The 72089-nt window shown below is 39.8% G+C and overlaps 1 pseudogene; it reads left to right on the forward strand.

The window, feature by feature from the left end:
* The first annotated feature begins 20107 nt into the window (after positions 1-20107).
* Positions 20108-58505, forward strand: LOC128617440 (uncharacterized; annotated as a pseudogene).
* Positions 58506-72089: the final 13584 nt, after the last annotated feature.

Genomic DNA, 72089 nt, shown 5'->3' on the forward strand with positions numbered 1-72089 from the left:
TAAACCCTATAAGATAAACAATGGGCCTGTTACACATAACATCAGATAGAAAATCATTCCAGTAGGTTCTGATGATTAGATTACTTGTGCAAGAAAACAAAAAAGGTTTTAAAAGATGCAAATGTTACTAGAACCTTTAAATATCCAAAGAACCCCAGAAGAACACTGAAGAAAATAAAGAGCTCTTAGAAGAAAAAAAAGGTTCTTTGAATCTTGAACACACTAGGCAGCTCTTAAGGTTCTATGTTCTGTGTAGAACCTCATTAGAAATTTACGAATGCTTCACCATCTAAATTACCCCTAATGAACTACCCCCCCACCTAAGAGAGTACTCATACAAATCTCCTGTGTTACAACAAGAACCTCACTAGGAAGTTAAGAACACTTAAGCATAGAAGAACCCTTGATTACTTTTTTTTTCTAAGCGAGTATACTCTTAGAAATCTAAAATCATGTCTGGTTTGTTATGTTCCTTTGGAGGAACCTTAATGTTCTCTGTTCTATGTACTAAGTAGAACTTTATTAATAAGCTAGGAACTGTTTAAACATGATAAACTTTTCTTTTCCCTAGAAAAGAATACGCTCTAAAAGTGTACATGGTTTGTTTTGTCTCTTTGGTGAAACCCTTTGTGTGGAACCCTGCTGTAGAAGGTGTCTGTCAGACATGGTTCTGAGTAGAACCCATTTAGGAAGCTAAAGACCATTAACCACCCAAATAACCACTGAGAAATCCTTTTTTTTTTAAAAAAAAGTATATATTTAAATACATAAAATGAAGTTAAATATTGATCCCTAAAGATTTTTTTTCACTTCTTCTTCTAAGGTAACTCTTAAATGTAGTACCCTCCAACAGAAGGTATCTCTATTAGAGTTGGTTCAGAGTATAATCCCTTAGAAAGCTAAAAAGCATGAACTATACAAAGAACCTTATTTCTAAAAAATGTCTCACAGGGGGAACACTTAAAATGTCTGTTTAAAACCTTAGAACAGATTCCCTCTCAAAAGGTTCCAAATACAACCCATTTATGAAGCTAAACAATGAAAGAACCTTTAATAAACCTTTCGATGAGTGCCATCTGAGAAATATGGGTTAAATCTTGAAGCCTAAGGGGTTCTCTGGATTGTTTCACTGAGGAAACATCTAAAGGCGTAACAAAAGGTTGCCCTAGCAGTAGGTTCTATAAAGTGAAAAACCGTTAATTATTCAAAGAACCTGATGGGAAACCTGTTTTGAAAAGCATACACTGTTAAAAAATACTAATAAGTTGCAAATTTCCAGGATTTCCAAATTTGACAGGATTCCAAGTAAAAAGAAAGTTTCTGGGGTACAAAGTTAGAAGTTTAGTAATAAAGAGAGTGGAGAAAGACTGAACAGTAGGCTTGGGCTCTAAGGTTTAAATAAATATGTAGCATCGAGTGGAACTTTATTAATTCACCTTATTACAGACTTTTATATTAGTTTTGGATGGACAGACAGACACACACACACACACACACACACACACACACAGTGGTGTAGAGCTCCTGAAATGCTCTGAGACTCTATGTTTAATATAAGAAGAGATCCACAGAGCACAGAGGTTCTTCATGTCCTCAGCTCCTTTACTCATCTCCCAAAGCAGAAGTGACAGACGCTCTGACGTTCCATTTATTATTGAAGGCAGAGAATAAATATTTGCTCGACCCGACACAGTGAGTAATGATGAAGCACCAGACATACAGGTTCTACTGCTCACGAATTTCAAATTACACTTCATGATGGACGTTTGAGAGCAGAACTGTCCTCACCTTCTGACCCCCAGCATCGATGCCAGCTGTGGAAAGCAGAGGATGCTGGGAAGGCAGGAGAATGTCACTGAACCTGAACTGTTCATCAGCACTTCTTCTCTACAGTCAAACTTTCTCCAGTAAAGTACTAAACTACAAAAATAACGTCAATATCTTTAAACGACGCGCAAATAAAAATTGTCCTCTGTTCAAGCTCTTCTTCATAAATCATAAAGAAACTTGTGTCCTTCAGGTGTTCAGTTTAGAAACCAAATGAATATCAGCTCCTAAAAGCTTCTCAGCAGCAGTCTCATTTATCCAAGGATATTCAAAGAATGAGTTCTAATTCTGTGCATGAGAACCGAACTAGAAAATTACCATGTAGCGTGTTCTGTTGTACACGATGGACGCTGATCAATGCTCTGCCTGTACACACTCATTTATGTAAGACACGCCCCTAAATCGACAGATTTACTCACACAAAATGGAGGAAAAACTTACAACAGTGGTTTCACCTTATCCTGTCATTTACATGTGTACAGAGACATTAGCAAGAAAAATAAAGTTTGGAAGGAAGTAGCAGAGATCTTTGCTGCCTCTGGTAAGTGTACGTCATTAGCACAGTTAGCTCTTGTTGCTAATCTAATTGGAGAACGATGCTAGCGCCATGCTGAGCATGTAATATGTCAATCAAACAACCGATTTTCACTCGGATTAGTGTATTATTTAATTTATGTTTAATTAGTTAGATTTAGAAGTGATCTATAACTAATAGCAATAGCATCATAACTTATTAAAAAAACCCTAAAAAAGGCCACGTCACCAGGCAACAACAGTAGTAGTCACCAAACACCCACAACAAACTTAAAGGTTACTAATTTAACAAATCTATGAACTGCATTCGTAATGGGGTTCAGCTGGACTAGACGCAACCAGGCCTGATTACTGCAAACCCTGTTCAATCAAATCTACACTTAAATAGAACTTTTTCAACAGCGTGACATTGGTTAAAAGGTCTTACCCAATAACACACTATGCCAAAGTTGAAAGAAATTCCGGAAATGATGAGGAAGAAGGTGATTGAAATCAATCAGTATAGGAAGGGTTACAAAGCTATTTCAAAGGCTCTGGGACTTCAAAGAACCACAGTGAGAGCCAATATCTCCAAATGGAAAAACTAGGCACAGCAGTGAACCTTCGAAAATTCCTCCAAGAGCACAGCAGCTGCTCATCCAGGAATTCACAAAAGAGCCAAGGACAACATCAAAGGACCTACAGGCCTCTCTTGCATCAATAAAGGTCACTGTTCATGACGCCACTATCAGAAAGACACTGGGCAAAAATGGCATCCATGGAAGAGTGGCGAGGTGAAAACCACTGCTAACCCAGAAGAACATTATGGCTCGTCTGAATTTTGCCAAAACACACCTTGATGATCCTCAAACATTTCAGGAGAATGTTCTGTGGATTGATGAATCGAAAGTGGACCTGTTTGGAAAACTGGGGTCCCGTTACATCTGGCGTAAACCAAAACAGAATTCCACAAAAAGAACATCATACCTACGATCAAGCATGGTCCTGGAAGTGTGATGGTGTGAGGATGCTTTGCTGCTATAGGGCCTGGGCACCTTGCAATAATTGAGGGAAACATGAATTCAGCTGTCTACCAGAAAATCCTAAAGGAGAATGTCTGGTCTTCAGTCCGTATGTTGAAACTGAAGCGCAACTGGATTATGCAGCAAGACAATGATCCAAAGCATAGGAGGAAGTCCTAGTCTTAGAAGTAAGTGAAAGACAGATCTTCATTTATCAGAAGCGTTTGGTTGCAGTTATTGCTGCTAAAGGTGGCAAACAGATTTTAAGTTTAAGGGGTCAATTGGTTTTTTTTCATTAGTGATTTTTTTTTTACTTCAATAATAAAAAAAATACATAAAAACTGTATTGTGTGTTTACTCAGGTTGCGTTTGTTTTATGTTGCATTTCGTTTGAAGATCTGAAAGTATTTAGTATGAGATATACACAAAAACAGAAGAAATCAGGATGGGGCAAATACTTTTTCACAGCACTGTATAAATATATACATGTACGTTTATGTAACATTTATGTAAGCAGTCTCCAGTGTCAGCACTTTGTAACAGTCAGAAGTAAAGCTGTAACTTTAAGTTTTACGAGATCTTCAGGACAGAGGAGTTTACGCTTTGCGGTTTCTCGGTAACAAACAACGACAAGCTGCGTTTTTTTCATCTTATTAACTTCACAAGAGAGAAAAAAGAGAGGCACCACTCATTGATTATTTATTCATAACAGCAGACTATAGAGTGTTTTACTCCTTACTTAAACAGTAAATATCGTGTACACTGACTTTCTTTACGACAAGCTAAAAACCTCGTATATGAAACACTAGTTTTTCATCTCCGTCGTTATTTGGATTATAGCTGAATCACACACACACACACACACACACACACACACACACACACACACACACACACACACAGGAGTCCCGCTCGTTATTCTGCTCTCTCGGCTTTCAACTACGTAATTCTCCCACAAGTACGTCCTTGAGTATGTGCCTGCCATCACACAGGCATCTGTTCTGCTGACTGTCGGTGCGTCAAGTGCAGAGCGGAGACGAGGGCCTCCAGATAGCACAGCACTCAGGAGAACACGAACAGATCTCTCGCTCACGTCCTTTCATGATACTGATTAGCATTAAGTGGTTTAAAGGCAGAGCCGCGAGGCACTTCGGCGGTGTGTTGGATCTGCGACGTTCCTCAAAGAAACAACACCATGGCTCAGCCACGTTTCTCTTGTTGTGGCGACTTCAGCACTTTCAGCTTAATTGAATCTCTGCTCATTTATCCACCGCAGCTGGAGCTGAGATTTAACCGGACTGGCATGTTTATAGCTAAAGAAAAATGTTTCACTCGTAAATTTTATAGCTCTTGAAGGAGCGTGGCTTTGGGTACAGATGTGGAATAGCGATCACATTTAGCAGGTAGCACGAACCACTGCCTCTTTACGAACGCTCGCTTAACTGACGCTCGACACAAAACATAGACGACATGTTTAGGGTCTGAATTTTATTTCTTTAGTTTTGTGCTAAAGCCACCACTGATCATCACACTCTCTCATCAACACCTCAACACTAGCTTTACACAAACAGCTTCAAAAACGACAGAATAATCCTCATAAAAATATATAACAAATTCAATTGTGACTGTGTTACAATCGAAGTTAATAAGACAAAAAAAAAACAGCTTGTTGTTGTTCGTTACCGAGAAACCGAAAAGAAGCTGAATGTCTGAAAACTTAAAGTTACAGCTTTACCTCTGACACTGGAGACTCCTTCCATAAACACCTCCACACAGATCAACGATTACACCCAGTTTTTTAATCTGTTTGTTATTAGTGGATTATCTGCTATACAAGTCCCTGTGAATGAGTTGTTACCATGGAAACGATAAAGTAAGGACCAATCAGAATCCAGAACTCAACAGCGCTGTGGTATAAAACTGGTAGCTATACACTTCTTACTTTTACTCCTACATTAAAAAGATGAACTTCTGGCACCAGGCATGTCCTGGACGATCGACTAAATCCGACTGAGCGAATAATTGCGTCGATTAATTATCAGCTGAATGATTTCTTTAAACTCTGGCGCTGTTTGAGCGCTGACAGGAAAACGCAGCGTGTGTGTGTTAGTTTGGAGGATTTTCATATCCACTCAGCTCATTAATCTATTAATCTAATTTCTTTTCCAGTCCAGATCCTCATCAACGATATCCCTGCTGGCAGTTTCAATCAGATTAGCACATCATTTGCAAAATGTGAAGATTAAATATATCGGAAGGTTCCTTTCTGAATGATCGCGCTCACACACACACACACACACACACACACACACACACACACACACAGGTTTCATCAGCTCATGGTCAGCTGTGTGTGTGATATTGACTCAGTCCCTATGAATTATTCATCCACCTAATTATAGAGATATGCATATCAGATCCTGTGTTTTTTATGGCTCCTGGCACCTCGGTAAACCTGATGGATGTGGCCTGTCATTTTTAAAGATCGTCCCTTTCTACATCACCACATCACCCCTCCACCCACACCCCCCACGTCATCGCTGTCAATCCACTGAACGATAACGGTAGGACAACGATGCTCCTGACAAGAGAAGGATATTCAAGATCAAAGCAGGTCTCCAGTCGATGCGTAACGCTCCATGTCCTGCTTTTTCTTTTTTAAAATTATAAGCAGATTTTTGTCCTTGATGCAAATCGTTGCGCATTTCTGTCAACAATCCTGAAAGAGACATAACGCAGCATGGCAGATTAGCACTGTTTATCCTTTGCTAAATGTCAAGACGTCGAGATGATGCCATCAAAATGCCGTCCGTACACAAAGTTCATGACAACATAAATATGCAAAAATAAATAAATAAATAAATAAATAAATAAATAATAAAAAAAAACACTCATGAAAAAATATTAATGTATTATTTAGCTGTGCAACTTGAATCCTTTTTGAAGAGTACTTCAGTTGTCCCTCTAGAGAACCCTTAAAGGTTCCATGTAATACACTAAAACCATGTAATACCCTATTAGAAAGGGTTCTAAGTAGAACCCCTCTATAAAGGTAAGATTCCTTAATTCTTAATTAATACCTGGCTGCGCTGGGCACTTACCAGCTTCAGTCATGTTTTTCTTTCTAAACAAAATAAAATGGGGCGGAGTGAAAGGCTGGTGGGGGTGTTGCTATAAAAAGAGGCCCATGTAAACTCTAGTGATGTGTCGTTCATGAATGATTCGTTCATTTTGAAGGAATCTTTAATATGACTCGGGAACAATGAGTTGTCTCAGAGAGTGATTTGTTCATTTTTGACCGTGCATGCGCTGCAACATCCCCATAGGTTCTGTACCGGAAACAGAAATGATTAGCTCAGCCCTCGAGTCTTTGAGTTAGAGTCGTTCGTTTTTCCGGTGACCGCTCATTAGGCAATGGACCATGCAGTACCAGAAGCAGAAATGATTACTTCAGCTCTCAAGTCTTCGGGTTCGAGTCATTCATTCCCACTGCATTCAACCTATGGGGCGGTCACGTGATTAACAAACGACTCGAACCTGAAGACTCGAGAGGTGAACTAATCATTTCTGTTTCCGGGGAACAGACGTGACAAATGTGACACGAGAAAAGAAAGAAAAACTCGGATCAAGAGGTGAGGTGAACTAACAGACTGCATGGCATGTGTTGGGGAATTTAACATGTAACATTTTAATTATATTCTGCTGAAATGAACGAAATGACTCGAAAAATATTCGTTCATTTTGCTGATCGAGATTTAAAGATCCGAATCAGTAAAATGATCCGAACTTCCCATCAATAGTAAACACAAACTAGCACTCTGGGCTATAATGCAGTTTTCCAAACGTATTTTCTCAACCCAATAATAGTACTTTTGTGCTGAGATCACGGCTTAAACCATTATTGTTTGACATGTTGTATATATTTTACAGGTTATTTAAACTAATAAGAAATTTCTCACACAGAACAACCTCCTGGACACCAAGCAGTCTGGCTTCAAGAGCAACCACTCCACGGAGACTGCTCTGCTTTCCGTCACTGAAGCCTTACGACTAGCAAGAGCAACTTCTAGATCATCTGTCCTCATCCTACTTGACCTCTCTGCTGCTTTCGACACTGTGAACCATCAGATCCTCCTGTCAACTCTCTCCAGCCTGGGCATCACTGGAACGGTTCTGCGCTGGGTGGAATCCTATCTCTCTGACAGATCCATCAAGGTATCATGGAGGGGAGGTATTTTTGAAACTCAGCAACTCACAACTGGCGTTCCACGGGGGTCAGTTCTGGGTCCACTCCTCTTTTCTATCTACACTACATCTCTAGGGCAGGTGATTGAGTCTCATGGCTTCTCATATCATTGCTATGCTGATGACACCCAGCTCCATTTGTCCTTCCAGCCTGACGATCCATCCGTCTCTGCACGCATCTCTGCTTGCCTTTCGGACATCTCGGTCTGGATGAAGGAAAACCATCTTAAGCTCAACCTGGCAAAATCTGAGCTTCTCGTGATCCCAGCCTATCCCTCAATCAACCACAACCTCACTGTACAGCTCTGCTCACTCACACTCATGCCAACCAGGACAGCCAGGAACCTTGGGGTGATTCTTGATGACGGCTTGACCTTTACAGACCATATCTCAGCAACTGCAAGGTCCTGTAGGTTCATCCTTTACAACATCAAGAAAATCCGACCCTACATCACCGAACAGGCCATACAGATAGTAGTCCAGGCTCTTGTTATCTCTAAACTGGACTACAGCAACTCACTGCTTTCAGGCCTCCCAGCCAGCTCCATCAAACCCCTTCAAATGATTCAGAATGCTGCAGCGCGCCTCGTCTTCAACCAGCGCAAGAGAACCCATGTCACACCCCTCTTCATCTCCCTCCACTGGCTTCCTGTAGCTGCCCGCATCAAGTTCAAGGCCTTGATGCTCACCTACAAGACCTTGTCAGGAACAGCACCCCCCTACCTCAACTCTCTGCGATCGATTAGCGACTGACGTTTAGCAGTTCCAACTCAGCGTGGCGCAAGGTCCCTTTACAGAACCTTTACACTAACTGTTCCTCAGTGGTGGAATGCACTTCCAATCTCAATCCAGACCGAAGAATCTCTCACCATCTTCAAAAAACAGCTAAAGACCCACCTCTTCCATGAACACCTAACCAACTCATAATAATAATAAAAAATAATAATAAAAAATTGCACTTACACCTCTACTCTGTGCACTTTGCTTCTTCTGGAATTCAATTAATGGATCTTGTATGGTGGCACTACTTGTATTGTTCTCTTGTATTGTGCTTGATATTTCGCTTTGCTTGTATTTTTCTCATTTGTAAGTCGCTTTGGATAAAAGCATCTGCTAAGTGAATAAATGTAAATGTAAATGTAAATAAAAACAAATCAACTACTGCACCTTTAAATGCCTTAAAACAGAAGTATGACGTGTTGTTTACTCATCACCTCCACTAAACTTCTCCCTACTTTTTTTCCCCCCAAACCAGGGCAGCTAAGTAAGTAAGTAGGTAAGTAAATAAATAAATAAATAAAATGCGCAAGCTATGTTTGTGCGAATTAAAGCACTGAAAGCAGCCGTGGCTCATCCTCACAGAGCGAACAGATCATTTTCCTCATTTCTCACGCGCTCATCTGTCTTCTTTTCCTATTAGGCGGCTAATGTTGGCTCACTAATGGGAGTGGATCTGTCCACATCGGCGAGCCTAATGGAAGGTTTTCCTTTTATTTAATACGACTGGCGAGGCGACATCATCGATTCCACATTCTACGTGAAAACGCAAACAGCCAAATTGTTCGTAGACTCGCAGACTGATGTCCTATATCTCTCGGTAATTAGTCCGACGCCGCTATAATAACGTGGCACACGGGAGTTATTTATTTCAGTTAGTGTTTACTTTCTCTCTGAGCTGCACGAGAGCCCAGGGAAGTGGGAGGGGCATACAGGACTGAGGTGTTTCTTATTAGCATATTAGTGATTGAGCTCACTAATAATTTATTATGGAACGACCACATCGAGAAATGTATTAATCAATATTTAACTCTCTCTCTCTCTCTCTCTCTCTCTCACACACACACACACATTTATATATAAAAATGTGTATATGTGCTGTGTGTGTGTGTGTGTGTGTGTGTGTGTGTGTGTGTGTGGACAGTGGCTCTCTGACAGATGTTCAATAGAACCTGATGCTCTATGCCTCTGATGGAACATTTATCTTAGGCAGCATCTTATCAGCACCACCGGGGAAACATCCGGCATTAATCACTCACATCAGGTTTTAAAGCTTCACATGCATCACATGGCCCCGACTGACCACACACACACACACACACACACACACACACACAGATCAAATATATTTTTTGTTAATTATTGATACATTTCTCAACATGGTGGATCCATAAAAAAATCATTATTGAGAAAAATCTCTACATACACCTCCCACTACCCTGGTAAACTGGTGTGTCCAAGGCTTGTATTTGCATATTGGGCTCTGATTGGCTGTTCTATTTTATGACACAAGTTCAAGGCTAATTTTATTAAAAACAAACAAACAAACAAAGAGGAACATTAATAAGAAAACAAAACACCCATAAACAGTCACATTTTCAATTCTTAAAAAAAGGAAGAAGAAGACGAAAAAGAAAAAGAGGTGAAAGAAGAAGAAAACAAAAGAACCAAAAACAACAGGCACATTTTCATGTCTTCCAATAAGAAGAAGAGGAAGAGGAAGAAGAAGAAATGATGAAGAAAAAGAGGAGGTAGAAGAAGAAGACAAAGATGGTGATGAAGAAGAAGAGAAAGAAGAAGAAGATGATGATGAGGATGATGATGAAGAGAAAAAAGAAGAAGATGAAAAACCCCAATGAACCAAAAACAACTCTGTAACATTTTCTTACAAAGAATAATAATAAGAAGAAAAGAAGAAGAATATGAGAAAGAAGACAATGATAAAGAAGAAGAAGCAGAAGAAATAGAGAAAGAAGAAGAAGAAGAAGAAGAAGAAAACAAAACTAAAAAACAACATGGTCATATTTTTAAATCTTTTTTTTTTTTTTTAAATAAATGAATATTTTTTTTAAATCATTGTGTTCTATCCACCCTGTGTTATCCTGGTCAAGGTTGTGGTGGATCTCAGGAACACTAATCCCACTAATCGGGAACACTAAACACTGTGCATGAATTCCCACTTGGGGCAGATGTAGCACAGCTGTGTGTAACTGGGTGAAGAAGCTGTGAATGTTCTGGTGTCTTCTCCTTCCTCTCCGTGATGTTAATCATGATTTGGGTCGGGTCGTACCATTTTTAACTGGGCGTGTGAGGTACATGGAGACAGAGATGGAGCACCTCTGTCCGGCGTTCTGCAACTCATAATCCTTTATACAGGCTGCACGAGCGCCTGTGCTGCGCTGCAGATTAATAACTCCACCTGCGTGTGAAATGTGTTCGTCTGAATAATTCATTCCAATTCCCTCCTTTCTTCCTCACTTCCTTTATTCCCTACTTTTTTTAGATGCGGAATTAGAGACACTCTCTCTCTCACTCTCTCTCTCTAACACACACACACAATCCTACTTTCGGAGGAAGTTGAACGGCTTTTTCATCCCTTGTAGTGCGCTATAGACTTTTGTTCCTAACTTCAATTGATCATGAGTCGTGACTCCACCACGGTACTAACATCTCCCTCAATCCCTCAATCCCTCCATTGTTTTCAGCCAGGATCAGCGGCTATGCCATGTAAGCATGCACAGATATTAATTTTTTTATATGAGTCTCAAAGCTTCATCTTAAAGCTCACACAGGTGCTAAAACTTTCGTTGCTGGTTTAGAGATCATTAAATAAATAAAGTACATTTACATTTATTTACATTTATTCACTTAGCAGACGCTTTTATCCAAAGCGACTTACAAATGAGAAAAATACAAGCAAAGCGATATATCAAGCAGAGAACAATAAAGTACTAAAGTAGTGCTACCATACAAGATCCATTAATTGAGTTCCAGAAGAAATAATAAATAATAAATGTATTGCTCTGATCAGCTTCTGTATAACAATACTGAGATTGATATATATATATATATATATATATATATATATATATATATATATATTTTTTTTTTAAAATAGTATTTTAAAGCATATCACAGTACAGTCAATGCTAAAATTATTGGCAACCCTTACAAAATGCTGAAAAAATATTATATAATGTATGTATCTCCTAAACTGAAAAATGAATTCTAATAAATACTAAAAGCTGGTTGCCTCTGCCAGGAGGTTAAGAGTTGGCTGTTGACTGTAAGCATGCAACCAATTCAGTGTTTGTTTGTGTTCTAAGGGAGGCGTCACCCAATACTATTAAGGTGGGGGTGCCAATAATTTGAAACCAGTGTTTTGCAGTAGAAAAAAGCACTAGCCTAATTTTTTTTATATTAGAATTGTAAAGCAGATCATTAATTTAAAAAGTGTAATACAATTTTACCATGGGCTGCTTTTTCATTCATTATTTTTTATAATTTAATATATGTTTAAAAGTATAATGCTATTACCATTTATTTATTTATTTAGTTGTCTGTCTGTCTGTCTATCTATCTGTCTGTGTATCTATTCATTTATTAAGTTTATCTATCTATCTATCTATCTATCTATCTATCCATCTATATATCTATCTATCGGAATTTATTATTTAGGTTTATTTATTTATTTGTCGGTCTGTCTATCTATCTACAGTGGCCTCCACTAATATTGGCACCCTTGGTAAATATGAGCAAAGAATGCTGTGAAAAATTGTCTTTATTGTTTAACCTTTTAATTTTTTGTTAAAAAAAATTCACAAAAATACTCTGCTGTCATGGATATCAAATAATTGCAAACACAACACTGATTTATCCAAAAAATATATCTTCGTTAAATATAGGTGTGCAACAATTATTGGCACCCCTTTGAATTCATATGAGAAAAATATATTTGAAGTATATTCCCATTGATATTTAAAATTTTTTTTTAGTACACCTGGATGACTAGGAACAGTAAATTGTTCAACCATGACTTCCTGTTTCACAGGGGTATAAATATGAGGTAACACTTAGGCCAAATTCCCTTAGTCATTCATAACAATGGGTAAGACCAAGGAATATATCTGTGATGTGCGGCAAAAGGTTGTTGAGCTTCACAAAATGGGAAGTGGCTATAAGAAAATAGCACAAGCATTGAAAATGCCCATTTCCACCATCAGGGCAATAATTAAGAAGTTCCAGTCAACTGGGAATGTTATGAATCAACCTGGAATTGGACGTGTGTCTATATTGTCTAAACGCACTGTGAAGAGGATGGTTCGAGTGACCAAAAAATCTCCAAGAATCACAGCTGGAGAATTGCAGAAGTTAGTTGTGTCTTGGGGTAAGAAAGTCTTCAAACCTACAATCCGAAGTCACCTACATCACCACAAGTTGTTTGGAAGGGTTTCAAGAAAAAAAACCTCTACTCTCATCCAAAAACAAACTCAAGCATCTTCAGTTTGACAGACACTACTGGAACTTCAAATGGGATCGGGTTCTATGGTCAGAGGAAACCAAAATAGAGCTTTTTGGCAATAAACACCAGAGGTGGTTTTGGTGCACACAGAGATGTAGCTATATGGAAAAGTACCTCATGCCCACAGTTAAATATGGTGGTGGCTCTTTAATGTTTTGGGGCTGTTTTTTTTGCCAGAGGACCTGGACATTTTGTTAGGATACATGACAACATGGACGCTATCAAATATCAACAGATATTTAATGAAAACCTGACTGCCTCTACCAGAAAGCTTAAAATGGGCCATGGTTGGATCTTCCAGCAGGACAATGATCCAAAACATACATCAAAATCAACACAAAAATGGTTTACTGACCACAAAATCAAGGTCCTACCATGGCCACCCCAGACCCGTGACTTGAAACCCATTGAAAACCTGTGGGGTGAACTGAAGAGGAGAGTCCACCAGTGTGGACCTTGAAATTTGAAGGAACTTTAGAGAATCTGTATGGAGGAATGGTCTCAGATCCCTTGCCATGTATAGGAGAAGACTCAGAGCTGTTATCTTGGCAAAGGGAGGTAGCACAAATTATAGACTAAATGGGTGCCAATAATTGTTGCACACCTATATTTAACAAAAATATATTTTTTTGATAAATCAGTATTGTGTTTGCAATTGTTTGATATCCATGAGAGCAGAATATTTTTGTGAATTTTTTTTTAACAAAACACAATTTTATTTTGCTCATATTTACCAAGGGTGACAATATTAGTGGAGGGCACGCTATCTATCTATCTATCTATCTATCTATCTATCTATGTATTAAGTTTATTTATTTATTTGTTTATCTATTCTGTTATTTATTAAGTTTATTTATTTGATTATTTATTTATTTATAATTCATTAATCAAACAGGGCACAAAAACATTTGCCCACTTTTATGCCCAATAAACATCTCATATGAGACGTCACAGCCGTGATGGTTTTCTGTGATATTTATGGATTTTATTAATTTCCTGTGAAATAATCTTCAGATGTGTTTCATCTTTGATCCACGTTTTAAAGAAACAGAACATTAATGGTGTGTAACTGCTTCTACATCATTGGAGAATGTTGTTGTGTTTGGTCTCAGGCCTGTGAACACGTTAGCGGTGCTGCTGCTGCGTCAGTAACGGACCTGCTGAATAAAAGCCAGCTTAGCATCGACCTGTGTTCTCCAGGATGAGAGAAAACAGAAAAGCGGAGTTCCTGCTGTGAAACAGGTTCAGAAACATAGAGGAAAAACACCCTGGAGGGACAAGATTGCCTTCCTAATGCACCGTATCCCTACAGGGAGCAGTGACACAACGAGTGAGTCACAGCCGGCGTGTGTGTGTGTGTTACAGTGCTACAGGTCGTATATAATACACAGTGTGTCATAATGCTACAGGTAGCGCATGAGGAAAAGCAGCAGGTTTTTTTTCATGTCCTTGGCTTGTCGAAAAGTTGAGCCTTCTGAATAACATGGCACGTTTAGCCATTATAAAGCGTAAACCCTGGATTAAATGTCTATGAATTAAAAATTTCACACAAAAAAATCTATTAAAATGTCAATCAATCAATCTTCATATCATACAGTAAGTAGTGTATGTAATAACATTTCTATAAACTGCAAAAAAACCCAAAAAAATCCATCTCAGTTCTGAAAATTTTCTGCGCCCTTCTGTAAATGTACGATGTGGGCGGAGCTATATCAGAAGATGTACCAATCAGAATCTCTTCCCTGTTAGCTACCGGCTTTACTCCACAATAGAAATGAAAACTTTTATTTTCTCAACATAAGCAATTTGTACACACCATTTCCTCATTTCTTTTCCACCACTGCTGAGTCTTTTTACTGTTGCCAAGGAGACAAAACTGCCAGTCATTATGTGACCTGACACGCCCACACACTTCTGTTCTGATTAAGTGGAAAACGCGGTTTGTAGTGTTTAACTATAATAACATTGTAGTTGAGGATATGTACAGTTGATGTAATAATTACTGGCAGTCTGGTGATTATGTAAACATAAACATTTACTACTCTGGATACGAACTAATTTATTCGTAATTCATTCACACGAGCATTTACACATGAAATGGGGTGTTCATGAAAATCCAGTTAGCTTGGAAAAACTCGGCTTTGAATTGTTGAATTGTAGATGAGTTACTGCAAATTCATTTACGGATTACGCCATGGGCATAGGAGCTGTTATATATGGGGGGACATGTCCCCCCACATTTCAAAATCTAGGTTTTGTCGCCCCCACTTTTTCATAAGCTCAAATGTTTGCAAGCTAGCTAGCACACTAAAATTGTGTGTATATGCCATTGCTACGTGTCCATAAATGATTTAATGGTAATGTTAGTCAAAATGTATAAAAATAAATATGTTAAAATATTATATTTTAAGAGGAAGAGGACAGAGGAGGATGAACAGCAGGTCATAGGAGTAGAAAAGTCTGAGGAGGATGAGCTTGTAAGCTGTACGGATAGCTACCAGTTAGCTAGCTAGTTCATGTCACACTGTATTGGATGTTTGGGATGGGGACGCCATCGTGTGAGGATCGCTCCCACTGTTGGTGAATTGGAGCTATGAGTTGGAGACTGTGTGTTTTCATTTTCTGTTGTGATTCTGGAAAACGTCACCATGGTATGGCAGTACTGCTGCATCAAGAACTGCCACAGTAGCTCACACTGTCATCCAGAGAGAAAACTGGACAATGGAATGTTTTTATCTATCGCAAAATAGCCTCCAACTCATAGCTTCAACTCACCAACAGAAACAGCAATCCTCACAGGATTCTCAACATGTACTGTGGCTAGCTACATTAACTAGCAGCTGTTCTTAATGATTATAATAGCTAGTGTTTTAAATGAACAATTCTCTGTTTGGAGTAATATTAATGAATAAATTGAGCTTCATTCAGTGAAATACATCAGAACTCGTATCTCCATATTTCATCATTTTTATTTTTTTCATAAATTAATGCTATTGGTCAACCTTTACGTCTGCCTGTATGTTTTGCAAATACTTAAGCAATGAAAAGTCATTAGAAACGAGCACTGAAGTGCTTTATTTTAAAAAAAAAATATTTTTGGGGGACATGCCCCCGAACCCTCCTAGCATTTCAGCATCCCCCTCAGGTTCAAAAACACTCATAACGCCCCTGGATTACGCTGTCAAGATTAAATCACATTACACACAAATTTAAAGAACAATTAATCTTAGAAAAGTAATGGCGCCCTATAACAGGATGAAGATTTCGTGTGTAGATTTATCCGATGCAACGGATGATTTAGTGCATGCCATGCTTAGGAGTGGCTCCTTTACAGTTTATTTGGTCATTTTTAGCTCTACTATGGAGTCTTGCGGGTGTGGCTAAATGTAAATGTGCCGTGAACAAGCTTAGGAATTTAGGGCCGAGTGGAAAGAATTATTTAGTTCAGTTTGGCTTCAAAAACACTGACACACAACTTGATGAAAAGATTGATGAATGTGGCCCAACGTTTTAAAATTTCCACTTAAACAATTGCTGTTATATTCTCTAGGGCAGGCTTCAGCATATATATGTTACAGGGTGCCAAAGATTTTGAAAGTGGAAAAGTAAATCGCAAAAGAAAAGTTTCTGTGTTTAAATAAAGCTATAATAAAATAAAATAAAGTATCACTTATTGCATATGTGATTAGTTTTATAACAATTTTCACGATAACTATAATAACTATAGTAACTGTAATAATGTAGTAGTTAAGGATATCCAGTAATTTCCAGAAATATTGGCACCCTTCAAGATGATTGTAAAAAAATGACTGTATAAACATACATATTATACACAATGATTTTCAATTTTACACCTAAACAGCTGGAAAAAAAACGACTTCCTCATTTAAAAAGAAAAAAATTGAAAGGTTTTACATCCTTTAAAAATAAAAGTCTTGGCTTTTATCCAGGATGTGCTGAGTAACTCATCGCACTGCTTAGTTTACTCCCTTCAAAGACATAAAATACATTATACAAGACTCATTATAAAAATAAACCCTCGCTTTTAATGCAGTACGATCGATTTATGAATTCATGCAGGTTATTGATCGCAGCAAATGTAGGTAATTAGTTTTTTAAAATTATTTTATTTTATTCATAGATGATACTCGTAAGGTTTATACTCTTTGTTGCGTCCTTCTAGCTGTAAAGACTAAAGCTGTTTAAACAGTTTAAAGTCCACAGCGCTCACAGGAAAGCGATTTAAACGCCGTACGCCTGCTCAGCACACAGCTATTACAACAGACCGATGATTTAAATTTACGGTTGCGAAACAGCTCACTTTTGCTTGTTTTCCTCTGAACAGAAAGGTCATTAGCTATTTCAGAGATTACCCTGTCAGGCTGGAGATTGGTAATACCTCCGGCTCTGCCGCCGCAGCGTCCGATATAAGTTGTGACAAACTCAGAGGTCACTGGAGGAAAATATCTCGGACCTTAAATCATAAATCAAAGATGTGGAATTTAAAATTAAGGCTGTGGCTCGGCTTCTGATTCGCTCACGATATATAAAGCCGTAAATAAGAGTACAGCTGTGAATAAACGTGTCCTGGCTCGTAATCTCTTTGGAAAAGCAAAAAAAAAAAGAAAAAAGAAAGACCTTTATTTCCTGTATTTTCGGCTCTAAACAGGGCGTAACAGCCGAAACACACACAGAGTGAAATTGTAATAGCTCCTGATTGGGGCTATGAATAGACCTGCAGCTAATATTACAGGAATGCCCCAGCATTTTTCAACCTAATCACCATCCATTGTATGTGTAGTGTGTGTGTGTGTGTGTGTGTGTGTGTGTGGGGGGGGGGGGTGGTTGTTGATTTACCATGGATAAAAATTCCATCCTGTTTCCCGTTACTGAGTATAGAACAGAAAGGTGTTTAGAGTAAATTCACTTATAAGAGATGACTAAGGGCAGGGTTAAGGTTAGACACTGAACTTTAGCACTTTTGTGAATTCTTTTGTTAAAATTGTTTGTATCTAAACAAATTTCTAAATGTAAAATTTCTAAATGTAAAATTGTCGCTGCAGAGATGATGCTGTATTTCTGTGGGGAAGGATGTGCGGACATGCGAAAATGATCAGCATGGTCATGTGGTAGGGTGTGAACCTCCAAGTGATACGACACAAAAGCGATTCTTAAAGCAACGGTTTGAAATTTTTCACTTCGATTCGATTCGAGCGATATGTGACTTCATTTCCTTCACAATCTGGAGCAGGCCTGATTTATAAAACAATTTTACAAATTGTTCACATAAAATATTAAATCCCAATGTACGCTGATTCTGATTATATACAGTTGGGATTTTACTAAATTTTACTAACATTACATTTTTTTCTAAAATCATATTATTCTATTTTTAAATCAGACTTTCTGAGTACTTCCATATAAACCTGATTCGGGGCGGAGCTACATGCAAGCTCCATTTGTGATTCAGTAAATAAGCTAATGTTAATGATGGAAAAACTGGCTGTTGTCATGGTAACACTGAAATATTTTAACAGGTTTGGGCTAATGTAAAAAAAAAAATCACTGTGAAAATAAAGATGTAAACTGAAACTCTGATATTGACATCCCACTGATTGATCTGAGCTAGTTTGCTAGAAGTTAGCTAACCAGCTAAATATTAGCGTTAGCAGTGTTAGGTTTTTTTTTGGGATAGCAGGAGGACGTGGGGGTGTATCTAAATTTTTATATTAATAAATGCATATTCATACGTCCTGGAATTTGACATAATAGGGGTAGAGTTGTTCGTAACACGTTTTGGTCGTTCCATAAAAACAAAAAATTTAATGTAATGATCTGCATGAATTCTGGTTTAAACTTACTAACGTTCATGTTCAGGTTGATATTTTCCCCACCTGGCCACTTTCACTTTTAAAATTTCCACAGAGGAATGCAGATGTCTTTTTTTTTTTCTTTTGAAACGCGAATCATTGGAAGATCATCCCTCCTGCTGCGTTCAGTTTCCATCCTGTTTAGCACAATGCTGATGCTAATCAAGGTCTTTGCTAGGGCCTGAAAATGACTGCCAGGTGTGTTGATTAAAGCTGGAGCACATCCTGTAAACCTTTTGCAGCAAACCTTTTGGTTTTTTATCTATTTATTTTTTTTATACAAGAATTTTTTCCCCTACAGCTTTTCTGAGTAGGGGGTTGGGGGGGGGGGGGAATCAAACCCGGCACATGCTTAGTTTAGGTAACACGGGCAATTGTGGAGGAAATGAATTTTCCATGGTGAGCTTGTCTAATAAAGTGAGGTTGATTGAAATTGACTGGGCTGTAAGAGCACCGGCAGAAACGTTCTTTATCAATATCCAGAGAGAACTCTATCAGTAATATCTTCCTCTGCTGAATTCTGACAAACCTTTATGCTAGCGTGCGTGCTTGAATAGTGCTTTCAGCATTTCTCCTGTGATGTGTGATTTATTTATTTATTTATTTCCTCTGTTGTCTGTGTTTGAAAGCTGAAATGCGGAGAAGCTGAAATGTTAATCTGGGAGGGTTAACCACCACCTGCTGCGCTAAACTGACGAAAAACTCAAAACTCAACAGAAGCATGAATCACACAACGCCTGTTTATTATTTTGTTTATATCTATAAAAGCACTCAGAGACGGTCTGACTTGTCAGATAGTCAGATCTCAGGGATTAGGCGCATGGCTGATCAGGTCATTCAAGGCAGCAGGCTTTTAATTTTGTGCTTGCTTGTGTACAAAAAAAAAATGCTGTATAGCTCTGGTATGACGTTAAAAACATTAAAACGTTAAAAAGCAGCTCAGCTCCAACAGCACTGTGGATAAAACATCATCCCTTATAAATATCCAGGACTCTCAGTTATCAGTCTTTAAGCGTAAGAAGGAACCTTTAACGTTGAACTCGACTCTGAAATACATTAAATATGTTTATACTGAAATATCTGTCACATGTTTAGCAATTCTGGTCAAAATTTCTTGGTTGGTGCTGTATTTCTGAAAAATTATTCCTGTGAGAAGTTTTGCTCATGAAGTTTTCAGTGATGTTCAACCTCATACTAATGAGAAATCCAGTGTAGATGCTGTGCAGACGTTGGCGCAAACACTGAACTCAAAGTCCCATGATGCAATGCAGCTATAGATGCTAAGTTGTGGCTCAGCTAGTTAGTGATCTACTAGATGAAGAGCGGTGACGATGACGTTGACGGTTGATGACATCAGTGTGAAAGTTGAAGCTTTGGAAACTGATCTGTTTGAGCAGAGTATACAGGTGAGATGGTGAGAGACGCTGGATGGACTACAGCACTAAAGCGCCGCGGCATCGCTCTCTGTAAATGAAGAGATGTAGAGATGAAGCAAAGGCTAAATCCCACTGCACTGCTGTGAGTAAGGCATTGTGGGTAATGTTGGAAACCATTCACCAAGGTGAAAAAAAAGCAACCTGTCAATAAAAGTTTAAATGAAAATTTAAGCTAAAAAACAAAAAAATAAACTTATGAAGATTAACATGAACTTGTTAAGACATATTAGTTAACTACTATTAAAAGTTATGACTGAAATGTTAAACTAAGCAACTTGGTGTTAAAATAAATAGTCGTATTTTCTCAGGAGGAGGGGTTATGTAAGAGGTCAGTTTGTGATGTTACAACTTGATCCCATCACATTTAGTATGCAAATTAATTCATAAATTACATCTAATGACATGAGAACCTTTTAGCTGGCGATCCTGCATGCTATGCTAGCTTATGCTAGTACCTAACTTGCCTAATGTTAATGATGAATAAAAGTGTTGTTGCTACGGTGACATAATACATTGAAAAGTTTTGCTTTTGTTTAATAAATTGTGATGTAAATTGTTATAAAAATCCCAAATGCTAGCTATGTAATTAATATTACTGTTTCTAATATTTACAGGGTGTTGATTTGCATAATTGATCAGATTTGCATGCTCATGCATATTCATAGATCTTATCTTTTTTTGATTGTTTCTTAGACTTTATAAACCAATGAAACAAGCGATTATTATTGCTATTTTTGGAATGTTTAAAATAACACGTACTTTAGAGGTAATTTACAGATCAATCACTTTTGCTCCTCAGAGAAAGCGAGAAAGTGGCGTGAAGTAGTTTTGCACCTCACGCAGCCTTGATCATGCAAAACCAGTGTGACTCAGTATAAATTCTGTGTCGACTCAACTCGAGCATGAATAAGCGCTGACATTTCCGCATCTGTGCCGAGAGTTGCTCTTTTTCTTCCCTTCTGTTATCACATCGTCAGCGGAGGTCTGGAGAGGAGAAGCGAGGCGAGGCAAGGAGAGACGAGATCACACTCGTGTCCGATGTCCCTCTGTGTGTTCCGGGCAGCAGTGCGACTCGGATCTCTCTCCCCGTGGGCTCGGCTAAAGCTCAGCAGGCCCCATTATCCTCTTTTTCTCCTCTTATTTATCTGACACCATCATTAGTGGTGGCTTAATGATGGGGAACAGGCGCAGCTTCTCATCGGAACGCTCATCACTCCCTCAACACTGATGGGCTTCTGTAATTAACACTGTGGAATTAGACGAGCACAGCCCCTGGAGTTCAAAAGCTGGAGCCTTACACACATTACATGTGTGTGATGTTCAATTTAGGCCTAGTTAGCACTAAAAAGATTGGAGCTGAATTTTTTTGTGCTACAATGCAACAATCCATTCACTTCATGTTAATAATAACTGGATGCACATTGAATTTTATGCAGATGGGCTACAGCAGCGGAAGACAACATAGGGTTCCACTCTATAGAGCAAGAAGCTGAAGCTACAGCGGCCCACTGAAACCAGACGGCTGATGATTGGAGAAACATTATCTGGACTTTTTCCAATGCTTTTTTGAACAACAATGCTGCCACAAGATACTATAGATACTACAGTATATAGATACTATAGTATACTGTATACAGTAGTTACACCGTGGTTTTGATGCGGGGTTGGGTTACTATAAACTAACTGTTTCAAATAATTGCTCTTAATATATATTTTTTTGAACTCATCCTTAAACCACTCAGCTCTCGACTCATATTTCCGAGTTTTACAGAAGGACAGCGACAGCGATTTTTATATTCTGCTCCAAAACGAACTCACTGTGGGATCTGCCGTCTCATTGCGTCATTTTAGGTTGCATCAAGTCTCTCAGGTTTCCACGTTCTCACTCTGATAAGTAAGGAATAACACGCTGTGTGTTGTGCAGTTATAGCAAAATAATCAGTGATAGGCTGGTGTAATGGTGTGATGCTGAAGATTATTTTCCAATAATAACAGCATGTCTGCATGTGATTTGTTCCACTTACACCACATCAATTCTCCAATGATTACAATTTTTTAAAAACACAACGATACATAACACTTTTTATCCATTTATAGTAACATTTGATATTGTGGGACACAAAGCATCGTTACCAGGAAACCGCAAAAAAAAAAAAAAACATGTCCCTGTGAATAAGCTATAGAAACAATAATGTGTGATAATTAGAACGAGCACATAAATATAAGGCTGCACTACTGTCAGAGCTGCTGTTATAGAAAATTAATCAACACCTTCTGACAAATCAGAATCCAGAATTCAACAGTGTTTACTTATGATCATTATTAGATCAGCATATCAGGTTCAGTGCCAGGACAACATGCTGGCTACATCTTTAAGGGTTCTTTGGTTATTCCTCTGTGGGAACCCTTAAAAGTACGGGTTGCAAGTTTGGAAGTTATTTTAGAACCCTCTAAGAGTGTACCTAGTTCCAAGTGCTAAAAAGTAAACTCCTGACAGCTTCTAGGTATTAAAAAGAAAATATTGAGCACTAATTTGGAGTTTGACCCGCACACTTTTCAACAGTTCTTTAAGGGTTTCTCTGGGACAAAAAACTTCTTCCAAACCAAATCTTTCACCCCTTCTTCCTGATTTCACTTCACACTGGTAATTAGCCGCATTAATGTCCGATTGAAGTGGATTTCACATCTGCGCTGGGAGCAAATGTACCAACTCAACAGACGATCATCACCATTATCACCGAGACACTGCTTTGTAGATTAAATACGGTGCAATTATTCAAAGGTTTGTCGTTTTTTCTTGGTTTCTTTGTTTTTCATTTTGTGTGGTGGAAGTTCTTCTCACTGCAGCTCTCTCACTTCTGAAATTCAGACGCTAATGACAGCATTAATCCAGAAAAAAAACCCCAGAAGAAACACTTCCGCCTATACAAGTGAATTCTCCACTGCTTCATTTGGAGAAGAAGAAAAATGCCCGGCGGTCCAGACTTCTGCTCTTTTCCGCTCGCTTATTTTTAGACGTTTATGCACCATTGGTCAACTGCCTGCTTCTGGCTGTAGAAGAATCCACTTCCATCTACAAGCGCATAAATGTGTATGTTCTTTATTTATCACACTTCAGAAGCTGTGAATATCCTGCAGGTCGGAGTGAATATTTCCTGACCCGCAGCCTGCACCTCGGCACTCGGAAATAAACATGAAGGATAACCTCGCTGGCCTTGAGCACGGAGGCCATTTTCATATTTTCACAGGCAGAAAAAAATCTGAGAAATAATCTTGACTTGACACGTTCCAGCTGCTCATTTCAAGCTATTATTTTACGCTTTGTACTTCTCTGATAATAAATTCATGCAGTGACACTTTAAATATAAAGCACTTTCTCATTTATTGTAAAAATTCACGTCAGTGCAGTTAAGCACTGAGAAACAAGTTTACATACAGTGGAAAAGGTCATTTTGCGTGACTGATTACTCAACCTGCTCCTTGAAAATGTCAGGGTTAAGAACCGGGACTAAGAGAAACAAAGGTCACGAACTTATCCACTAAACAGGTCAGGTAATGTATTATAACTATGAACACCGGACTCTCTTGTGGTTCTTTTTTCTTATTTTCTCATCAAACTGCTTTTAGTTTTAGCCTGTAAATCACTCTCAAATTTAGCAAACTAAAGATGATTCACAAGGGGGCGCTCTTACACAAACAGCTTATTTGTTGCTATACAGTGTTGTTGGAAAGGAGGAATCTGGCATGAACTAAGAGCAGAGGGATCAGACAAACACGCATGTTTGTATATGTGGACGTCTATAATAAAATACCTGAAACCCGTGTATGATGTACACATATGATGATAGGAATTTCGGTTACTATGTAACGCATTAGGAGGGGTTTTGATTATGATGTAACGCAATAGGAGGAGTTTCGGTTATGATGTAACACATTAGGAGGGGTTTTGGTTATGTTATAACGCATTAGGAGGGGTTTCGGTTATGATGTAACACATTAGGAGGGGTTTCGGTTATGATGTAACATCAGGAGGGGTTTCGGTTATGATGTAAAGCATTAGGAGGGGTTTCAGTTATGATGTAATGCATTAGGAGGGGTTTCGGTTACGATGTAACACATTAGGAGGGGTTTCGGTTACGATGTAATGCATTAGGAGGGGTTTCGGTTACGATGTAACGCATTAGGAGGGGTTTCGGTTACAATGTAACGCATTAGGAGGGGTTTCAGTTACAATGTAACGTATTAGGAGGAGTTTTGGTTATGATGTATGAAATATGAGATTAATCACAGAAAGTGTGCGATTGATTGTAGATGAAATTAGGTGAGTATTAGAGGAGTTTTGTTTATGACATCATGTACTGGTGTACATGATGTCATAAAGGTTTTATGGAGATGATCCCTACTGGCATATTATTTACATTTAATTAAATCATTATATTATAATAGCATAAACAGTGACAAAAGGTTAGACAGTTATTGTAATGAAAATTCAATATCAGCACAGCTTAAAATGCAGACATGCTCATTTTTATATGCCTAGGCTGTGTATGTGTGTGTGTGTGTCTGTGTGTGTGTGTGTGTATGTGTGCGTGTGTGTGTCAGGGCTTTTAGCCCCTCGTGACAGGGAGGAGGTGCAGTTGTCGAGGTGTGAGATGAGATGCTGTGCCCACCACTTCAGCTGCAGGGGTGATGACACTTGGCGCTGAATAATTGCCCGCGGCTCAGCTGTGCCAGCTCCCGCAAACTTTCCTTAATTAGGACCAGTGCCAGGCATGACAGGCACGTGGGAGCAGGAGATAGAGAGGCTAAGGAGAGGAAGACCAAATATATTTTCACAATTAGACTCCTGGATGGAGGATTCAGCTTTTGGAGAAAAAAAAAGAAGCAAAAACGCGTGCCATTTTAGAAGTACAAATTAGAGCTGTTTTGTGGAGGGGTGGAGCAGGTCACTGCTCTCAGAGTGAGGTTTTCACGCTACGATCCCACACTACATGTATGTCTGTAGGAAAGGTCATCATGGAATATGGAACAGCTACAAACACTAACCACGCCCACTTGTCCTTATATTAAAGAGACATCATTTGCCAAAAATATTAAAATGTCAATCCCGCTCGAAAACAAGCAGTCAATGAGCCGAGACAAATCACACACTCTGTGCAAAAAAGACATCACTTGTACATAAGCAACTTCATAACAAGGCAGAATAAGGCTTATTTAATATATTCATATGCAAATATGCAAACGAATTATATTATCATCTGTAAATGTAACATAAATGTTAAGCCACGCCTCCAACCTGATACCTTTACCCTACGTTCACAATAGCATGTCTCTTGCATCACTTGTAATCTCTTGCGGCCATGTAGCATGACGCTTGTGGGCGTGGCCTATCCAGCATGTTTAAGAAATGCTAATAGCGATATATTGCTTCTAAAGCGAACTAATTAAACACAAATTGAATCATGCATTAGTGTAAAAAGTGTTTGTTTTACATATTACGCGTTCGGCTTTGTTCTCAGATTAGATTCACAAAGCGTGCTGGCTACGTACATTCACTAGTTCCTTCCAAGCTTTATATTTTTTTCTAATGTCTCTATACACATGTTCTATGACAGGATAAAATGAAACCACAAGATTTGTCTGAGGAATCTTTCGAGACGATCATTTGGATTTGGATTTGTCGCTTTATAGCATCATCACAGCTAGAACTGAGGAAATCTCAGCACGGTGTCGAACACGGACGTAGAAAAGAAATGATCGCCGCTTGTTAGCGTGAATGCAGGATGAGTCTGACACTAAACTGTGCTGAAGAAAAAGCTTCTAGATGAACCCGAGACTGTTTTACACTCTTCTCTCCATGTTTACAGATAGCAGCGTGTCAGAAACCACATCATAAATAAAGTGCATTTGTAAGTTTTGGCTTATTTTTTTTGTGGCTGAATTATCATTTTAACCATTTACTTTTTAACTGCCTAATAAATTAGGAATCATCTGGCAGTGCTAATGTTTTAGAGAAACTGAATTTCTCATATTAATTGCATTGCTCGTGAAAGCAACACCATCTGGGAGCTGTTTGCGCAGAATTTATTTCTTCAGCGTATCTATTAATTCTAGAGTTAATGTTTCATTATAAATGCTCACACATGAACGATTATTTACATCTTAAAGCTCAGACTGTACATTTCTCTCATCCGTTTGCCCGAGATTACACTAACACCATCTACACTTTATTTATTTATTTATATTTTTAATTTAAACAGACAAGTCATTAGGACCAGATTCTTAATTATGCTGGCGGCTCAGGGGGAAAAAAAAGGAAAAGGGAAAAATATGAAAAAAAAAATTACTATAAAGGAGACAAAAATAAACTACAACAAACACAATAATAAAATCACCACAACACAGTAGAGACTTATAGTGATAAATGAATAAGTACACATACTAATCCCCAGCACACCAGAAAATAATGAAGCGTTCACCTTAACGACCAGATGAATGGGCATTAATAATGCTAATCATTAAGTATTTGACATCCTGTTAACTCGTTCTGTTAATTAATAATAATGTCACTTGCACTGTTAATTAAGATCAATTATGCACTACAGCATAAGTTCAGGTTCAGCACAAGTTCAGGTAAGCTTGTCATGTTACTGAGAAACCACCCAAATAGTAAACTTCTCTGTCCTGAAGATTAAAGCTTTATAGCTTTAAGCTCCTTCCGTAACATGGAAATATTCTAGTGATATGGCCTGCCCAAAGTTTCATGCTACTGTAAATCCCAAAAGTTCTTTTATAGCAAGCAAGTCATGCCGTGCGCTATTTTCTTTGTTTATTTATTTATTTATTTAACAAATTAATTTATTTATATTTGTATAATTTTGAGGTCTGGAACATGGCTGTGAAAAATAAAAGCTTTCTCTCTCTGTTCTGAAGAGTAAGGAGAGTGTTTCGAACATATTTTCAGATACACATTAGTCAATATTAATTTTTTTGACTTTTTCACCACCATCCTTTCTGGAGAATAATAAAGACTTTGTTAGTAATAAGTAGAGGTCAACCGATTGATCGGTTTTGCTGATTAATCGGCACTGATAACTGATTGCTGGAACTATTGTTTATCTGCACAAATCCACACAGATAATTTTCCCCGACTGCGTCCATTGCCAGAGTGGCTGAGAAGGGTCTGCTGTCATTATACAGTATGATAGCGGCCTCTAGAGGCAAAATAAAAACTATCTCTGACAAATTTTGTTGTGTTATTTGAAGTGTTTTTTGATTAATTTTGGATGTCTCTATTTTTATTTGTTATTTGGAGCGTTACTTTTTGGTTCAGATTGGATCTATATCTTTTATTTACTTTAATATTTTTAAATATTTATTAATATTTATTTAATTTCATTCATTCAAGTACAGTAGCCTACATTTTATGGTGCAGTCAGTACTGTTTATTTTTGTAATAAAGTTCAGCAATATTTTCATTCAGTATCAATTTTAAAAACTATTGTTTGATTCATCGGTTATCGGCAGGTACTGCCCAACTTAGTTATCTTATCGGTAAAATCCACTATCGGCCAACGTCTAGTAATATATAAAGCTACTTTTATTTTGGACTACAATATTAAAGCAATTCCGAAGAGATGGACAGAGAAAATTTAAATTAACAATAAAACAAAACTATGGGAAAAAAGGAGAAAAATATATTATATAATGCATGTGTATAATTGCCCATAAATAATTTAAATGCAACTTACAACAAAACAGGAATGAGAATACGAGAATACTTTTTACTCACGCATCTTTATCACACAACGATAAAACACCATGTTTGTAAAGGACACGACCACTTCCATTTCTAACACTGTCTTGTTTCCTGAGTGATGAAATTGAGATGAGCAACCCCCGCAAGTGGTGTTCATTAGGCTTTAACGGTTTCATTTAATAATAAAATAATATGATAATTGTGTGCTGCTATGTGTGTGACTCTAAATGAGGTCTTTAGATTTCCCTTTTTAGCATTATAAGGCTTAACTTAACATTACAAAGCACAGTCATCATCAACATCAGGGTGGGCGATATCCTGTCACAATACTTGAAAGCATTTCAACAGTATGCAATATGTGTCATGCAAACATTTACATTTTAGAGTCTGAAAAATAAGAGTCTGTAATAAAAATATTAATGATACAAAGCTCATGATATCTCAGAAATGAATATTATGACATAACTGATCACAATATGGATATTGTATTGTCATATTTCCCAGCCTTACATCATCATCATCATAATCATCATCATCATCACGGCATGAGTTAAAGTATTAAAATACTGTTTGCTTATTTATCTATAGTACTGTATCAGACTTCCTGACGCAGCCGAATATCAGCTTCCACTTTTTCAACAAATCCTGTCTCTCCACTCATCTGAACACCAGTCCTGACCCCGCCCTTGACCCTCACCTGCGCTGAGTAGCCTCCTCAAAGCCCTGAGTTCCACTGTTCATGGCCCAGCATCAGCAGCATACCTCATTAGTACTCTGACAGACCAACGCCTCTAAGGCCCTGAACCCGACACACTGTCTTCATCTGACATTTTCCATTCTGTGTCATGTGGCGGAGTAAATAAGCAGTTAGCCTGTGCATTACAAGTAATTTTGCTATATGGGGAGTAAAAGTGGCTAGCTAGTGCGCTGTGATAACAATGAGGCGATGAACAAAGTGCAGACAGCCTCATTTATCCGCTGGAGCTCCATTGTGTTGAGTCTATAGAGAGGTGGAAATGTACCGGCTCTTCTGTTTCCCCGACAACAAGCCATGAACTTGACTTGACATCAGTGAGTGCGCTTATTTTTTTCCTGCCTTCTGTTTTCTTTCTTTCTTTCTTTATTTCTTTATATCTGTGTGCTGACTCTGCAGTGCTGCTAAAACCCCGGTATACAGCGCTCCAAACACTTCATATTTCATTTTTGAGAAAAAAAAAAAATTATACATGCACTATTTTTAATAGTTTTTTAATAAACAGTTATTTAGGAGAGGTGTGTTTCTCCTTTTGATTCAGTGCAATACATGATGTGAGAGTGACAGGCCACGCCTACTTCACTAAGTATGATAGGCACACAGGTCTCCTTCACTAAAACTAAGACAGTGGCCACGCCTCCTTCACTGAGACTAAGACACAGAGGCCACACCTCCTTCAATGAGACTGTAGAAAGTATGATGGAAAGACAGGCCACACCTCCTTCACTGAGACTGGGACACCAAGGCCACACCTTTTTCACTGGGACTAAGGCACACAGGCAATGCTGCCTTCATTGGCACTGAGACACACAGGCCACACCTTCACTGGGACTGAGACACACACAGGCCACACCTTCACTGGGACTGAGACACACAGGCCACACCTTCACTGGAACTGAGACACACACAGGCCAAACCTTCACTGGAACTGAGACACACACAGGCCAAACCTTCACTGGGACTGAGACTCACAGGCATGTTAATAAAACAGTAAGAAAGAAACTGTACAGTGCTGAGACTTGTGAAAGATTCAGAGTGCTAAAATAAATCCTAAATTCCAATTAAACCCTGATTAAAACTTTTAAGTCAAATGAGATCCTTGTCTCTCCTCAATCTCACATTCTGTTCGATTTTATAATAATAAACATGTACATACTTTGCGCTTTAAGTGCTTTATAATTCCTGTAAATCTCCAGACCGACACGGTACCCGTTAAAATCTGAGACAACAGAGTCGTTTTCGCAGCGGAGAAAACCGAGGAAACCATGAAAAGACGAAGGGACGAGCTGTTTGGGATATATGACGAACATTTCAGCAGGAATGGATGTTAATAGTTGAACACAAAGAGACCTGGAGCGCTCTTAGCAAGAATCCATTATTGGTATGAACAATTACATTTGGGCAAATGCGGACTAATTAACGGCGTGCCGCTGGTGGAATGGGAATGAGAGGAGAACGAAGAGGCCCGGATGTGGAGCGTTTTGCCACAATTACACCATGCTGGCATTTTAATGCTGTTATTTTGCGGTCGTCCTTGATCCTGTGCCCTCTCTCTGAAATGACGTTATGGGCAGTGCGTGCCAGCGACGGCGGGTTAATGCGACCCATCTGTTTGGACGAGCAGAAAGCAGGCTTTCGCTAATGGCCGGGCGCGCGCGCACACACACACACACACACACACCCTGTGTCCTGCCTTAATTGCCTCCGATAAAGAGCTGGTGTGTGTCAGGTGATCAGTGGTCCGGAAAATCAGCCTCGACTGTCAAAGTTAGCTCTGCGTTTTAGTTTCTAACACACTCTTGTCCACATCAGCAGCGTGACGCCTGGTTCACACACTCCGTTTGCAGAATGTATGCGGTGCGTATTGCAGTATGTATGCGGTGCAGAAGCAGCACGCACCATTGTGCTTTCACATAAGACGCGTTTTCAGTGCGCTACTGATCCGTGGCCGAACACATTCAGAAAAGGACATGAAGGTGGAGGGTGACAGGACTTTGAATGAAGTTTAGAGCAGCATAGTAAAGTAATACAATCTTTCATAGACGTATGCATGTTTAAACACAATAAATAATAAAGAACTTTTCATATTAAAAAGCACAATAAATATATATATATATATAGTTAATATAAGCAAGTAATTAATCAAGTGGCAAAACATTTAAACATTGTACTTCTCTTGTGTGAAAAGGTAGCATCACAAACATTTTAAATGAAATCTTACCATCCACACAAACAGCCGAGGAAAATACCTCCCTTGTCTTTACTTTCACATTTAAATCTTTATACAAGAAATCCTGCGGGTCATTCACAACGTTCTCCGACCACCAGCCTGTCACGTGATTGCCGCTTTTTAATTTCGACCGCAGTAGCTATTTGTGAAACTCCTGGTAAGTGTTTTTGGCTTTCTTTGGTTTATCCCGGGCTTAAAATAATACGATGACTGTGAAAAACAGTTGTATACTTTAATTATATGGATTTATAGTGAAATTACTACATTTTTGTAGTCAATCCGTGTACATTTTGACCACAAACTATACGCCATCACTTTAATTCAGCGCGTGCAGCTCAGCAAAAATAGACTTGTTGTGAAAACGATCGGTGCACTGCTGCTCCACACCGCTCCTGCAACGCACTGGCCATCCGCGTGCAGTGTGAATGCTCTAACCTGTTAACATGGGCACGAAAAAAAACCAAAAACGCATACACACTGCAAATGGAGTATGTGTGAACCTGGCCTAAGAGACATTCCAAGGTTCATAGTTTCACATGGCGTCACATTCTGATAGGAACGCCGACTTTGAGGGCAAACATGGCTTTCTTACGCTGCCTGCCAGTTAGTTGTACCAGATTTGTTTAGCCAAAATACCGGATAGCTGTGGTTCTATCTGATGCACTAACCGATGAGGAGACAGGCCTGGGTTGTGCTTTTACAGAATCCCATCCAAGAAAGAAAACACAGAGAGTAGGAGACTGTGGATTTGTGCTATTAGTGCCTCTGTCCCTGGGGAGGGCAAAGAATGGCAACCCATCAAAGCACACATGTCTTTGCAGCAAGCATTTCATCAACAGTATGCTCAAGTAAACACTGAGTATTTTAATTGTGGTATTGTTAGTAATTATATCTTTACATAATTGTTCCGACATCGTTCATTTTCGTGGAGTGACGCAACCAACTTCAGTGGCTTTGACACTAGTTAGCCGAACTGTTTCCTGAGTCAGGAAACGGTTAGCTAACACTAGCTAAATAATATGATATCTCATTAAGGGGAAGTTTCATTTTCAGTCTGAAGAGTTAACAGTTGTTGGAAGGGAGAGAGGGACTTACTAGTCGGCTGTGGCTCAGCTGGTAGAGCGGGTTGTCCACTAATTGTAGGGATGGCGGTTCGATTCCCGGCCCACGTGACTCCACATTCTGAAGTGTCCTTGGGCAAGTCACTGAACCCCAAGTTGCTCCCGATGGCAGCTCTGCTACCACTGGTGTGTGAGTGTGTGTGTGAATGGGTGAATGAGAACCAGTGTAAAGCGCTTTGGAACCACTAAGGTTAAAAAAAGGCGCTATATAAGTGCAGACCATTTAGTCTACAGGAATGATGTCACAAACATTATTAACATTACTTGTAACTTTCTAGCATATGTTGGACATAAACCCTCTGGTAAAGGTGCCAAATCTGATGACCCGTTGTCCCCGACTGGGTTCCATCCGTCTTCTCGTTCACACCAGCCACCAAGAAGAGAAAAAAGGAGAAAGACATGGAAAGGTATGAGCAGCACAGAAGAATGCAGAAAAAGAGGGTGGAGGAGAAAAAGCAGCAAGATGCAGTAGATGTCCTCCTAGAACTGTCATCAGTACCAGATGCTGAACCTGCGCCACCTGCTGAGGATGAACAACAGTGTGACAACAAACCATGCAAGGAAAAGATTGCAAGATTACAAAAGGAATGTAATGACCTCAGAGAGGAAAATCATAGGCTGAAGGACATTATTAAATCAGGAACATTTGATGAATTGGTTTTTCCCCACATATTCCAAGTTACAATTAGTTTTAATGTTTGTGATATTATTTCTGCTACAGAACCTTGTGTAAATCTCTGCTACAAACCTCTCTTCTTTCCAACAACAGTTATTAACTCTTATGAGGCTGAAAATTCAGTTGTTTGCAATGAACAAATCAACACAATGAATGCTTCAAGTGGTTTCCCCAAATTCAACTGAAAATGCAACTTATAATGACTTCAAATTTCAAAATAATTCAACCCCTTCATGGTATACATCTTTAGTACTTAGTAGAGCACCCTTTTGCTGTTATGACCTGCTGCAAATAAGATGCATAACTTCTGGCAGCATTCCTGAGGAATCTTAGCCCATTCCTCATGAGCAGTGGCCTCCAGTTCAGTATTCTTGGGTTTGCGTACTGCAACCACCTTCTTCAAATCCCACCAAAGATTTTCTGTGGGGTTCAAGTCAGGTGACTGTGATGGCCCTGTGGAATCTTCCAGGATTTCTTCTGCAACCAAGCCTTGGTGGAATTTGCGGTATGCTTGGGATAATTGTCCTGTTAGAAGGTCCCAAGCTTCAGCTTCCTCACAGATGGCATGACGTTTTCTCCTAGGATTTCCTGATACTTCAATGAATCAATCTTGCCTTCCACACGCTGCAGGTTTCCAGTGCCAGAGGATGCAAAGCAGCCCCAGAGCATCACCGAGCCACCACCATGCTTGACTGTGGACAGAGTGTTCTTTCTTCATTCTTCTTCCTCCAGACATACCACTGATCCATCGTGCCGAAAAGTTCCACCTTATTGTGCTCACTGAAACCTCAGTGCCTGTTGCCCCCAAGTCTTGTTGCAGGTCTTTTGCAGCCACTCAAAGGTTTTTCACAGCCTGCCTTCTCATCTGGTTGCAGCCATTGATAGCTTCCTTTTTCTGCCCCGTCCAGGTATTTCATCATTTTCTGCCCCTAGCCAGTTCATGTATTTCATGTGTTCCAGTTCAAGCACACCTGGTGCAACTAATGAAGCCCTTGATTAGTTGCAACAGGTGTGCTTGAGACAACACCTGTTTTGCATATTTGTGCTGTTGTGTGGGATTCTATTCAGTGGGTTGAATAATTTTAAACTGGAGAAATCATTATAAGTTGCATTTTCAGTTGAATTTGGGGAAAACACTTGAAGCATTCTTTGTGTTTCAAATGCGTTTCAACCATTTCAATAGCTTTTGTTTGATTTGTTCATTGCAAACAGCTGAAAGTCTGTCAATTTTGACAATAAACCTGATTTGCAATGGGGGTTGAATAATTTTGATTGCAACTGTATTTAGACAGGTCTTTCATAAATGTGCCTGTGTTATTGACTTCTTTGATATTTTCATTGAAAAGCCTAGAGGCCTAAGAGCAAGAGCACAGACATACTCAAAATACAAACATCACCATACCATGAAATATCTAATTGACAACACCACAAGAAACAGTTTCTTTTATATCAAAAGGATGGAGTAGCAGAACATCTGACAAACACTTGAGTGAAAGAAGTGGATTTTAGGATCACCTCAGCCCAGGTGATGTGATTCTAGCTGATAGAGGGTTTGATGTGGTAGATTCAGTTGGTCTGTACAATGCTGAACTTAAGATCCAAGCTTTTACAAAAAACAAAAAGCAACTGGGTCAATGTTAAGAGAGTTATTGGTGAGGCATACTTCAAAGGACAATTGGAATTCAAATGTGTGAAGCTGAGCATCCTAAAGTTCTTACACCTCTAGAAAAAATAGTCAATGTGTGCTGCGCACTGACAAATTTGGCTCCCTCAATTGTTCCTTTGGGTTAAACATGAGAAAAAAGTGTGTTACTGCACTATTTCCATCAATGAAATAATGACAATGATGAATTCGTACTTTTAATCATAAATAACTATATACATCTTTATAACCATACACATCTACATACAAAAACTATACACACTAACTAAACAATTTTCCTATTCCTGCCATACAAGTGCAGTCTCCAAATCGCACCAGTCCCTCCTTCTCTACAACAACCCAAGCTGTCAATTGTGGGTCATTTAAACAGTAGGAATGGTTTACCTAGCATTGAAAAAAAAGTTTTGATTAGATTTATGCCATTAGACATTGTGTTAAACTGACCAAAATATTACTGCCCTAGAATGCAGACTACAATGAACCTGAAACTAACCTTAGCTTATTAGCACTCAGCTTTGCTCTGTCAATGAAGAATTTCTTGTCCTTCATGTCCCAAACAGCAGCATTATTAACTCATCCAGAAGGAAAATACAGATAACTGTCTGTACTTTTGTACGATTTCATTCTGGCAGCAGTGTAAGGGGATGGATTCTCCACAAGATATATGTATACATCGCCAAAGTGGAGCTCTAGTGGGGACTTTGCTGTTTTCAGTGATTGAAATACTGCGGCTGGTGCTGTATATGGACTGCAAATGCCCCAAACTTGCAGTTTGTTCAAATACCTTTCCTTTTCTTCTTTTGAGAGGTGATCAAAATATTTGTGGCTTGAAACAAATGGAAAATTGACAGGCCTGTGCTGCAATTCCATGGAGCGTCCAGTGTTGGCTGCCACTTTGGAACGATGTTGTGCCTCCAGGTCTCCCGGTCAGTCACGTGACTGAAAACTGTGAATAGTGATACTGGTAACGCAGTTCGGGCTGACATCGTACTCATTTACTCGTAAAAACTCTCCAACACCAGGTAGGAATCCTAGGATACTTTGTCATGAGCAAGGCTAATTTATGCAGCTACCTAAATTTCTTAAATTGCAGTTTAAGTTTAGTAAAGCATTTGAAGTATGTGAGTATTTTTATAGCTATAGTATAGTTTATAGCTATACTATAGTAAACTGTTTTATAGTATTATAGTACTATAGTAAACTATTTTATAGTATAGCTGTGAGTATTTTTTTTTATATACTTTTATCACCTCTGCAAGCTTTTAATATGTAACTCTTCAGTTGTCTTTTTGCCCTCTATCTTTCTCTCTCGTTCTCTCTCATCAGATTCTTCTCTTCACTCAACCTGTTTTTTCCCCTCGTTACCCACCACTTGTCGCTGCCCCAAACGTTTAAGCCTCTTTCCAGCTTAAATTGGCTCTGCAATTAAACTCCACCTTTCCAAATGAAATGAGAGAGAGAGAGAGCATGGCAGCCTGAGCTCTCTACAAAAAGCTCCACCGAAATCGTGGCACTGGGTCATTACCAAAAAATGCAAACCAAAAACAAAAGAAAGAAAAAACGAAAGAAAGATAGAATAAAATAATCTTTGGCTGGTCATCCAGCATCTTCCACAGAACCCTGGAGTTTGGAGTCTGATTTATCTGAGCAGCTTGATCTAGAACACGATCATTTCCATTTACATTTATGGCATTTGCTAGTTGCCCTTATCCAGAGCAACTTACATTTATAAAATTTTTTATACAGCTGAGCAGTTGAAGACTAAGGGCCTTGCTCAAGGGCCCAGCAGTGGCAGCTTGGTGGTGCTGGGATGAGCTACCACTGCCCTTTCTGCCCTGTGTCATATTGCCAAATCAGACACCAGATTTTCCCTCAGAATGGATTCTTCTTCACTATAAATGCTCACTACACAGTGTACAGTCCCCTCCAAAAGTATAGGAATATCAAGGCTAAGTCTTTTATTTTCACTATACACTGAAACATTTGGTTTTGAAATTGAAAGATGAATATGAGACGATAGATCAAGAATTTCAGGTTTCATCTCCTCATAATTACCTCTAGATATGTTAAACAACTTAGAACATGGCACCTTTTGTATAAGCAAAAAACCACTAGTGTAGTAACAACCAGACATGGAACAGATTTGAAATTCAGAAACTCTCACAATGTTTCTCTCACAATGTTTCAGTTCAGAAACTCACCCAATGTTTCTGATGACAGAAACATTGTGAGAGTTGTGAAGAAAAACCCAAAACCACAGTCAGTAACATCACCAACAACCTCCACAGGGTCGGAATAAAAGTACCACAATCCACCATTCAGAAATAATGCAGAATATCCATCCATCCATCTTCTACCACTTTATCCTTTTCAGGGTCACGGGGAAACCTGGAGCCTATCCCAGGAAGCACTGGGCACAAGGCAGGGTACACCCTGGACAGGGTGCCAATCCATCGCAAGGCACACAATCACATACACACTCACACACCCCCACCATACACTACGGACACTTTGGACATGCCAGTCAGAGGAAACCAGAGTACCTAGAGGAAACCCCCACAGCACGGGGAGAACATGCAAACTCCGCACACACAGTGCTACGGTGGGAATCGAACCCCCGACCCTGGAGGTGTGAGGCGAATATGCTAACCACTAAGCCAAGATGTAAACCACTCATTAGCAGTAAGAATCAGAAAGCCAGTTTGGAATTTGCAAAGAAATACAGAGACGAGCCACAAAAGATCTTGAACCAAGATGAACTTCTACCAAAGTGATGGAAAGGCCAAAGTGTGTAGAAAGAAAGGATCTGCTCATGATACAAAACATAGAAGCTCATCTGTGAAACATGGTGGAGGTAGTGTCATGTCTTTGGCTTGCATGGCTGCTTCTGGAACAGGCTCATTAATCTTTATTGATGATGGAACTCATGATGGTAGCAGAAGAATGAATGCAGATGTTTACAAGAACAATCTGTCTGACAATCTACAGAGAAATGCATCCAATCTAATCAGAAGGAACTTCATCATGCAGCAAGACAATGATCCAAAACACACTGCCAACTCAACAAAGGACTTAATCAGGGGGGAAAAGTGGAAGGATTTAGACCTGCCAAGATTTTAGTTCTCCTGAAATGGAGACTGAAGAGAAAACCCCCCCCGAAACAAACAGCAACTGAAAGAGGCTGTGGTAAAAGCCTGGAAAAACAACACAAAAGAAAAATGCAACAGTTTGGTGATGTCACTGGGTCAGTGGGTGTTATTTACTTTAACACTGTCTGTTCCAATACTTTTGCTCACCTAAAACTTGGGTGGTCTGCCACCAAAAGTGCCATGTTCTAAGTTGTTTAACACATCTAAATGCAAATATCAGTAAATAAAAGCTGAAAATCTATCGTCTCATATCATGTCAACAATCAAACTCACTCTTGGGCAGAAATAAATAATTAATAAGTGACTAATTAAAGCAGATAGATGTATAAATAGAGCATGGAGTCTTAAAGCCTGATCATTAACACATCTGAGGATAAAATACATAAAATACATAAATGTGTATGTGTGTGTATTTGTAAACCTGAATCACACAGCAGTATAAGAGGTTAAATCTGATTTGTTTTTTTGAGAGAGATGTAAATATTTGCTGATTTATCAAAAAGAAGGACTCCTTTCTGTTTGCAGGAGGAGTTGCAGCGAACAGCGATGGGGTTTTCTTAGAGATCATCATCTCAAAGGTCAAAACTGCGATCCTGACTAAGATGCGATACGTTCTAACACAACGTGGTACAAAGTGTGCAGCCCACGCAGTCGTCTCGCTTGTCTAGGTCTCTTCGTCTCACACAAATCAGACCTTCGGCGTTCTCAGCCGCGATAATAAGCAGATCCGTTTACTGAAGATCCTCACCGTCGTCCTGGCAACATCTCAGGAGGAACGAGAAATGAGAAACGAAGACAAGTTAACCCTGAAAACCTCCTCAGGGTATAAAGGAGGTATCTGATCGAAATGACAGCATTATAAACATTGAGATAATCTACGGCTGGAGAAAAAAATACGGAAAAATACTTCCACGCCCCTTAAGATTTACAGGTCACCCTACAGGAGTGCTGCTGCTGGTGTATTTTTGCTCACAGTGGACCTTAACAAGGTAAAAAAATATATATCAGAGAAGTGCAGAGTAACATTGACCACCTTTTTACCTCCCGACCAATCAGGTCGCAGCTCAGGGGGCAGGAGAAAAAACATTATTCTTACCTTTCTATTAAATATGTAAGTAATAAACACAGTGTGTATGTGTGTGTGTTAGTGTGTGTGTGTGTGTGTGTGTGTGTGTGTGAGTTACTGCACACCCAACTGGTTTATTCCTCTTACACCACATCAATTTTCCAACTATTACAGTTTATTATTTATTAAACAGCGACACATCATACTTTTTATCCGTTTATTGTTGCAGATCATACTTGAAACAAGTTGGTTCCTATTCTCCCTCATCAAGGTCTCTTTTAATCTCTCTTGAAGTTAATAAGACAAAAACAACAAAAAAACAAAAATGCAGCTTTTCATGTTACCGAGAAGCAAACAAACAAACAAAAAAAGATGTCAGAAAATTTACAGCCTTTCCTCCGACACTAGAGACTCCTTCCTTCCATAAATGCTATGTATGAATACAAAAGTTTTTTCAATCTATTTATTATTAGTGGAGCGTCCATTGTACTATACAAAGTTCCTACCAATGAGCTGTTGCTATAGAAACAATTACGTATTGTAATTAGAACGAGTGCAAACATATAAACTTGTGATTCGTAGCTGCACTACTGTCAGAATATTAATCAAGACCTTCTGACCAATCAGAATCCAGAATTTAACTTCAGAAAACGGAAGACTGTGATACAGGCGCATCATAGTGATGACGCTGTAAATTTTCCCAGATGTTACTCTTCATCAGCTCATAAACTGTTTGTCTTTATTAATTTATTTTTAAATTGTAATCAAATGCATTGTAATTGTAGTTGTAGCTGTAGCTCGGTAAGCAAGACTACTGTCTTTGCTGTTCTCCTATAAAAAACCCCACACATTTCTATTTTATTTTTCATTTTGTTTTTCCATCAGAGCACCCAGTTCTGTCTTCCTGAAGTCCCTGACTGTAACTCCGTCTCCGCAGGTGAAATATGTCTCCCATTTCCCATGCCAAGTAACTGACACGCTGCTGTCATGTAGGACCCGTGATAAACTACAGTGTTAGTGTGTCTGTGTGTGTGAGTGTGTGTGTGTGTGTTTGTGAGGGTGCTGTAGATATTTTGATTAATCTTGTTTTGTTTCCCAGCAACTTTTCAGAGGTGATAATTGATCACGAGGACGAAATTGTCAATTTAAAATAGAGCACAAGGTACAGAAACGACTCCATCCACCTCCACCATCCATGCTAATTTATTGAATTATTCATTTTTATATAATTATTTATTTGTTGCAAGATTGGACTTGGGTTTTCATGATTGTTTCCCCCCTCTTTGCACACCCTGTAAGCTGAGAACATTTCCCCGGCTGTCATGGAAACTGGGACACCATGTTGTCTGAGATTAATGTTTCTGAATTACATTCGATAGGTTTTTATTTTCTTTGAATGCACCACCTTAATTGCAGGGATGGATGTCCTCGCAGGGGCATCGCACAGGTTGTTTTTCTAACGCTGACATTTAAACGGAACATAATATTTCACTGTGTTGTCATTGTTGTTTTGCTTTTTGTTAAATCCCACCCATCGGCATTCCTGCTCTCCATCTCCATCTCTGCTTCGGTGTAAATTCTGCTGCCAGTAAAATACTTTCCCATAAAAGCGAGCCGGTGATAATGAAAGCTTGGAGCCGTGTTAATAGCCTTGCTGGTCATTTTCTCTGTCTCAGTCGGCCTCTCTAAATCATGTTAGTGTAATGACTCTGCTCCCACCTCCCATGTCTTTAATTACGATGCTCTAGGAAATGTTTTTTTTTTTTGTGTGTACTTTTTTTTGGCCAAGTGTACATGCCTCAGAATTTGGGAGAATTTCCAAACCAAGGCAGAGAATTCTCAGCAAATAATAATAATAATAATAATAATAATAATAATGGCTATGTTAACTCAAATAACCAATGTTTACAAACGTGGTGCGCTGAAAAGCATGTCAGAACCCACAACTTTGGAGCGGATGGGCTACAACAGGTGACGTTTTTCCCCAGAAAAAAAAAGTGAAAAACGAACTATAAAAACATTACGAGGAAGCACAAACACAGACCCGGGCAGTCAGTCCTTTGCGTTTGACGTCAACGTGGTTCCTGAGAAAGTTTTTAATGTCGCACCTCGGCACTTTGCTTTCGTGCATGATTGATATCGAAATAAAGGAACTCTGCTTTCATCCTTTTTTATTTGCTTTGGTAACCTGTCAAAACAGCTGGCAATGGGCCCAAGCACTGATGTGTGTGCGTTACCACAGCAACTGCTTTCCGTCTCCGTGTGCGTCGTTGGCTAGTTTTTGTCTGTAACATGTGGCTGAAAATATCTTAACGCTAATTAGCGCAACATCCACCATATGGAAGAGAGAATGATGGATAAACCTCCGAGCTCCGTGACGGATAGACAGACAAATAATTGTCATGTTTTGATTACACTTGAAGTAAATTTTAATTAGCATTCCAGCTGATACAGGTAACAGCTAATAATACTAGCAAGGCTCAGATTGTTAATCTGTAATGTTGTAATGTTAACTAGCCCTTACACTACACTCTGCGCAATAAAGCTCTGACGTACATGTTTACTGACTCTACGTAACGTTTCTCTGAGACCCTGAGGTGTCTACTTAAAGACAAAAAAAAGAGGCAGAAGTAAACAAAAAGAGTCCTGAAAGAGGTTTATCCGTGAGGTCGGAGGCCTACATCTAGGAGCGCTGACACACTTGGGCACGGCCATGATGGATGGATGTTTACACTCCACTCTGGCTGTGATATCATAATAGATGTGCGTCTCTCCAGGCCCTGCTTTCTGTCCGACAACCGGATGAATTTATGACCTGTCGGGTTCCGTGGCCGAGCGTGAACCATGATGAGCTCAGCTTGCACACCGAGCAGGAAGTTTATGCACAGCACGTACTTGTTCACAAGCGACATCTTAAAAAATAAAACGGAGCAACACCACAGAGAGAGATACGTACTTTCTCCACACGCACCATCACAGTAGTGATGTGTCGTTCATGAACGATTCGTTCATTTTGAACGAATCTTTAATATGACTCGGGAACAGAGAGTTGTCTCAGAGAGTAATGAACGTAATGAATAGTTAATTTTTGACTGTGCATGTGCTGCAACATCCCCATAGGTTCTGTACAGGAAACAGAAAAGATTAGTTCACCTCTCGAATCTTCGGGTTCGAGTCGTTCGTTCTTCCGGTGACCGCCCCATTCTGTTTATCATATTTCGGCCTTGGCTGAATTAACCTATAGTTTATTTTTTATTCCAGCTATGATCAACGTCTGTGTAAGTACTAGATGTGTTGTGGAATTTAACATGTAACATTTTAATTATATTCTGCTGAAATGAGCGAAATGACTCGGAAAAAAGATTTCATTTATTTTCCTGAACGAGATTCAAAGATCCGAGTCAGTAAAATGATCCGAACTTCCCATCACTACATCACAGCTAATAATATGAGGTTTACCAAAACGTCTTCTCAAATGTTAGTTCATAAAGATGTTGAATTAAAGCTTCCTGGGTTTGTTCCTCTGTAACATTTAGAGACGTTCCTACAATGCTGCTGCAACATTTTTTTGCAGTTGTAGGAACATTAACCCTTTTCCATACGGTCACTTTCCGTCTAAATGGGAAGGTCATGTTAACAGTGTGTTAATAACATTGTAATTACAGTAATGTAGACTGGTTTTTGTCTGAAATGTTACAACCCAAGCTTTGTAGAAACTGGAATACTTCCTGAAGTTTCTAACATCGACTCGGATGAAAATCAAAATCATACGGAAAAATATGGAAAAATCTTTAAAAAGTAGCATTTTTTTTACTGTTTGAATTGTGCTTGATTTACACACTATACTGCATGTGCAATTTTACAGACAACCTCTTTGTTATCCCGATAGACTCCTTGTGGGTGTGTGCAGCAGTGTGTGCATCCTCACTTTTCAGAGTTTACAGGTACATCTGTTCTGTCCATCCTTCACAGCGTCTCCGCCCCCTCCTCCCAGCCCGCAGCAGCAGAGAATCTAATGAGAATGAGTGTGTGTTCGTGTCGAAGCCTCTCCAGGCTGTACTGCTGTACACACCACACACAAATACCAGTAACCAGTTTCCAGGATTTTTTTCTGCTGTAATGATGTCATGTGTACACAATATGCCTTATGTATGTCTGGCCACACCCCCTTCTTTTCCCTCTCAGAGCCATAGGACGAAGGAATATTACAAATGAAAGATTACAGGAAGATTACAAGACTATCATGAATATTAAAGTTATCGCTCATAACATTATTGTCAATGACTATGTTTACATGGACAGCAGTAATCTAATTATTGACCTTATTCTGAATAAGACAATATTGTGATTAAAGTGTTTACATGAGTTGCTTTTAGACTATTCCTTTCATGTTCCCGTTTTACATGTTATAGAACATAGATCAATTAACGGCACACGTCATTATGTCACCACGCCACGCCATCTGACGTTCCCTCCAGAATTTCACACATCAACATACAGTTTGTCTTCGTTATGGTACTGTATACAGTTTTGGGTGTTTTTATTTTTAATTTCATGAAAGCTTCAAGTGCAGTTAATTATTTGTCATGCTGTACGTGCAAATAGACGACTGCATGAAGCCGTGGACTGCGTCCAAAACCGCGTACTTACCTACTATATAGTGGCTGAGATATATGTATTTCGCCTACCATATAGTAGGTAAGTACGCGGTTTCGGACGCAGCCCTGCTCTCTTGTTTGCCGTCAAACGCTTGAACACTGCCGTGTGTGTACGTGTCCTGTTGCAAAATGCGGTGAGAACTCCCACACGATGTTAATAGTGTGATTAAGGTGTGTACATGTCTATAATGCACTTCGATAATGCGACTAAAATAGGAATACTCCACATGTCTTAATACGATTTGTGTTTACTTCGAATATGACTTTAGTCGGTTTAAGGTAATCAATAATCGCTGTTTACGTAGTAGATCCTTAATCAGAATATCATTTTAATCGGGTTGATATCAGATTATTGTTGTCCATGTAAACGTGGAGTACAGCATTAGTTTTAGTGAAGGAGGTGTGACCTGTCAGTCTTGAAACAGGAGGCATGGCTTCTCTCTTATGCTCCATTCTGACATGGTTCTGAAACAGGGAACTTTTGTTATTCTGACTCAGGGTGTCAGGATGGTGTCCTTGACATTGTAGTTGCTAGTTCATGATCTTTTGGTGCTCCGATAACCAAACCAAAATGACGTAATTCTGAGCTCTGACTTCCTGCACCTGTCAGTACCCGTGATGGATGAGAAATCCGTGTCGAGACAGGACTCCGTGACAGATTGATGATGCGTTCAAGGTGCCGTCCCGCTGTCACTGATGTGTTTAATATCACGTCCCTGCTTGTTTACAAGCTGTTTATCAACCTGTAAACGCAGGTTTTCATTTCCGCAACACGACCAGCGTGAGCACGTTACGCACTGGTGTCAATAAGCCTGCCTTAAACACACACACACACACACACACCCACAGACACACACACTGTAATTAAAACTAACCTGGCAGCCCTTTCATCGTCTACTCTGTCGTTCTCTCCTGCAGAAACGTGCAGATATTTACTGAGATATCGACAGTGAGATCAATTTGTCCTCGATAATAAAAGCTGCTTGGTTTCAGACATTATAAGAGACAGAGTGACTCTACATCATAAATCAGGTCAGGAGGAATATGAGCAAGTGTATTTACAAGCAAGGGACACAGTAAAGCGTAATTACCACTCACTATGGCTGATCCTGGACCTGCTTACTGATTACTGAGTGTGTGTGTGTGTTTGTGTGTGTGTGTGTGTGTGTGTGTGTGTACATCCACACTGCAGTCATGAAGCAGTAATATTTTATCACTGCAGATCCTGAGCTCGGGTTTCTGTCCATGTGGAGTTTCAGGTTCCTCTTGGTTCTCCGCAGGTTCTCCAGTTTCCTCGTGCAGTTACTGAAGAGGAGTGAATTACTGAACAAATTGATTCCTTGATGAATTCTTAATTAGCAGTTAATTATTTAGACAGTTTATAATTTAACAAAGAAATTTCAATATCACTCACTTTCTTCATGGGTGCCAAAAATGGGCCTTTTATTAATATCAATTAGTTAATATTTGTTTGTTTATTTGTTTGTTTGTTATACAGAAGACTAAGATTTTAAGAACATATTCACATTATTAGCACTGTAACCTCTGTGAGTGGGTTTTTAAAAAAAAATTATTTATTCATTTTATTCTAAGCTAATTTATTTTATTGTAAATGAATCTTATATTCTTTTACCTATTCATGTTTTGTTTTTTTTGTTTTTTTACATCTCATTGTCTCAATACAACAGTGGTAATTAGAGATGCACGCATGTATCGGCCAATAATTGGTATCGGCCAATGTAGGCAATTTTCCAAAAACATCCAATGATCAGGGCCGATTATATCCTGTCAATCAAAAGAGGGTGGGTAAACACATTGAATTTGTGCTGAGTGTAAAGATGATGTCTCTTGTGTGGAATTACTTTAAATTGGGTGACAATGACGACAAAACTGTAGTTTGTAAGCTCTGTACTGCTAAAATTATGTGAGGTGGAACTTCCGTTAAATCTTTTAACACAACTAATTTGATTATACACCTTAGAAGGAATATGCCGAGTTCTTCAAAGCTAAAGCGAAGACTGCTTCACCTAAAAAAGCTAAATAAATAAATGGCACACTTATATAGCGCTTTTATCCAAAGCGCTTTACACTGTGTCTCATTCACCCATACACTCACACACCAATGGTAGCAGAGCTGCCATGCAAGGTGCTAACTTGCCATCAGGAGCAACTTAGGGTTCAGTGTCTTGCCCAAGGACACTTCGGCATGAGGAGTCAAGTGGGCCGGGAATCGAACCGCCTACACTACGATTAGTGGACAACCCGCTCTACCACCTGAGCCACAGCCACCCTATGCTAAACAAAGGCTAGCGTGACTCCCTCTATTGCGCAAGTATTTGACAGCACCAGAAAATTTTAATCTGAAGCACGAAAGCTTGAGAAATTACTCAGAAAGTAATGGAGTTTATGATCAACCATTCTCCGTAGTGGAGAGACACGGGATTTCAGCGACTGGTAAGACACCTTGGGCCTCGCTACACTTTACCGAGTCGGCATTATTTCGCAGATGTCTGCTTACCGGAGATATACGACCGTGTGGCAGATCATATTCACAATCTGCTTCATAACGACTCTGCGATGAGCTTCACCACAGATATTTGGTCTTCAGATGTAAGCCCGATGACTATGATTAGTCTCACTGTTCAGTGGATCGATTGTGATTTTAAACTTAAAGTCTTGCTTCATGCACAAGAATTTACTGGTTCTCACACTTCATTGGCAATCTCACAAGCATTCACTGACATGTTAGATAGATGGAAAATTGACAGATCAAGAGTATAAGAGGAACATGGCTAAAGCCAGGACGGACAGAGATATTATAAGTTTGCCCTGCATGGCTCATTCCCTCCAGCTCGCTGTCAACTACGGCATATTTATCCAGAGAAGAGTGGCAGAACTGGTCAGTATGTGCCGGAAGATGTAGGCCACTTTAAACACTCGCAACTTGCTTCTTCACATCCACAGTCTATTCAGACACAGATGGATCTTCTCCTAAAGAGATTTAAGCAGGATGTAACTACGAGGTGGAATAGTACCTTCTATATGATGGACAGTCTTTTGGAATAAAAAAGAGTGCTTGCTGCGTATGCTGCAGATTACGAGCTACCTGTCACACTTAATGTGCAGCAGTGGGCACTGATGGAAAGCGTAACCACACTTCTCTCACCATTTGAACAAATAACCAGGGAGATTAGCAAAGAAGATACGTCCGCTGCTGACATTATCCCCCTGATCTAGACTAAATAGCTTACTCAGCAAAGAGGCCGACAGTAAAAACATTACTGGAGGCAGTACAAAAACACTTCAGGAATACCCCTTCCAACCATATGCACTGTATTGTATCGCAACAAGCCTTGATCTGCAATATAGAGACAAGTTTTTTGATGCAGACACCAAACGGCAAACGCACGAAATGCTAGTTGCAGAGATTAAGAAATTCGGACACCCTGGAGACAGAGAAGATGTGCAGAATCTAGAAGGTAAATTTCTATCTAAAGAAATATTATATTCAATATAATGGGCTATTCAATAATTCAGAAGTCTGCTTTTAGTCGTTATAAAAACCCATAGGCCTAATAGTTCTTACATTATGCTTTATTTTTAGATATCGTACAACAAAAGAAAGCTTGCATAGACACAAGTGAATCAACAACAGCATCTTTCTCTGCCATGTTCAACAAAATTGTTCAAAAAATCAAACTGTGACAGAGAGTGCCAGTGTGTCAACGCAAGTTGCTAGTTATCTAGCAGAGCCGTGATTCCCAGGCACGAGAGCACACTCACTTACTGGGTTGCTAATCAAAGCCGTCGGCCTGTGCTTGTGCAAGTGGAGAGAAAATACTTGTACAAGCATAGATAGCGAAAGGACCTTTAGCTCTGCATCTAAGAAAAGGAAAATCGACTAAGCTGCGATAAAGCAGAGATGCTTTTGTTTGTGAAGAAGAATTTACCCCTTACTCTTAAATAAGGGAATTGAGTGATGAGTGGTTGTGAGCCTAGGTGTTCAGATATGCTAATGTTTGATGTTCAATGATAAAGCAGAAATGTTTTTGAAGAAAGATTTACCCCACACACTTATTTGAGGGAAATGGTGACTGATTGTGAGCAGAACAGATGCTTTTCATATCCAGTTAATGTTAATGAGCTAATATCATATGATGGAGTAGAAATGCTTTTGTTTGTGGTGAGTGAATGTGAGACTAACAGGAGGTTTTTTAGAATTCAGTCAATGTTAATATGAATTAATAACATTCAATAAGTTAAGAAATCTTAATTTAATCTTCAGAATTTAGTTCATGTGTCAATGTTAATGTGAGTAATGTCTTTTCTGTTTATGAGACCGGTTACTGTGGAACAACTTGTTGAAATGGAGAGAATAAAGTTTTTATTTGCATTTCTTTCAGAATTGTGGGATTAATTATTATTCATTTAAAAGAAGGCAGAAAAGGCAGATCCACCAAACTATCGGTATCGGCCGATATCACTCTGAATAATCGGATATCGGTATTGGCTGAGAAATTTAGTATTGGTGCGTCTCTAGTGGTAATATAAACCTAGTAAACTATTTATTTATTTATTTGTTTGTTTCTTTGTTTGTTGGTGATTAAAAAGACAATGACTACAATATGACTGTAATTTTTTTTTTAAACCGTTCTCAGAGTAATGGTAGCTCTGTAATACCTGTAGTAGAAACCAGACAGATGTTATAGATTATTCTATAATGTGGATTAAATGACGTTAACATGGAGCATGTGAAAGAGAAAAGCTCTCACTCGGTTGCTCTGAGATCAGTGAGATGCGCTGGCTGAGCCGTGGTCAGAGGCGTGATTGATGATGGCAGAGCAAGCGTTCACAGGCTGTAAGTCAGAGAAAATCCATTACAGCGTATTGCACTGTCTCAGCATTCTGTAAACGCTCAGAGTGAATATGAACAACATCCAATCTGTAGACGAGGCTCACTAAAACACCCGCTACGGTGCCTCACGTGTACATTCACTTTTTATTCAAAGTGACTTCAATTAAAGCCAGTTCAGGGTTAAAACTCAGTTCAGGTTCAAGCCAGTTCAGGGTTAAAACCAGTTCAAGGATAAAGCCAGTTCGAGGATAAAGCCAGTTCAGGGTTAAAGCCAGTTCAGGGTTAAAACCCGTTCAGGTTAAAGCCAGTTCAAGAATAAAACCAGTTCAGGGTTAAAACCAGTTCAAGGATAAAGCCAGTTCAGGGTTAAAACTCATTTCAGGTTAAAGCCAGTTCAGGGTTAAAGCCAGTTCAAGGATAAAGCAAGTTCATGGTTAAAACTCAGTTCAGGGTTAAAGTCAGTTCAAGGATAAAGTCAGTTCAGGTTAAAACCAGTTCAAGGTTAAAGCCAGTAGTTATGGTTAACAAATGGATCATGTCACATCATTACGTCAAGTGATACATTGTTGACTATCTAATGCAGAATTCTCCCTCTCTCACACCCTCTTTCTCCTTCTCTCTCCCTCTCTCTCACCCTCTTTCTCCATCTTTCTCCCTCTCTCACCCTCTCTCTCACCCTCTTTCTCCTTCTCTCTCCCTCTCTCACCCTCTTTCTCCCTCTCTCACCCTCTGTCTCCTTCTCTCTCTCTCTCACCCTCTTTCTCTCTTTCTCACCCTCTCTCTCACCCTCTTTCTCCTTCTCTCTCCCTCTCTCCCTCTTTCTCCTTCTCTCTCCCCCTCTCTCACCCTCTTTCTCCTTCTCTCTCTCCCTCTCCCTCTTTTGCACCCTAGCTCTCTCTCTCGCCTGCTCTCTCACTCTCTCATCTGTTCTATATTCAGATGCTTTTGACAAATGAAGAGCACAGGAATTCTGTATCACTGCTCTGTCCTTCTTCTGTCTCTCTGCCTTCCACCTTATTCAGAGGTGTGTTTGTGTGTGATGGAGATTCATCTCTGCTCCGTGCTTCACTGAGTCATGCTGCGTCATCAACATTCGCACACGTGTCGAGCAGCAGGTAGAGGGTTGTATTCCCACAGTTGTTCACACCCTCTCACACACACTCACAAACACATACTCACAAACACACCTCACTCACAAGAGCATCACATACTCACACACACACACACACACACACACTCTCATCGCACCAAACAGACATGCACATACGTTGAATAAATCTGATACTGAAACACACACACACACACACACACACACAAACAACTTTAAAATCATCAACCAGCAGTGGTGCTGAGACACAGGGTAAACAAGACAGCAGCCAGGGAGTTAATTGAGTTTGCAGCAGCCAATTAGAACATGGAGCAACAAGAAAGAAGTAGAAGAAGAAGAGGAAGAAGAAGAAGAGGAAGAAGAAGATGAAGAAGAAGAGAGAGCGACAGAGAGAGAGAGAGAGAGAGAGAGAGAGAGAGAGAGAGAGAGTAAAAAAAGAAAGAGATAATGTCCAAGCAAGGTTGGTCCACTTCCAAGTGAACTCTAGTAAGAAAGTGATTCGACTCTGAATTGACTCACCTGCAGGAAGTGACTCATGCCATGTGTTTTGGGTTGCAGCGTTTTTTGCTAATTTTTTTTTTTTTTTTTGCGCCAAAGCACAGAGCTACAGAGCTGCAGAAATGCCACACGCTCTGGACATTTGTACAAAAAAAAAAAAAAAAACCCAGAAATGATTGGAAATGATTTTTCATACATACAGTATCTCACAAAAGTGAATACACCCCTCACATTTTTATAAATATTTGATTATATCTTTTCTTGTGACAACACTGAAGAAATGACACTTTGCTACAATGTAAGGTAGTGAGTGTACAGCTTGTGTAACAGTGTAAATTTGCTGTCCCCTCAAAATAACTCAACACACAGCCATTAATGTCTAAACTGCTGGCAACAAAAGTGAGTACACCCCTAAGTGAAAATGTCCAAATTGGGTCCAATTACCCATTTTCCCTCCCCGGCGTCATGTGACTTGTTAGTGTTACAAGGTCTCAGGTGTGAATGGGGAGCAGGTGTGTTAAATTTGGTGTCATCGCTCTCACACTCCCTCATACTGGTCACTGGAAGTTCAACATGGCACCTCATGGCAAAGAACTCTCTGAGGATCTGAAGGATCTGTATATTGTATAGAAGTTACTGTGTTAGCATTTTTTGTATAATGGTGTTCTGTCATATCGATACTATATCATCTCACCCTTTATATATATATATATATACTTGAGGAATCCAAAATGGTATCGATCCTGTTTGAACCGACTCGTCCTGGAGATCTGCACATCTCAGGCCAGCTCCAGAGTAATTATTTACTCGGGTTTCAATGTCCGATTTTTCCCCCTGACGATCCTTTTCGGATGGGAAAACCATCCCAGCAGCCGGGTTCATGGGAGCACAACAGATTCTGCGTTCCTGTTCTTCTCCTTTCGTCCCTAATAAATGATAGATGAGTCGAAGGAGGTGGGGGTATTTATCTATTTATTAGTTCCAGTATGTTTCTTTTGGCCGGTGAATGTCAGATTGTAGTCTCTGGCGAGGGTGATGGGTGATTTTCATCCCGGTAGCCATTAGCGTTAAACCATGCACAACACAGAAGCCAAACTCAGTTAGATGATACAAGGTTGTCAGCTGAAGCCTGATCCCTGTCTGACCCCCACACGTTTCAATCCTGTTTACTCCGCAAGGCCAGAGTGTGTGCACGAGAAGGAGAGTGTCATTTTTAATGAGAGCCGCAGCAATGAATTTATTTTGCGAGCCTGGTCCCAGAGGCCTGAACCATGGCCTGAGTGGAATATCTAATTCTGAACGTGCTAAAAGCCTGGAGGGGGAAAACTCGAAACGCTGCAACAATGATAAAACAGAGCCTGAAACATACAGGTTTATCTGCAGAGTCCCCGACTGATATTAGTCCTAATCCGTCCGTGTACAGGGTTAATAAGTCCCTAAATTCATTAGTGTGATAGATTACACCGAGAACCAAGAGCAAAGCTCGTCCCTGCTGCACGCGCCCTGATTGTATAAGTACCGAGGATGTTAAAGTGGTTCTCCCATGAGTAGGAGTGTTATTTACAAAGCCAAGATGAGTCTCATTAATCCTCGATACATAATCATATACCGCCATATGCTAATAGCATACAGAGAAAACACACACATTATGCTCAGTGTGTGAATTACCTGAGCAGCAAAACACACACACACACACACACACACACTGAAATCCTGCTCCTTCTCCATATCTCCAATTCTAAATGCATATGCAGTATAGAGATTTAAACACACCATGGGCGTAGGAGCCATTATATCCCCCACATTTCAAAACCTAGGTTTTGTCCCCCACACTTTTTCCTAATCTCATATATTATTTCGCATTGCCTGCCTGTCTCAGAGGATTTCTGAGTTGGACAGTGTCCAAATGAATCCATTCTGCAACTTTTAGAAGCATAATTCAATTAAAAAATGAGCACAGGGACTCAAATAGCTAGGGATCACTGAACCGTTTGCCTGTTGCCAAGCTTGACGAGAGCAAAGTGTCTGTCATTGGAAGGTAACAAGCAAAACCCTGGTATGTATTTTCAGAGAGGTGGCTACTCTTACACAATGAAAGTGGAATTGATTCATTTGGAGATGACTCGAATATTGCGTGAGCATCCGTGGAAAAAATCTCGTGTCCCGAGGTGAGGGCGGTTACGACACAGCATTCAGACGCTCTTGAGCACACGAATGTATAGATGAAAGATTTACCTCTTGGTATTTGAGGTAGGATATCATAGCTATTTCAGCCCATGAAATTGTTGATTCATTGCTGGGTTTGATCGACAGTTTGGTTGTTGAAATAATTATTTAGCCTATGAAACTGTCAAATATGCAAAAGTTTGCAAGCTAGCTAGCACAATAAAATTGTGTGTATGTGCCATTGCTACGTGTCCATTAATGATTTAATGGTAACATTAGTCAAAATGTTCACACAGAGATGAGCATCCTATAGTATTTTATGGATAGCTACCAGTTAGCCAGCTAGTTCATGTCACACTGTATTGGATGTTTGGGATGGGGATGCCATCGTGTGAGGATCGCTCCCACTGTTGATGAGTTGGAGACTGTGTGTTTTCATTTTCTGTTGTGATTCTGGAAAACGTCGCCATGGTATGGCAGTACTGCTGCATCAAGAACTGCCATAGTAGCTCACACTGTCATCCAGAGAGAAAACTGGACAATGGAATGTTTTTATCTATCGCAAAATAGCCTCCAACTCATAGCTTCAACTCACCAACAGAAACAACAATCCTCACAGGATTCTCAACATGTACTGTGGCTAGCTACATTAATTAGCAGCTGTTCTTAATGATTATAATAGCTAGTGTTTAAATGAACAATTCTCTGTTTGGAGTAATATTAATGAATAAATTGAGCTTCATTCAGTGAAATACATCAGGACTCGTCTCTCCATATTTCAATTGTTTTTTTTTTTTTTTTCATAAATCAATGCTATTGGTCAATCTTTACGTCTGCCTGTGTTTTACAAATACTTAACCAATGAAAAATTATTAGAAACGAGCACTGAAGTGCTTTATTTAAAAAAAATTATTTAAAAAAATATTTTACCATTTCAGCAGCCCCTCCAGGTTCAAAATCACTCCTATGCCCCTATGCCCCTGGAACACACGCACACACACACAGATTCTGTACACATGTTTAAATCACTCGATCTCATTGAGATGCTTGTGAGCCCACGCGGTGTGTTTCTCTGTGAATAACAGATGACGGACAGTGAAACCCTGCTCCACCGACGTGACTCACAGACGTTTCAGCTGAGATGTCACGTCTGAAGGCTGAGCAGCTCCGAGGGGAAAAAACACAGCAGATGAAAAAATATTCCAGGAAATGCTTTGTTACTGCTTTTCACAAGACGGTCACAACAAACCATGCACAAAAACACAATGAGCATCACGCATTTTTATATAAATCTGTCAGTGCCAGTGAAGGAGGCGTGGCCTGTACACTTGTTTGTAACAAGGAAAAAGGTGTGGCCCGTAGCCTGTACACTTGTCTGTAACAAGGTAAAAGGTGTGGCCTGTGGCCTGTATACTTGTTTGTAACAAGGAAGGAGGCGTGGCCTGTACACTTATCTGTAACAAAGGAGGCGTGGCCTGTACACTTGTCTGTAAAAAGGAAAAAGGCATTGCCTGTGGCCTGTACTCTTGTTTGTAACAAGGGAGAAGGAGTGGCCTGTACACTTGTCTGTAACCAGGAAAGAGGCATGGCCTGTACACTTGTCCGTAACAAAGAAGGAGTTGTGGCCTCTATAAATATCAGTCACGTTAAAGGAGGCATGGCCTACAATCAGAGCAGAAATCTCTTCATCAGCTCGTATCTGAAAAAGCGACACACACTCCTAATCCCTCGGTTTTACATTTCATTGCTGTTATTTTGTAGCCCGTTACCCGTCTGTTAGCATCTCAGTTTAACATATCACACACAAACATTTGCCAAATTTTCTCATTCCGGCTGCAATGCTGATTTTATTCGAGCACATTGCCCCGAGCACACATGTTCTAATCAGATTTTAAAAACAACACCTGATTAAATTACACGCTAAACCCGTTAAAGTTTCTCAGGAGTTCAAAAAATCCATCTGCTTTTAATTAAATCGAATTGCACTGCAAAGAAAAACAGGCGAGCTGATAACATTCTTCATTTATTTCACAGTTCTTTCATAGCTCCCGAGGCTCTGCTGGACGAAAAACCAGCACCAACACCTGCCCCACCCCCATACAGGTCATTAGCGTCACTTCATTAGGACGAAGTGTTTAATATGACTGAGTCTCAGAGCCGGTCCTGACTGTCTCACTCTGAGATTGTGTTTCATGAACAATCTCTGTTCTCTGAAGACTTGTAGTAGGACATGTGGATGGAGAGAGAGAGAGAGAGAGAGAGAGAGAGAGAGAGAGAGAGAAAGCACTTCCTGAGTGTGGTTACATCAGCCTGGGATCTTGCCATGCTGTCTGAGAGGCAGACCGCTGGATAATGAAGACCCTCCGGCTGTGGTGCACTTTCCCTGCCCTGTGCACACATTTCAGTCTTTAAACCTGCACACTGTGAAATTTTTTTTTAGGTTTTTGCTGATTAAAAAAAAAAAATTCTCCTCAATTTTGTCACAAACCAGCGAGCTCTCCACTATCATGCCACATCTACCAGTCGGGGAGGAAGAAGACTAACACGTGCTTCCACCAAGACACATGAGGCCAAACAACAGCATCTTTTCGAACTGCTGCATCAAAGGCACTGTAACACACTAAGAAGAAAGTGCTATTTACCCTCTTCCACATACATACAGGAGCTCACAGATGCCCCTGACTGGCTGGTGATTGACAAGGGGGAGAGAGTAAGCCCCTCTCACCCAGAGAGCACGAAGAATTTTGTGACCTTAACGTAGAGCCATGGATGGCTGTGGCATCATCAGTATTTGAACTGATATTTTTCTGTTGCAAAAAGGTTCAATCCACAACCCTAACGGGTTCTGAGGGTTTCACATTCAGAAAGACTCCCAATTAGAACCACTTTAGGAAGCTAAGCAACTTTCAGGAGCTGTTTTTGTTTTATATAAAAAATTTGTATGCCAAAAATTCATAAGTACACTTCATTTGTACATACACTCTATGGAACCTGCATCTAGTTAACAGAATTCTATTTTATTATTATTATAATTTTACATTTTCGGAAAACTTTCAGAAACCAAAAAAAAAAAGTTTGTTAAAACTTCCATTTAGAGGTGTTTTTTTTTTTTTGGGTGAAACTTTAAAGGTTCTTAGTAGAGTTCTATAAAAAATCATTTCTGTAGTAACAACTCGTTCACAGGGATGGGTACGGCAGACGCCCCACTAATAATAGACGGATTGAAATGAAAATGTTGATACGGTGAATTTTTCTAAAGTAAGGAGATGTTTATGTAACATTTATGGAAGGAATCTCCAGTTTTTATCTACCTCCTTGTTTGATTTACAGCTAAGGTCCTCCTACTTCATACTTGTTTCTGAATGTCTATAAGCACTCTAATCTTTCTGAAGTTTGTTTCAGTCACCTCTCAGAAGCCGCTACGATGCATACAGTAGCTGTAATGATTCTGTCAGCGGATCGTTGCTGAGGTGTTTAGTATGGTTCCCTGACCTTTGCATTCTTGTCCCTGCTGCTTTCGAGAATGAAGTTAATCATTATGACAGGTAGAACACCGAATTATGCTTCACCCATTATATGCACTTTCTAACGCTTGTTGTTTGTCCCTTTGTTGCGTTCCTCCTCTCGGCTCCTCTATAATCTTCCCCTGCTGTCTCATTTAAAATGTCGCGCCGTAACCATGGCAACTGCGCAGCAGGCTAAACACTTGAGAGAATTCTAGGTTTCCTGAACTGAGAGTGGTGCTGAAGATGCGTGCATCACGGTATTGAACGCCTGTGTTTACGTGATTACTGACTCAAAGAGGTTGCGTTTGGAAAATTACAGTTTGCTCGAGTGTCAGAAATATGTGTGTCAAGTCAGGAAAAACATGGCTGCCATGAGGTAATTTTACTTCCTTTTTTTCTCTCTTTATTTCTTTCTTCTTTTTTTTTGCTCAGTAGCCGCTACACCAACACCAGGATTAAATGAAACATGTAACAGGCATGATACCAGTTAACCACATACATACATATACATACACACATACAGTATCTCACAAAAGTGAGTACACCCCTCACATTTTTGTAAATATTTGATTATATCTTTTCATGTGACAACACTGAAGAAATGACACTTTGCTACAATGTAAAGTAGTGAGTGTCCACCAGGTCCGTGATGTCGTCATGGAGGAGTGGAAGAGGACTCCAGTGGCAACCTGTGAAGCTCTGGTGAACTCCATGCCCAAGAGGGTTAAGGCAGTGATGGAAAATAATGGTGGCCACACAAAATATTGACACTTTGGGCCCAATTTGGACATTTTCACTTAGGGGTGTACTCACTTTTGTTGCCAGCGGTTTAGACATTAATGGCTGTGTGTTGAGTTATTTTGAGGGGACAGCAAATTTACACTGTTACACAAGCTGTACACTCACTACTTTACATTGTAGCAAAGTGTCATTTCTTCAGTGTTGTCACATGAAAAGATATAATGAAATATATACAAAAATGTGAGGGGGTGTACTGACTTTTGTGAGATGCTGTGTTTTATATATATATATATATATATATATATATATATATATATATATATATATATATATATATATATAATAGGACCAGTACTAGATTTGGAGGGGGGTGTATCGATAACTGATATATATATATATATATATATATATATATATATATATATATATATATATATATATATACATATATATATATATACATATATATATATATACATATATATTATATGACCAGTACTAGATTCGGAGGGAGGTGTATTGATAAATAACTAAATGGATTGAGACCAGTGGACAAGGTAAGTACAGTTAAGTAGCCAGCTTTACTTATGAACTATTGTTTAAAGTAAAATACAGTGTAACAATAAAATGGAAATGAATTAATGAAATAAATGGAATAAATTGATTTACAGTTTTCTGTGTTTCTTACAAAAGGGTTCTTTCTGTTTCAAATCCTACCCACAAGTTATATCAGTCCTGCCACATAGGCAGGACTGATATAGATGTTCAATTATTCTGAGGGAGATGTTCAATTATTCTGCATGCAATTGTTTAGGTGGCTCGCCATTCCCTGATTAGGGAAATCTTGATCAAGTGAGTCAAGGAAGAGGGGTTCCAGGAGCACTGCTGGTGTCTCTTCTGTTTGGTGTCAATCCTCTGCAGTAGACTGTTCATCCACACAAAAAACTGTTTACTTATTAAAAGAAACAGGACATTGCTTACATTCTATTAATCTCAACACTATAATGGGCATTACACTGTTCTTCTTAAAGAACTAAAACATCAGCATAGGATTATTCACAAAAAAATAGATTATTAATCATTAAGCCTCATCATGTTGTAAAGTCTATATTTCTAAATGTTGTACAACTGTTTAGTACCCATTTCAGTCTCACAAATACATTTACTCATAATCTGAGTAATAACCACGAAGTATAAAGAACTGCAATGAGTATTAATTGCATTACCCTAAACAAACATAAAATACCATACAATTCTTAGTGTAACGTGTTGCAAACATCCTTCACAATAAAGTAGAAAAATAAAATGGCACATGTCTCTTTCTGTTCTTTCTTAGCACGAGTGCCACCATTCCGAGATTCAATTAACTAAAATGTTACGAGGTAGCTAGCTATCTTGACTGAATCGTGACTACAAAACATGTCTGTCTTCAAATATGAATTAAAGTGCATACAATACAAAAGTAATTTCTGTGCTATCAATATTTCTAGGACAGGTAAACATATCAATTATCTGCGACAGCAAAGCTATGCAGGAACTACGCTAGCTAGCTGAACTTACTACATTACAAGTTCTAAAAAAACTCAAAATAGATAACTCACCAAAATCCGTTCTTGCTACACAAAATAAAAATATTACGCAGCAGTATAAACTGGGAAGCGTCAATGCAAAGTTTCAGTTTGATATATAAGAAATATATAGTTCTCCAACATTGCAACAGCTACGTGGCTCAATTGAAAAAGAAAAAAAAAGCAGGCATCTGCCGAATGAAATATTACATGGAGGCGGGATTTCCACTCCCCCATGCCTTCCTATTGGCTCAAATCTCAATCAACAGCATCAAGACCATAATAACGAAAAATACAAATAAACCAAAATACAATAAGAAAGAATAATAATAAAGTAATCATAATAATTGCCCTACATGTCAAATTTAATAATTTCCAGAATAATTCTATAATTGTATAACCTTGGTTGGTTTACCAACAGAATTTGAGCTAAAGTATAATTTCACCTAAATGTCTAATTAAATCTGACTAACCTTAAACTTGAGCTGGGATTAATTCCTAATGGATTCAGCAAAAAGAGTAGAAAAATATAAAGTAAAATGTTACTGCTGAGATCACTGATGATGCCCATTTTCCTCCTTAATGTTTTTTTAGTGATAACTAGCATAGAAACTTTCTTTTGAGGAAAGCTCATCTCAGCTGTGAGTTTAGAGTCCCCACGAAATCAAAAGTTTTTGTTACGATTCCACCTTTAGATGGCGCTGCGGCGTGCGACGTGCACTACAGGCTGGAGGGCACGCGCGTGCACGAGCCAGAGTATGCGAGCGCTCAGTGAGCGCACGCTCTTCGATTGTATATGGAGGACTGTGTTTACTATGGACACATGCGTTTGTTTTGCTTTCTGTTCTGTCTCCTCCCTGTTTAGATATTGGTTGGTGTTCGAGGGTGTGTCTACATTTGTTTCCAGCTGTCTGTGTTCAACCTTGATTATGTTAATGATGTAAACCCCTCATGTTTCTGTGCACTTCACGCAGTATTGTGTGTGTATATATATGTGTATATATATATATATATATGTTACCTTCATGCTAAGCGGTCGTGTTCTTGTGTCATGTTTAGCCCGCGATTCCCGTTTCATGTTTAGACCTCGTTTCATGTATTGACCTTGTTTGAGTAAATAAAGACTTTGATCTGCACTTGCTTCCGCTTCCAAGTCCTGTTTTGTAACAGTTTTGAGGCTTTTAGTATGACTATATTCACATTAAGTTTATATATAAACTTGTGCACTCCAAAACAGTGACAAAACTCACATTTAGAAGATATACGCATTCAAAAATTACAGTCTCTCTCTACCACCGATACGGATCAACAATTTTGATGACATCATTCTGCACTCTCCTCAGATTTTCTTTCCAATCAAAGAAAATTTAAGATTTTCTCTAGAATCTGAAGTGTCCCGTCCCCAACATGATAAAAATCCATGGTACTAACTGTCAAGTATGGCGTAGCCCGAGCTGTGAAGTATGCTAAACACTATTGGCTATTTAAAAAGGGGAGGAGCCACTCTGACTTCCTGTTTCAGTGCAAATTACGTCAACATATCGAATAACGCTGCGCTTTTCAAGGCACTACATTGGGGACTTTAAAATTTCATCTGAGGTTAAAATAATTGAGCAACACGATTCAAAAGTTACACTTTATTTTAGACTTAAATCAGGTTCAAACTTTGTATTTAAATTCTGTTTATTATTATTATTATTATTATTATTATTATTATTATTATTATTATTATTACTACTACTACATTACAACAGCATAATGCTAATGCACTTTAGGAAGTATATTGCTTCTTAAATATAAACAGTGTTTTATCAGTGATAAATAAATCCACGTATTGATTATTTTACACTAATTTAAATCTGTTTTAATCCTTTCAGTTCCCTGCTAATTAGTCGCACCTTGTTGTTTTTTATCCCGAGTGTTTCACTGCTGTGCTGCGAGGTTGCTGGATAATAATGGCCTTTAGCTTTTGTGCCGATTGGGTTTTACTTTTGAATTGAACTCCGTGGTGCTGTTTTTTTCCTATTATGATAATTGCCTCCTTTTCTCCACGCTACGTTTGTCATTAAGCAACAAATAAGACACGGGTCAGAGTGGTTTATTTCAGCTTGTAATTGAGTCCTGATATGGAGAAGAAACGATGGAGAGAGAGAGAGAGAGAGAGAGAGAGAGAGAGAGAGAGATGGATTATTGTGTGTTGTTTTGTACAGTTACAGTCTGAATGTACATCCTGTGTGTTGAATAATCTCACTCTGAGCTCCAGACGTGTACAGTTCTGTTGTGTTGCTGGTTCTAGTACACTTTCTATGCTGTGTATTGAGTGTAATTACATTCTGGTTGGATTTAGGAGCTGTGAGATGGAGGTCAGGGAGTGTGAGAAGTACACGGACACAGACTAAAGAGATTTGCATTGGATTTGTGGTTTTTCTGCTCTTCTATTGACTTCTGGCCTTCTTCTATCTGTATTTTTTTTTACTGTCTCAGCTTTTCTGGCCTTCAACCCTTTGTGCATTTTACAGTCCAACACCAAGAACTGCTTTTATAATATAAGTAATATATTAGTTCCTGTTCTCACTTAACAGCTATAAACTCGTTGGTCGTTCCCTTACCAGCATCTTATTTTTTTTCAACTTAATTAAACGCAGCTTGTCGTTGTTTCCTACCAAGAAACCGCAAAGAAGCGCAAACTCTGTCCTGCGCAAATTCTGTCCTGAAGATGTCGGGAAAGTTGCAGCTTTACCTCTGAATATTACAAAACTCTGACACTGGAGACTCCTTACATATATGTTCAATAAACATCTCCTCACAGGTTGACAATTGCACACCTGATTTTTAAAATCTGTTTATTATTAGTGACATATCTGCCCTACATGTCCTTGTGAATCAGCCATTACTATAGAAACGATTATGTATTAGAATACATACACTGACGCAATACATGTTGCTTTTCAACATGGAACACTTTCTTTGCTGTTATGTTCTACATAGAACCTTTAATGGCTCCACCAGTGGGACAACCAAAGACCATGCAAGGATTCTAATTTATTAATTTTTTAATTTTGACATTTTCTTTGAGTATTCACTGGATAAGTAAGGGTTCTTAGCTTCCAAAGCCCTTTCTGATAGGAAAAACCTTTTTTGTTATTTGGTGCTATGTAGAACATTTAAGGGTTTTAAGGGTTCTCTTACTTTAAAAAAAAGAGAGAGAATACAGTTAGGGGAAAAAATGTGTTCTTCAATGGTTTTTGAGGGGTTCATTGGAAAATTAGAGGTTCTTAGCTTTCTAAATAGGGTTGTACATTTGAACCCTTTTTGATAGAAAAACACTTGTTCTAGTTTTACATGGAATGTTAAAGATTTCTCAAGAGGAAAAAGAACCTTAAGGATCCTATTATTATAAGCATACACGTTTTACAGAAACAACAACATGGTTCAGTAGTTATGTAAGACTTTGTTGGATAATTAATGGTACTTAACTTCAAAAAAGTCTGTTTTACTAGGAACCCTTTTTGATAGAGAAACTTTTTGTTGTAGGGTTCTACATAGAATATGGAACACTTAAGGGTTCAAAAAGTTTGCAAAGGAGTTTCAATGGTTCACTGGATCATTAAAAGCTCTTAGCTTCCAAACAAGAGTTCTACTTTCTGACACGTTGTTGTGGAGTTCTATCTTACATTTACATTTACATTTATTCACTTAGCAGACGCTTTTATCCAAAGCGACTTACAAATGAGAAAGATACAAGCAAAGCGATATATCAAGCAGAGAACAATACAAGTAGTGCTACCATACAAGATCCATTAATTGAATTCCAGAAGAAGCAAAGTGCAGAGTTTGTTCTTTTTTTTGTTTTTTTTTTTTAAATTATGAGTTGGTTAGGTGTTCATGGAAGAGGTGGGTCTTTAGCTGTTTTTTGAAGATGGTGAGAGATTCTGCGGTCCGGATTGAGATTGGAAGTGCATTCCACCACTGAGGAACAGTTAGCGTGAAGGTTCTGGAAAGGGACCTTGCGCCACGCTGAGTTGGAACTGTTAAACGTCGGTCGCTAATCGATCGCAGATTGCGAGAGGGAACGTAGGCCTTCAGGAGAGAGTTGAGGTAGGAGGGTGCTGTTCCTGACAAGGCCTTGTAGGTGAGCATCAAGGCCTTGAACTTGATGCGGGCAGCTACAGGAAGCCAGCAGAGGGAGATGAAGAGGGGTGTGAGATGGGTTCTCTTGGGCTGGTTGAAGACGAGGTGCGCTGCAGCATTCTGAATCATCTCAAGGGGTTTGATGGAGCTGGCTGGGAGGCCTGAAAGCAGTGAGTTGCAGTAGTCCAGTTTAGAGATAACAAGAGCCTGGACTAATATCTGTGTAGCCTGTTCGGTGATGTAGGGTCAGATTTTCTTGATGTTGTAAAGGATGAACCTACAGGACCTTGCAGTTGCTGAGATATGGTCTGTAAAGGTCAAGTCGTCATCAAGAATCACCCCAAGGTTCCTGGCCGTCCTGGTTGGCATTAGTGTGAGTGAGCAGAGCTGTACAGTGAGGTTGTGGTTGATTGAGGGATAGGCTGGGATCACGAGAAGCTCAGATTTTGCCAGGTTGAGCTTAAGATGGTTTTCCTTCATCCAGACCGAGATGTCCGAAAGGCAAGCAGAGATGTGTGCAGAGACGGATGGATCGTCAGGCTGGAAGGACAAATGGAGCTGCGTGTCATCACAACTGACCCCTGTGGAACGCCAGTTGTGAGTTGCTGAGTTTCAGAAATACCACCCCCCCATGATACCTTGAAGGATCTGTCAGAGAGATAGGATTCCACCCAGCGCAGAACCGTTCCAGTGATTCCCAGGCTGGAGAGAGTTGACAGGAGGATCTGATGGTTCACAGTGTCGAAAGCAGCAGAGAGGTCAAGTAGGATGAGGACAGATGATCTAGAGGTTGCTCTTGCTAGTCGTAAGGCTTCAGTGACGGAAAGCAGAGCAGTCTCCGTGGAGTGGTTGCTCTTGAAGCCACACTGCTTGGTGTCCAGGAGGTTGTTCTGTGTGAGAAAATTGGAGAGTTGATTAAAAACGGCTCTTTCAAGAGTTTTGGAAAGAAAAGGGAGGAGGGAAACTGTAGTTGTCAACTATAGCAGGGTTGAGTGATGGTTTTTTAAGCAGTGGGGTAGCCCGGGCTTGCTTAAGTGAGGTAGGGTATGTGCCAGTAGAGAGGGATGTGTTAAAGATGTGTGTGAGTGCAGGTAATAGTGTGGGAGAGATGGACTGAAGAAGGTGAGAAGGGATAGGGTCAAGAGGACAGCTTGTGGGACGGCTAGAGAGGAGGAGTTTAGAGACATCAGTCTCTGAGAGGGGAGAGAAGGAAGTCAGTTGGGAGATACCCAGTGGAGGAGTCGGTCTATGCATGTCTGGGGTTGAGAACTGGTTCCTGATTGATGTAACCTTGTTGGTAAAGAAAGTGGCAAAGTCATCTGCAGTGAGAGAAGTAGGGGAAGGGGGAGGAGGGGGACAGAGTAGAGAGGAAAAGGTTTTGAAAAGAATGCGGGTGTTGGGAGAACTAACAATCTTCTCTTGGTAGAATGTGGCTTTAGAAATGGAGATGCTATTGGAAAAAGAAGAGAGAAGTGTCTGGTAATTGGTTAGGTCAATTGGGTTGTTTGATTTGCGCCATTTCCTTTCAGATGCTCTTAGTTTGGCCCGGTTGTTACGCAGAGCTTCTGAGAGCCAAGGACTAGAGGGTGATGTGCGAGAAGGTCTGGAGGTTAGGGGACATATGCTGTCTAGAGAAGATGTTAGGGTGGAACATAGCATGTCGGTTGCGGTGTTTAAGTCAAGTGAGGAAAGGTGGCTGTCGGAGGGAAGTAAGGAAAAGAGATAGAGGGAGGAGACAGTGATGGTGGTGAGGGGAGAGAAATAGAGAACTGGATAAAGAAATGGTCAGAGGTGTGGAGAGGAGTAATGAGAAGATTATGTGTGGTGCAATTACGTGTGAGGATGAGGTCAAGCTGTTTGCCGGCTTTGTGGGTTGCTGGTGTGGTGAACTGCTTGAGGTTGAATGTGGGAAGGAGAGCAAGAAAGTCAGCTGCATGTGGCTTGTCTAGATGAATGTTGAAATCACCAAGGACCAGAAGAGGAGTTCCATCATCTGGGATGGTGGACAGTAGCGTGTCAAATTCATCGATGAACTTCCCCAGTTGACCTGGAGGACGGTAAACAACAAGAAAGTGCATTTTGGCAGGGTCAGTGACTGTAACAGCATGAAATTCAAAGGAAGTGTATGAGCAAGAGGGAGAAAGACAGGTAAATTTCCATGTTTTGGAGAGAAGCAAACCTGTACCACCCCCTCGTCTGTTGGGGCGTGAGGTATGGGAGAAGTTGAAGTTGGAGGCCAGGGCAGCGGGTGTGGCAGTGTTCTCAGCATGGATCCAGGTCTCAGTCAGAGCCAGCACGCTGAGATTGGAGTGGGTTGCAAATGCAGAAATGAAATCTGCCTTGTTGACAGCAGATTGGCAGTTCCAAAGTCCGACTGAGAATGAGATGGAGGGTTGGTGGAGGGTCTTTCTTTGAGAGAATGTTCTCTCTGTAGATTTCTGATGATATTCCACACCGTACTTTCACTGTACGTCTCTTTAAGGAGAAATGACAGCAGAGAACTGAGCGAGAACCTCATTCAGATCCTGCTGTCGTGGAACAAACATCATTATCCTGCAGGTCACCTCGCAGCCCATGATAGATTGTGGATAAAATCAATATGCCATTATAGAACTGCAGCCAGAACCGGACGGGGTTCACCATGATCACATGCTCGAGGCTTTAACACACACACACACACATGCGCGTGACACATTAGCATTCACACTGGCTGCGATGTGTAAACAGGTTATGTGACCATTTTTAACATTTCACAGTGAGGTTCATGGTTGAAATGGTCCTGCTGCGTTCACAGGTCAGTCAGGAGAACGTTAATTCCCAGCGTAACGCGTTATTTAATGTGCGTTTTACTAGTTAGCTTAAGAAGACATTGACAGCTACTACTGTTTCAATTCAGAACTAAAAATCAACAGACAGGCCACGCCCACAAGCAGCAACAGATGCCTGCAGCCACAGAAGTCGTGTTTTTTCCATTTCTTCCTTTATTTTTTCTCTGCTCCCTCTCTCATACTCTCTTTATGAAGGCTGAGTCAGAGCACTGATGGAGACTCAGACGGTGGTGGAGCTCTGCCAGGGATGCTGTCTGGGGCGGGGGCAGCCGGTGACACGACACACACACACGCACACACACACACACACACACGTTCTCATGCCACCATACATCCTCATATTATATCCAGTTTGTCAGAGATCATAAAAGTCAGCCAGCTAACTCGGGCTCTGCTGGAGTGTGTCGGGCAGAAACAGTGTGTGTGTGTGTGTGTGTGTGTGTGTGTGTGTGTGTGTGAGAAAGAGAGAGAGAGACATAGAGATAGAGAAAGGAAGGGCATAAGCAGTGCATGAACAAGCAGCTGGAATGGAATTGACCACACTGGTGACTCGGGCAGGATGCTTAGCTAAATCAATGGAGCGTATGGGCCAGCCGCATGGAGCAGATCGGGCACCTGCCCTTTATCTGCCCTCTATCTGCCCCTGCTGTTTAGAGTGACCCGACTCAGGTAGCCTGCGTCTGTCCGACCCTCTGATTCATCTCTGATACGAGTCTCCGGCCCGACTGCACGGCGCCGCTGTGTGTTTATCAGCATCGTCTGATTGCAGTGGGACACTTAAAGGAAAACTTTTTCTTTTTCTAGCTGATCTATATCTGCTCTATATTTGCTCTCTCTCTCTCTCTCTCTCTCTCTCTCTCTCTCTGTGTGTGTGTGTGTGTGAGAGAGAGAGAGAGAGATTAAAATGGACACACTCACCTGCACTGAGAAATTAGACTCTCTCACACTGTTGTTGCACAAGATCAGATCGAAATACAGTTTAATGAGAAAATCTTCTGTTTGGTAGTTAACATCTAACATGTCAATTAGCATAAAATTTGCTAATTATTTAGCTGAATGATTCTTTAGCCTTATTCGGATGGGATTAAATGTACACTGGGGTCTCTGTGATTTTATTTCCATCCTGATCGCCCATCGACCCTACCTCCGATATTAAATACTTCCTGAGTCATGAAAATCAAAAAAGTTTGCTTCTCGTGTACTTTGTGATTATTTGTGTTTTAGTGAATTTCCAAAATTGTCGCTATAACTTTTGTTTGCTCCCTTCTTTTCTGTGTTAATTTATTTCTAGACGAAAATACTCCTGTTTTGCTTGTACTTTGTTACCAAGACTATATATTGTAATGCATAACATGTATCGTAGGACTGTCTTCCAGTATCGGCATGTGATATTCTGGTCATATGGCACACCCCTAATAGCCGGTATATTAAAAGTGGAATATTAAAAGCGAAACGTAACTATTTTCAGTACAGCTGTGGAAAGGTTAAGTTAGTAGGTTAGCAGTTAAATATCAGCTCAACCCATACATTTTTTTTTTCTGTTAGCATCAAGCCATGGCATCAACTAACATACTCTAGGGTTTTTGTAGGGTTTTTATTTCTCACCTAGGCTACTAGAATATTCTTGCTAACAATGATGGCTGCTCTGTTCTGATTGTTGAACGCGGACATGAAATCTGCTCATCCTGAGTGCATGTGTTCACCCCTGGTTCCATAATGATGTTGACGTAGAAAAGAAGGAAGTTCCGTGTTTAAAATACACTCCCTCACACATTATTAAGGAAGAGAAGAAAATAAGTTTTGCTCCACGTGAGGTTTTTTGTCCTTGTGTGCTTTGTTGGAGAACATTAGACATGGCTGTGCCCACCCTGCCCTACCCTGCCCTGCCCTGCCTTGCCCTGCTGTGCTGTTTACCCCATCAGGTGTCATGTGGTTCCTCCATCCATTCCACTTTCCCCTGAAGTTATTTGTGCCACGTCGCTGCCCCGGCAACCGCTCTCTAGCGAGCCACCTTCATCTCCTATCAGCACATATTTCGTATCTTTCTTTCTCCCTCTCTTCTCTCTCCTTGGAGGCATTTGGAAGCAGACTTAATGCAATCGAATGCTTCTCTTGCTTTCCCTCTCTGCTCTTTTTCAGAAAGGAACCCTGGGCATACAATAAGGAGGCGAAATATAATTTAGCGTCCTGCATGACAGCAGTCGAGATTTACAGATAGAGGCTTAAGATTTCTTTAAAAGAGTCTTTTTTTCATTGGGAGTTTGGAGCGAGTCTCTGAAACAGACATCGAATCTTGGAGGATTTAACCGATTCCTGGCCAAGTCCTCGTTGCCTTGGGTCAGTTTGGACATCACGCTGTTACCTCATTGTGAGCTTCTCCAGGGAGGAAACACATATTTACCATCTGCAACGTAGCTGCTTTGCATTTATATTACATCCACGTTTCCTTAACCACAGGGAGACTCCACTCTGGTCTATGAGAGATGGCATTATTTTGGCTCGCGATCTGAGCGTCCCCTGCGATAAGGATAAAACGAACGCCGGGGTGTTTTTTTTTTCCTGATGTTTAAGCTCAGACTGCATGACACTGCAACAGATCTCCTACTGCGCATTTATGAAACGTCTCATTCCCCTGCGAGCGTTCTTCCATATCTGAGCTTTCCCAGCATCCCTGGCTCCTGCAGTGTCCTCCCCACACAAGCGTGGGAAGGCACACTGAGTCATTTTTCAACACGTTCCCTTCATAGCACCTTGTGTTTACGGTTAATTCATGAATTCAAGAAGACAGCAACAAAAAAGAATTTTCTTTCACCTTCCAAAAGTAAAAAATACAAAAATCTATATATATTTTACACCAGCATGGCTTGGTCACTGTGTCCCTTACCCTACTTACCTGATGAACTACTGAGTACAAGACACGGCAAGTTTGTTTTAAAAGTCATGAGTAACCGAAATGATACCGGATGTGCCAATACTTTTATCTTACGGCAATTTTTGATAAAGAAATACATTATGAAATAATGTGAATGTAATATGAAATGTAATTCTTGCACAATACCAGCGCTAGCATTTTTTTTTTCAAACGACACAATGTACTTTTTATCCCCTAATAGTTACATTATGGAATGTTCACCGTAAGTGTTCTTGCCTACATTATATCAGCTATAAAAAGTTGTTCCCTCACTGCTCTTTTTTTTTTTCACGTCACGTTACAGAGAAACTGAAAGAAGCATAAACTGTCAAAACAATAATGGTTACAGCTTTATGGTTTTCTGACTGTTACCATGCACTGACACTAGAGACTCCTAAATAAATGTTACATAAACTTAGAGAAAACATCACCGTTTAGATGATTTTTTAAATTGAAAAGTTATTAGTAGATGTCCCTGTGAATGAGCTGTTACTAAAGAAATGATCATGTATTATAATTAGAACGAGTGCATTAATATAAACCTGTGATACTGTCAGAGCTGCTGCTATAGAAAATTAATCAACACCTTCTGACCACACTGTCCTCCACTGCTGTTTACTCCACTGGGACTCCATCCATTTGATTTTTCCCCTGAAGGTATTTGTGCTCTTTGTGCACCACCGTCATCTCTTTCATCAATACTTTCATATCTTTCCTCCTCTCTGCGTCCTTTCCTCTACTTTGGTCATTAAATGGGAATTTCCCAGGTTCCCTCTGCAGATATTATGAGAGATGTACACAATCATAAATGAAATCTCAGTCCCAGAGGTTTCTCCTTAGACGTCTTCTCTTTTCTGACTCGGTCCTTCAGTTCATTGAGAAAAATCTTCACAACATCGTAAGCATTGTACAGTTTATTAATCTCCATGACCTTGGATTAATAGCTCTCCTGTAAAGCACCTTGAGCAGCTATCCTGGTCCGTCTCATGTCCGCAGTGTTCTAGTGATTCCTGGCTCTTTAGTGAGGACGTGGCTGTTACTCTTCACGGCTCAGTTAAATCAGAATCACTGTCCTCTCATCACGGCTTTGAAACTGAAATCATCGCAGAGTTGGTCGTGAATCTGTTAGGAAATGATATTCTTGTTTTGAACATATTTTCTGAGAGAGTTTTTGTACTATTTTATCAATGTTATAAATTAAGGACTTGTGGTTGGCTGTATTGAAAGCTCGAACCTGCCGGTTGCAAAAAAAAGTCCTGGTCTTGTGAATACACCTGTGCGACTGTTTTATTGTGAATCTGAATATTAGAGTGTGAGAAAAGTTCACTTCCAACTCCACACACACACACACACACACACACACACACACACACACACACACTTACTTTACCAAGAATTTAAACTACTTATAGTGCAACTCGAAGAAATATAATAAATCGTTCCACGAAGAACTACATTTCATAAACGTCTGATTCACAGACACATGGCTTTTAAGGTTAATGCTTTCTGAAAACCTAAAGGTGCTGATGCAGTGGAATTTGGGTTTCAACACACTTCCGTCTCCGTCTGAGAACCTTGGAAGGCGTAAGCGAGAGAAAGCGCTGATAAAGCGCTGAGATTTAATGCAACAGTAGCACTGGGGCTCATTTATCCCAACGCGAGCCAGATTTTTGCCTGACTTAGTCTATCTAATGGAGATCACAGGTTCAGTAAAGGGCAGCGCGTTAATGAATTAACACGGACGACTATAAATGTCATGTTTAAAGCTTCTTTACATCTTCCAGAACTTTATCAAGAGCCAAATCGGCATTGTCTGTACTGATTGTACTGATTGATGGATGCTATTCTTCAGGGTAGGCCTTTGTTGTATTTCAGTCCTGGTCCAGTGTCTTTGTCTTGGATAGAGGGGAAAAAAGAACACTTCTCTCTCGCTCTCTCTCTATCTCTATCTCTCTCTCTCTCTTTCTCTCTCTCTCTTGCTGCTTAGCGTTAACATTTTAGTTAGCAATTTAGGAGATGGCCATTTGAAGTGGCTTACATTTAACAAATTTGCAGATAAAATAATTCTCCTTCAACTCAGCATAAAATAATTGTGTCATTTTAATTTTAAAAGTAATTGTTGTGACTAAATACCAGTAATGGTTTTACTCATCCATGGTTTTACAGGTGTTTTTCAGCTGTTACTAAGTCTCACTCCATTTGGATTCATGTTTATAATATATTATAAGGTTTTATTAAATTTACGCACTTGATGCATTGGGATTCATTTCAATCCACTATCCATCCACCTAACTATCCAATTAACTACAAATCAAACCACTACTGCCAGCAAATTCTTGCACAGTAGAACACATCTTTTACTGCTTCACAAGAAAGCCCAGATGTTATTGTAGCTACTTGTGTTTAAGTTGTCATTTCTGAAACTTGTTCTGGAAACAAAAATAATTTATGCAATTTAGTTTAGAGATTTGGTCACGGTTTGAGATGTCTGACATTGTGATTGGACTGGAAACAAAGCATTAAGTCTGGATTTCTACACAACCACCTGCTCTGTGTGCATTACGATGACTAACTTTCATTTAGATTTCCTGATTCCTTCGTTAATGACATGGTGTGTAAATCTTAAATACAGATTTAGTGCAAATAATCATTATATTGTAAAAATTGCATTGACAATGTGAACTAGATGGACCCGTTATACTAAAACCTGAGACGAGTGATATGATAAGATAATATCAACAAAACTGCTCTGACCCATCAAGGCCTCTGAAGGTGTGCTGTGGTATCTGGCACCAAGATGTTAGCAGCAGATACTTTAAGTCCTGTACAACTTTTCCTGAACAATGTTGGCAGGGTGCATTATCCTGCTGAAAGAGGCCACTGACAATAGAGAATACTGTTGCCATGAAGGGGTGTACTTGGTCTGCAGCAATGTTTAGGTAGGTGATATGTGTCAAAGTAACATCCACATGAATGCCAGGACCCAAAGTTTCCCAGCAGAACATTACCCAGAGCATCACAGTTCCTCCGCCATCTTGCCTTCCCATAGTGCATCCCGGTGCCATCTCTTCCCCAGGTAAGTGATGCACACGCACCCGTCCGTCCACATGATGTAAAAGAAAACATGATTCATCAGACCAGGCCACCTTCTTCCATTGCTCCATGGTCTAGATCTGATGCTCATTGTAGGAGCTTTCAGTTGCAGACAGGGCTCAGCATGGGCGCTCTGACCAGTCTGCGGCTACACAGCCCCATATGCAGCAAGCTGTGATGCACTGTGTGTTCTGACTCCTTTCTATCAGAGCCAGTTACAGTAGCTCTTCTGTGGGATCGGACCAGAAGGCCTAGTCTTCGTTCCCCATGTGCACCAATGAGCCTTGTGTGCAGGTTCACCTATTGTTCTTCCTTGGACCACTTTTGGTAGGTACTAACCACTGCATACCAGAAACACTCCACAAGACCTGCTGTTTTGGAGATGCTCCCAGTCGTCTAGCCATCATAATTTGGCCCTTGTCAAAGTCCCTCAGATCCTTACGCCTGCCCATTTTTCCTGCTTCCAACACATCAACTTCAAGAACTGACTGTTCACTTGATACATAATATATCCCACCCCTCAACAGGTGCTACTGTAACGAGATATTCACTTCACCTGTCAGTGGTTTTAATGTTATGGCTGATCGTTGGATATCTAAGAGATATCATACATTCAGTGATCATTTTGCAAACTCTGGAAACACCTGACTCAATGATAAACTTCCCAACAGCTTTGATTTCTGTAAAACTTTTAGATTCTAGCATTTTTACAGATTTTCCCAGCTCCTCTTTCTCTACTGTTTTGCTGGCGTTTGTTTAGCAACCTCATATCATGATACATATAATGTATGGTAGAAATGTTGTGAATTATTGTGATAAGACATATACGATATGACATATTTTGGTTGTATCGCTTACTCCTAAGAGGGAGATGTAGAAGGATGAGAGCATGATTCATTTCATAGCAAGGGCTTTTCAATTTCCCTGAAATTTGGTACTGAGCGATTGTCATTTGAGGCGTCCACACACACACACTCTCTCTCTCTCTCTCTCTCTCTCTCTCTCTCTCTCTCTCTCTGTCTCTCTCTCTCTCTCTCTCCCTGACCTTCAAGATGTCCAGCCTGATAGAACTTGTAAGTGCGTCCACTTGAGGTTTTTTTTTTCAATGTTCTAGCTTTCAAGCCTCTCTTTGCTAGTGTTTGTGTGTGTGTATGTGTGTGTGTGTGTGTGTGCTGTACAAGTCATTCCCTATTACTTCGTTTCCCTTCTTTTTTTTCCGGAAGACAGGAGAAGTCAGCGGCTCGTGGATTGCACAAATAAGGCGCAGGAACTCAGACAGAGGGAAGTAGGATGGTAAACAGCGGCTTGTTTTTCTACTCTAATGCGCTCCCCTGCTGAGACGCCTTCGTTACTCTCAACCTGTGGAACGTAAACACCAGAACTCCAAAATAGCATG

The sequence above is a fragment of the Ictalurus furcatus genome, chromosome 2, assembly GCF_023375685.1.
Source record: "Ictalurus furcatus strain D&B chromosome 2, Billie_1.0, whole genome shotgun sequence".
Classification (NCBI taxonomy): domain Eukaryota; kingdom Metazoa; phylum Chordata; class Actinopteri; order Siluriformes; family Ictaluridae; genus Ictalurus; species Ictalurus furcatus.